The sequence below is a fragment of the Acomys russatus genome, chromosome 5, assembly GCF_903995435.1.
Source record: "Acomys russatus chromosome 5, mAcoRus1.1, whole genome shotgun sequence".
Lineage (NCBI taxonomy): Eukaryota > Metazoa > Chordata > Mammalia > Rodentia > Muridae > Acomys > Acomys russatus.
The window spans coordinates 31,175,942-31,247,735 of NC_067141.1; the positions used below are offsets into that span (position 1 = coordinate 31,175,942).

General features: G+C 48.4%; 1 protein-coding gene across 1 annotated transcript; it reads right to left on the reverse strand.

Annotated features, from left to right (window-relative positions):
* Positions 1-247: 247 nt before the first annotated feature.
* Fads2 (fatty acid desaturase 2) lies at positions 248-34,581 on the reverse strand. The gene is made up of 12 exons (XM_051146112.1): positions 34,178-34,581; positions 25,542-25,652; positions 22,079-22,276; positions 21,873-21,974; positions 16,697-16,822; positions 6,828-6,888; positions 6,492-6,568; positions 2,676-2,773; positions 2,416-2,512; positions 1,600-1,679; positions 817-942; positions 248-478 (listed from the first exon to the last, which is right to left on the reverse strand). The coding sequence occupies exons 1-12, from the start codon at positions 34,382-34,384 to the stop codon at positions 427-429; spliced, it is 1,335 nt and encodes a 444-aa protein (XP_051002069.1). The 5' UTR covers positions 34,385-34,581; the 3' UTR covers positions 248-426.
* Positions 34,582-71,794: the final 37,213 nt, after the last annotated feature.

The window sequence follows — 71,794 nt, forward strand, 5'->3', positions numbered from 1 at the left end:
TGGACCCTGCTCCACATACCCCTAGAGTGTCTGTGGGACAGAAGGGGGTGGGGCCTGGGGACTGTGGCTAGGCCACAAGGAGCAGAGTCATACACCAGGGATCCTTAGGTGCAGAAGTGAGAGGCAGAGATGTAACCACCTGCTACAGCCACCTCTCTCCCACTTTTTGGGTGAAGTGACTGGGAGGCAGAGGGGACAGGGCTAGAGTTGACAGAGAGGGAACCCCATATGGATAGGATAAGTGGGGGGGGGGGGGGGTGGGGCGGGAGAAAGCAAGAAGAAAGGATGAAAAGACCAAGCACGGAGAATGTGAGCCTGCAGACACTTCAGTCTCATGAGAACCCTTCCAGAACAAAAGCCCTCCCCTCCCTCTGGCCGTCACCCCAACTGTGCCCCTTCCTGGAGGATGCCCCGAGGACTGCTGCTTCACTTATGGAGGTATGCATCCAGCCACAGCTCCCCAGACTTCTTCAGGGAACTGCAAAGAGAGAGAGAGAGAGAGAGAGAGAGAGGGGACCAGGGCTTAGGAACCAGCATACAAAGAGGCCAAGGCATCCAGGCACTTCCTCTCAGCTACTGACCAGGGCTTGCCACTTACCACAGGGGCTGTGGGCTACTGACTAATGCTCTCTTGGGAAAGGAGAGAGGTCTTCTTCCAGCCCCAGGGGGGACCAGAGGTCAGTAGTCCCCACTGTGAGCTAGGGTCTCTACTGTAAGTAAGCCTGGCCACGTGCCTCTCGCCTCCTCAGCCACACCTCATTTCTGGTCCCTTCCAGTGCCCCGGAGTCCCAGCCCCAGTCAAGCCCGTCCCCTCACCTCACAATGTCCAGCAGGGCCCTCAGTAGCGGCTTCTCCTGGTACTCGATTCCATGCTTGGCGCAGAGAGATTTCACCAGTGGGGCAATCTTGTGCAAGTTGTGCCGAGGCATGGTGGGGAAGAGGCTGCAGGACCAGGTGGGCAGAGTGAGTACAACACGGGAACCATGTTCTTCACCTCGTCCTACATCCCAGGGAGGCAGGCAGCTCTGAGGCCCTATCTGTAGCCAGGACAAGACTATGTGGCTCCTATCGACTGCCTGTAGATGCTACTAGTGGTATATACAGGGGCAATTTCTGAGCAGGGGCATTCCTGAAAGCCACAAAGAAACAAAGCTGAGCATCATGGCTAATGCCTGTGGTCTCATCATTTGGGAGGCCAAGGCAGAAGACCCTTGTAAGTTCAATACCTCAAAAAAAAAAAAAAAAAAAAAAAAAAGAAGGAGGAGGATGAAGAACAATGGGAGACAGCAGGGACAGTCCTTTGACCACCTAGATACCAGATATGCTATCTAGCTAGTCCTCAGTTTCTGTGGGATGGTTTTGTGAGCTTTCTGTATCTGCAGAAAGGCCGCACAGGAAGGACCACAGTCCCCAGGGTGGCCATGTGGCACAGAACCTGGACTGCAATGCCTCCAGGACATGCTGGTCCCAGAGCCCCTCTCCTACCCAGCCATGCTCTAGGATGGGGCAGTGGTCTTGTCAACAGGAGAGGATATACGACATGGCGCCCTTGCCCTGTGGGTTGGTGGCCACACCCCAGCATTGTGTGGCCGCACTCACTGGTGCTCAATCTGGAAGTTGAGGTGCCCGCTGAACCAGTCATTGAAGAAAGACTGCTCCACATTGCAGGTGGCTGCCAGCTGCAGAGGGGACAGGGGAGAAGTGGCTGGGGTAAGAAGAAAACCAAAGGACCCAGATTTATTCTATAAAGGTCACCTTACCCAGGTCTCAGCGACAACTCTCTGGGCCACATCATGCTACTGGAAAGCCTCACCCGTCCCAGGTCCCCTGAGAGTCCTACCCTTCCTTCCACATCTTCTTTTCTTTTTCTTTCTGTTTTTGTTTTGTTTCATTTTGTTTTTTGATTTTCAAGTCAGAAAGGTTTCTCTGTGTAGCCTTGGCTGTCCTGGACTTGTTTTGTAGACCAACCAGGCTGGCCTCAAAGACAAGAGATCTGCCTGCCTCTGCCTCCCAAGTACTGGGAGTGCAGGTGTGCACCACTGTACCTAGCTCCATATTTTCTTCTGTGATTTAACACAAAACAAAACAAAACAAAACAACAAACTCATTCTGGCCTTGGACTCCTGATCCTTCTGTCTCCACCTCCCAAGTACTAAGTTATAGGTATGGGCTACCATGTTGGGCTTATTGGGTGCCAGAGATAAAACCCAGATTTTATGCATTCTAGGCAAGCTACATGCCCAACCTTCCTACCACCCTTTCTTGCTTAACTTTGAGACTGTTAATAGGCAGCAAGTACTCGTAGGGAAGGCCTGTATAGGCCTGGAACTACCGAGGCAGTCAAGTCTGGATGAAGGCATGGTACAGGGGTCCAGGCACTGCAGGGTCCCTGTGACTACCTTCGCTTTCCCTCACCTGGCTGCTGAACCAGTCCCGGTAGTGGTCAAGATCAATCTCCATGACGATATGATTCATCTGTGTGACCCACACGAACCAGTGGCTCTCCAGGAACCTAGAAGGCAGCACAGCTCAGTGCTGAAGCCTCAGGGTGTCAGGGGACAGGCAGCCACATAGAGACAGACCCAACTGTGCCTACCCTACCCCCCATGGCAGGTACAGTCCCATCAAAGTCAGTGCTCTGAAAAGCACAGGGTGAACCAGCAAAGCTGGGGTACCTGATGAAGTTGAGGAAAACCAGGGCTCCCAAGATGCCATAGAAAGGGATGTAGGTGTAGAAGAAACGCACATAGTAGCTGATGGCCCAGGCCAAGTCCTGTAGGGTAAACAAGATGAGACTTAATCTGCTCCACTCTTCTTGGCATGGTACACCCGACCACAGAGGCATGTACACACATAGCTCATCTCACACTGCTTGGCACAGGTGTTCAGAAGAAACCACGGCAGGCTGCTAGGAAGTTGGACACTGGGCATGCACTCATACACTTGCCCAAACCACCTGTTTGCATGGAGTTTGCATGGTGAGTTTCAGGAAAGAAATGAGATATTAGCTAACAGGTAGCCATTAGGTGCAAAGGATTATAATGTGAGACCCCAACAGGTGGCTGGGTCACTGTCCATCTTCAGTCTTGCCCCTGCTCAGGCACCTGGATTACCTTCCTTTTGGGGAAGAGGGAAAAGGCCAAGGGACACACACCATCCTTCCCTGTAACCTAGACTAGGTCACTTCTTAGGTTGGACTCTCTTCTTGGTCCCCCTCTTCCCTCCTCACTTTGTCTGCCCCTCTTTGGGGTTGGTAGCAAGGTCTTAAGCTTGGATGGCTCTCCCGGGAAGCCTCCACCCTCCGTCACAGGCTCACCAGCAGTCATTCTGCACAGAAATCCATGTTTCTCCACTTCCTCTGCCACTCAAGCTGTGTATCTTGGCTGGACCAATACCCAGAGCCTCCCTTTGCTCTCCTGTTGTTGATGGTCCTCATTCATCCATGGCAACCAGAGGCCTGTAGCACATCCCATCTCTCTGCTACAACACCCTCCCATGTAAGCCAAGTGGCCATGGAGATCTGCAGGATCCAGACGTTCTTTTGCCTCTGCACCCTGACCCAGCTCTCTCAGGGTGTTTGCATAAACCATTTTCGGGGTCAGGAATGCTCATGCCCAGCCTACGCTTATGTAGAAGGTTATTTCATCAAGGATCAGCCTCTCTGAGGCACTAAAGAAATGCCAAAGGGCCTGGAGAGATAGTTCAGTGGTTAAGAGCAATGGCTACAGTCACAGAGGACACGGGTTCAATTCCAAGAGCCCACATAGAGGCTCACAGCCACCTGCAACTCTATTTCCAGGTGACCTGATGCCCTATGCTGGCCTGTGTTGGCACCATGCATTGCACAGATATGCATGCAGATAAAACACATACACATGAAATTAAAAACAAAAGATCTTGAAATGACGAGAGAATCTGGGCCATTGGTGTCTTAGTTCAGGCACAAAATGGAGAACAAAACCAGAATTTACATCGATGGTGGAGACATGGAAAATTCCAGAACAACTTAGGGGACAACAGTGGCCCTATTCAGTGCTTGATTCATTGCAAGGATTGAGGCTGGTCCCTGGCACCATTCCAGGTAGTCAGAGTGTTGCCAGCCAAGTAGGAAAGGGGATGGGTACCTCAGGAGGGCCGGAGTAGAAACAGTTACAAGAGCCAGGAGTCGCTGAAGCAAACATGCTCTCAGATTTAGCAAGGTGGCTCTCTTGGCCAAGAGAAGCAAACACAGCAAGCTCTAGTGATACTTTGGTCATCCTTACTTTCATTTTTATTTTTCTGGTCCTGAGTTTGAACTCAGGGTCTCATGTACGCTAGGCAAGCACTCTGCTACTGAGCCACATCCCCTGCCCCACTTTAATCTATTGCATAAATGCAGTGCATAAGTATGTATGTCTGCATATTGTGTGCATATGCATAGGATGTGGTACACACACAGAGACATACACACACACACACACACACACACACACACACACACACACACACACACACACACACACACGGCCAGGCATGGCTTGGGAAGTAGAGGCAGGAAGATTGAGTCTAAGCTAGCCTGGGCAACACAGTGATAGCCTATCTCAAAGTTAGGTAAAGTACATACATAAATGTATGGAAAGCCCAAAAGGTGAAGGTTTAAAGGCTACCACACCCAGCCACTTGTGGGAATTTAAATGGCTAAGAAGACCCACCAAGGGTCTGTACACTTGTCTGTTCTCTCCTGAGGGCAGAGACCATGGTTCCATGCCAGCAAGCTCTCTGCTGTGGTGACCACTCCTTAGAGCTCACTCTACCCTGGACACTTATGTTGTACAAAAATCACAACTGTGACTCTATGTAAACCCAAGCTTGCCTCCCCGAACCTACATGCACCCTGCCTCCCTCGCTGCAGGCACCCTTAAGCTTGCTGTTTGGGATAGAAACATGGGCTCTGGGATGGCTAAACTTGGTTGTCAACCTGACTTCATCTGGAATCCACCAAAAGAAATCACAGAATAATGAAGCTTTCTGTCTGCTTGCCTTCACTCTGGCTGGCAAGCATGTCTACCCTGTGGCTGAAGTGTTCCTTCATTGGTGTTAGAACCTATTCTCTAGGAATCCCCTGGGACTCCAGAGCCAAACTGGGTCTGCTGAGGCATGCAGTCTCGTGGGCTGAACAACTGCCAGACTCTTGGCTTTCCTAGCAGGAGACAGCCATTGTGTTACTCCAACCCTTGCCTGTAAGCTATTCTGGTAATCCCCTTGTGTGTGTGTGTATGTGTTCATCCTATCAGTTCTGGTCTTTCAGAGAACTCTAACTCATCTTTCCAAACTCAGACCTGACATTCTAACCCCCAGCACCCCAAAAGGCAGTGTTTTTGGAAGTAAAGTCCTTGCCATTAGAACTCATAAAGACAAGGCCATTCAGACGGGTCCCAGCGGACTAGGACTAGTGCCATCCTTTAAGAAAGGAGCAAAACTAGGAGTTCAACTCAGTTGATAAAGTGTAAAGTGCTTAAAACTTTAATGCCCAAAACCTACATTCAAAATCTGGGCATGATAGCACACACTTGGAACCCTGGCACTGGGGAGGCAGAGTCAGGAAGATCCTGGGCCTTGCTGGACAGTCTAGCCTAATCCGTAAGCTCTAGGCGAGTGAAAGACCCTGCCTCAAAGGAAGCGACACCTGAGGTCTCTGTGGTGGTTTGAATGAGATTGCCCTTGCACAGGCTCATATATTTGAATACTTGATTCCTAGTCGGTGGAAGTGTTTGGGAAAGACTAGGAGGTGTGGCCCTTTTGCAGGAGCTGTGTCACTGGGGGTGGGGTTTGAAGTTTTAAAAGTTCACACCACTTCCAGTTAGCACTCTGCCTCAAGACACTGCCGTGCTCCCTGCCATGGTGGTCATGGACTCTCACCCTCTGAAACTATAATCCCCCAACAAACTCTTTTCTTTTATAAGTCGCCTTGGTCATGGTGTCTTGTCACGGCAATAGAAAAGGAACTCAGACAGTTGTCATCCGGCATCCGCACGCACACCCACACGTTTACCTGCACCCAGAGACAAACCCAAAAGCACAGCAGAAAACCAGGAGAACACCTAACTCAGATACAGAAAAGCCTAGAAAGAAGATGATGTAAGAAGAGAGATAAAGAGAACCTGGAACTAGTCATGGACCTCAGCCCCAGGCTGTTGGCAACTGATTTTAGACTTCTGGCCTCCAGAGAGTGAAGAAATATGTTTCTATTGCTGAAGTTATCCACTACCCATGGGCCGTGTTGGCCTCTCATCAGGAACTATCAAAGGGACTCTGCAAGGGCAATGACTGCTGGGTGTCGTTAGACCTGACATACTGTGGTTCTAGTGGCCTCAGGGACAGTCCCTTCCTGAGAGTGACAAAGCAGCTAGACTTGGGGGTAGATGTCTGGGGACCCGCAGGCCCACAGAGGCACCAGGGGTAAAGTGCCCTAGTCACATTTCCCCACAGCTCGGCAGCACCACCTGACTCACCACCCAGTCCCTGCGGCTGATCATGGTCATGATGATCTGGTACTGGAAGTACATGGGGATGAGCAGCGGCGGTCCGACTGTAGAGAGAACAGACGGCCAATCAGAAGCGAGGGAGCCAGCATGACATCACCTTCAGGCTGGCTTAGTGGTCAGGCGCCTGGGGGCCTCGATGAAGGGAACAAGGTTCAGTGGTGTTTGCACAAGCTGACTGCTGGCAGCCCTCTCTTGAATGGGTCTGCTGTCATTTTCTCCATTTGAAAAGGGTACGAGAGGAAATGGAACAGATGGGCATGCTGAGGTGAGAGCAGTGTTGGGGACCTCGGGCACCGTACTCACTCAGGAAGAAGTATTCGTGCTGGTGGTTGTAGGGCAGGTATTTCAGTTTCTTCTTGCCATACTGAGGAGAGAGGAGAGAGAATAAACACCAGCCTCTGGTCCCCTCCCTCCAACCCATTTTAGGTGCCATCCTCCTCAGCAGAGACCACCTCTCTTTCCCATCTCTCTGTATCTGGGTCCCACAGGGTTAACAACAGCTGCTAATTTCCTTGGGCTTAGCTGCATACGCTACCATGTTTACTGGAGTTAGGGTCAGACCCCTGGCATTGGCAGCCCCAGTGAGCTATGCTCAGTCACCTGTCCTCAGTGGACCAATTTTAAAATTGTGTTAATGGAGAAAAACAGAGAAGAGACCCCAATGACACCGCCCCCCAACACACACATTTACCCATCTTTCGGATCCTAGAATGGAGTTTTGGTTTAAACGAAAAGCAAAAGGTATATGTAACTAGCCAGGCCTGGTCCAGGTGTGGCCCTGCCCATCACTGACCCATCTTTGTCTCTGTTCCAGTCTTTCATGCAAGGTGGTCTGACAAGTTCTCAGAATTGTGTGAGATCTCTTTTCTGGGAAACAAGCTTTTCCTCTGGCTGGCACCAGGCTTCAGCCTTTTCCTTCTCACCGGTGTGCAATTTCTAAACTCTTGTTCAATAGCCTGAGAGGCAAAGGGAGCGGGCAGACACTTCTCTTTAGAACGCCTTCATTCCTGCCAGCGCTGTGAGGCCAAAGCCTTGGCCAGCCCTCAGGTTGGGGCTGAAGTTCAGGCTCAGGGTTAATTACTGCCCAAGGCCATAGGAAGTAGGCTTGCTAGTTGTTTCCTCCTGCTGTGGTTTTGTTAGGCGGGCCTAGGAATAGACTCCAAGGCCTAATCAATATTAGGCAAGTCTTCTGCCATTGAGCTACACACCTAGCCCTTGGGCCAACATGATGTTAATAAAAAAGCTTACAGACGCCTGGGTGTGCAGAAGGGAGCTTTTGGGGCCATCTCTACCCTTCTGGGAAGGACAGAGGCTCCCAGGTCTCTACGTGGGTTCTCCCTGCGGACTATTAACAGCTAGGAGAATCCAAACAAGGACCAGGAATCCTTAACAATCACTGTCCTGGGATTTCTCTGAGATCTTGTAGTAATTTCTAAAGGCTAATTGCTGTTCCTCGGAGGTTCTGGATACACGAGGAAGCCAGTAGGACAGAGGAGGTCATAAGGGGCTGGAGAGAGGGCTAATCTGTTAAGAGCACTAATTCTTCCAGAGGACCCAGGCTTGGTTCACAGCACCAACATGGTGACTCACAACCTTCTACAACTCCAGTTTCAAGGGATCTGATGCCCTCTTCTGACCTCTAGGGACACTGTGTAGTCACACGGTATACAGACACATGAGGAGGCAGAACCGTTATGTAACACACACACACACACACACACACACACACACACACACACACACACACACACACACCCCAGCAGTAGCAGCAACCCTTTAATTCCAGGTCCTGACTCCTAGGGAACAGCCCAACCAACACTACCATGCATCTAGGAACACCTACCTACTCTTTTTGCTTGCAATGCTGGGCAGGGTGGGAGGGTGGATGGGGTTAAGCCTGTGCTTGGTCAACAGACCCAAACTTCTTAGCTGCTGCTTCTTGACAACACAGAGCCTGTGCAGGTTCCCAGGCTTCTCTGAGCATGCTTGGCTTCCAAGTCACTGGTCATTAAGCATTGCCAATGGGAACTTGGACATAATGACAAACTGACTCTGGGACAATGCCACCCTTCTCTCTCCAGACCCAAAGATTTAAGCCACCCTCCTTGAACACGTTCTTTCATACTTTCTGGGGTCAGTAGAGTAAAATGAGTTACAAATGGAAGAAAACTTGGCTGACTCATAGGCCGGCACCTCTGTCCTCCAAGTGAGGAGACAGAGTGGGAAGTATGTGTCAAAACCGCAGAGGTCCATGGGCTCCCACAGGAAGGGGGTGTGGGTGGGAACCAAGTTCAGCCTGTCCCCATGGTGCCAGTGGCCATGGTCACACGTCTGCCTGCCGAAGGACAACCAGAAATGATCCCTTTGTTCTTCAAGGCCTCCTGTGCCTTGGCAAGGTCTCAAGCATTCCCAGAAAGTATGTTGCGTACACACAGTCTGTCATTAGGGTCAGGCCTGACATGGCCTTGGAGAGGTCGGAGCCAGGGAAGCCTCAGAGGGGCCTTTGATGGTTTCCCAGTAAAGGGAGGGGATGTGAAAGGCTGCTAAGAGGGAAGAGAGATACCTACCCGGCCCTCAAGGTGTCCAGTGAGTGAGGAGAGCAGCAGCCTAGGGGGACATGGGGACAGCCTCTGGCTCCTGCTCTAACCTCCTCCCAGAAGCCAAATGGGCACCGAGGCCCAGCTTGGAGGTGCAGCCTTCTCAGCCTGGGAGCCTCCCAGTCCTATCACATCCAAGCCAGCAGCTTATCTGTTCCCTCTTGAGGTCATGCTGGCTAGTTTTTATGTCAACTTGACACACAAGCTAGAGTCACTGGAGAGGAGGGAGGCTCAATTGAGAAGATGCCTTAGTAAGATCGGCCTACGGGCAGACCAGCAGGATTCTTAATTAGCGATTGACGAGGGAGGGCCCAACAGGTTAAGGGTAGAGCCATCCCTGGGCAGGTGGTCCTGAGTTCTGTAAGAAAGCAGGCTGAGCAAGCCAGGAAGAGCAAGCCAGTAAACATCAGTCCTCCATGACTTCTGCATCAGCTCCTGCCCAAGGTTCCTGCCCTGACTTCCTTCAGTGATGGACTATGATATGGAAGTTAAGTCCTCTCCAACTTGCTTTTGGTCATGGTGTTTCATCACAGTAACGGTAACCCTAACAAAGACAGAGACTGAGTACCAGGAAAAATCTTTAGGTCGGCGGAGGTCGGAAGGTCCCTCTTAAGAGGACCATGGGAGGGGATCACACCAGGGGAGACCATTTGAAGGTTGTATTTGTGTAGCAAGTACTGTTTCCATTGGTGTATGGTCACGGTGGGCAATAACTGAGACTGTGGGCTGCCCCCCCTTGGCAAGCATTGTTGGATCCCACATGTGCTTTCAGCATCCCAGACTGACTCACTAACGTGGCCAAGCCACCCACCCCAGGCAGCGGCAAGTCTCAGAGGCAGCCTCTGTGGATGCCCAATCGTAGGGCTTGCAGGGACTTAGCACTGGAAACAATTCCCACTAAACCAAACTGCTTAACCTCCCTGGCCTTTGGAATCCTTGCTGCAAAGTGGAGGCATGATGTGTACATCACAGGGATCTCAAGTGATGCAAAGCGCTATGGGATGGTAAGCAGAGCATCAGTTATAGTAACATCTGCATGCACAAAATGACGTGTTGACACAGCCTTGCATGTCCGTTTCCAACTCAATGGCCTCTGAAGGGACAGCCACAAAAAGATGTGTTAGGGTAGGGTTGACTATTAGAAATGTGCAGTTCATTAGAAGAAGAGCTCGAACAAAAAAAAAGTTGTAGCTGAAGCTCAACCTGAAATGGGCTGTGACTATGACTGTGACTGTAACCAGCAGCTGTGACTGCTAACAGGGGCTGTGACTGTAACCAGCGGCTGCAACTGTGACTGCTCACAGGGGCTGCGACTGTGACTGCTAACAGGGGCTGTGACTGTGACTACTAACAGGGGCTGTGACTGTAACCAGCGGCTGCGACTGTGACTGCTCACAGGGGCTGCGACTGTGACTGCTCACAGGGGCTGCGACTGTGACTGCTAACAGGGGCTGTGACTGTGACTACTAACAGGGGCTGTGATTGTGACTGCTAACAGGGGCTGTGACTGTGACTGCTCACAGGGGCTGTGACTGTGACTGCTAACAGGGGCTGTGACTGTGAATGCTAACAGGGGCTGTGACTGTGACTGCTAACAGGGGCTGCGACTGTGACTGCTAACAGGGGCTGTGATTGTGACTGCTCACAGGGGCTGCGACTGTGACTGCTCACAGGGGCTGTGACTGTGACTGCTAACAGGGGCTGTGACTGTGAATGCTAACAGGGGCTGTGACTGTGACTGCTAACAGGGGCTGCGACTGTGACTGCTAACAGGGGCTGTGATTGTGACTGCTAACAGGGGCTGTGACTGTGACTGCTAACAGGGGCTGTGATTGTGACTGCTCACAGGGGCTGTGACTGTGACTGCTAACAGGGGCTGCGACTGTGACTGCTAACAGGGGCTGTGACTGTGACTGCTAACAGGGGCTGTGATTGTGACTGCTAACAGGGGCTGTGACTGTGACTGCTCACAGGGGCTGTGGCTGTGACTATAATGAGCAGCTGTAACTGCTAACAGAGGTTGTGACTGATAACAGGGGCTGTGATTGTAAATGCTGACAGGGGTTGTGGCTGTGACTGTAACCAGGGACTATGAGGCACTCTGAGAGAATTATGTACAAGGTGGAGCCAGCTCAAGAGAGAGAGGATGGGGGTTTTGCAGGCAGCATTGCTGCAGGGGCAAGGCTACCTCAGTCTTTTGGGGCCCAGATGATTCTGTCACAGTCCCCAGATGCTACAAACGGAGCTTTAGATTTTGGTGTTTGCCATGCTGGCTATCAGTCCCACCTGGTTGTTGTGCCCAGCCTCTGGGGATGTGAAGGTTTACCCTGTGCCAGTCTGTGTTGGGAGTATGGACCTTGGGCTCTGATGTCACAGGTGATCACAGCGAAGAGGCTGCTCAAGACTTACACTCTTTTAAAAAAACGTATTTTTCATTTTTATGTGTGTGTGTCTGTGTGTGTGCATACGTGAGTGAAGACACCCATGGAAGCCAGAAGAGGGTGTCAGATACCCTGGAGCTGGAGTTACAAACAGTTGTGGGTTGCTCAACATGTTTTGCTATAATCTGAACTTGGGTCTTCTGAAAGAGCAACAGCTGATCTTAAGCAGCCGCTGTGCTTACACTTTTGAATAGTATTGGAACTGTTAAGGACAGTGGAGACTGCTGAAGGTGGACTGATCACATTTTGCACCATGAGAGGCCACGAGACTATGAGAACAAGCAGGGGAAAGGCTACAGCATGAAAGCTATGCGATTGGGCACGAAGAGACAGCCCTGCTACAGTGACTATTGATTATCAACTTGACAGGCTCCCTAGACTCACTGAGAAACAAGCCTCTGAGAACGCCTGTGAGGGATTATCTACATTAGGTTAACCGAGGTGGGAAGACCCACCCAACTGTAGGCAGCATCATTCCACATCCTGGAGTCCTCAACTGACTAAAACGGAGAAAGCAAACAGAGCTGAAGCCTCGTCATCGACAGCAGATGCAGAGACTAGCTAGCTTCCTGCCTTCGTGCCCTCCCTACTGTGAACATATCACCTTTAACTCTAAGTCCTAATAAGCCCTTCCTTCTTTAAACTGGATGTTGTCAGGCATTTTGTGGCAGCAAGAACAAAACAGACAAATACATAAACACATCAGACACGGGCAAGGTCATGTTTCAGTGAGATGACACATTTGAGGAATGACAAGGGCCTTCCTTGTCTGGCTAAGGCTGAAGGGTGGTTTGGCAGGAGTTACCACAAGGTCAGTTGCTGCCTCTGAGAACTCCCTGCTCATACACAGAGTAATGAGCAACGGGGCCACAGCAGGTACAGGCAGGATGCAAGATGCCTATCTAAGTCCCCATGAAGAGGAACACATATGTCCTAGGCTGTGGGATGGGGGCCTGAGGTTTGATGGAAGCAAGGAGGTAGGTAGAAAGTCGGGGTGAGTTCAAGGTGAGTGTAGGAGGAAGCTGGCATGCTCCCACTTCTAGGAGCATATTGACCTCACTGTAGGGACAGGGACATGGCAAAGGCGGGCAGGGGCAGCAAACAAGACTGTTGCATGTACCACGGTTTAATCAGTCTGAGAGTCCCCGCCCAGCGTTGAAACCCCAAGCAGAAATAACAGAGTAGTGTGGGTAGAGGGAGGACATTGGCCTCCTAATTTGTAAGAGTATGACTGACTGGCTGATTGATTGGTTGCTTTCCCAGGGCAGTAAAACCAAAGGGAAAGCTGGACTAATGAAATAGCCGCAGGGGCTATTACCTGGGTATGATGAGGCAGCCAGCAACTGCACAGTTAAAAAGGAGCATGCATGAGGCAGTATGCAAAGCAGGAAGCTTTGTCCCAGTCACACAGCCAGCATCCTGAGGGATGACCGACAGCCTAGAGCAGACACCGGGGTGTAGGAGAGCTCACCCTCTGTTGTCTAGGAAAGGCAATTGAGCCCCTTAGTGGCTGAGGACACTGACTGACTCCAGAGAGTGTACAAAACAGACCATTTCACACTCGAATCCTACTAGGGAAAAGTTACAGACTGAGAGCCAGTGAAATGGCTCAGAGGCTAAAGGCCCTCACTGCCAAGACTGATAACCCCAGTTACATCCCCAGAACCCACATGGTCAAAGATTAGAACCGACTCCTACAAGCGGTCCTCTGAGCTCACGCCGTGGTCCATACCCACGCAGGTAGACCACACACAAATTGAATGCATCAGTGTAAAAACTCGCCCCTCCCCCCAGGCTAAAAGCTGAGGAGTGAAGCCATAAAACACAGTAAATACTATGTGTGGGGAACTTTGCTACACCAAAAAGAAGACCCAGGAGATGAACTGAGTACATATCGCCACATAAAACTCCCTCCCGGAAGTCATAAACGTGACCAGATGGTGGAAGATTGCTCTTAACATTTCTGTGAATTGAATGCCCTGGTGGCTGGTCTGCTCTAGTCATCTGCACTGAGATGAAGGCCTTTTCAGGCATCAGCTCGGGGAGCCTAGAATGGATGCTCAAGGCCCCCCCCCTCCGCCCCCCAGGCATGGCCATTGAGATGTTTGAGGCTCTGTTGAGACATGCTGGACTCAAGTTGTCACCTCAAGCAGCGACCAGGGCTCCTTTCAGGCCAGCATGTTCTCCTGGGCCCTTGCACACAGTTCAATCAGGAACACAGGAAACATGGGCTTTCCCTTGTGAACACCGGAATGCCCAAGGGAGACTTCTTGTGGTACCACTGTGATGCTGGCCTCCATCTTCAAATGCCACTGTCAACAGGACAAGCAGCCTCCCACAACCTCCCTCCGTAAGCCAGTCAGCATTTGAGGAGTGAGATGTGACAGAATTCATCAGCTAGCAGTGCGGCTGGTCTGAAGAGCTGGTAAGCCTGGCTTTCGTTTATTTGTTAGGGACTCAGGGCCGTCTGGCGAGATCAGCCAACGGCCTTACTACAGACGTTAAGGACACCTTTGTCCTCAGTTATCAGAAGGCCTCTAGCTAATTAACTCTCCTATCCAAACAGTTCTAACAAAGCTAACAATCTGATTCCCAGTAGAGAAACAAAGACAGGTGTTGGGCAGAAAATAGAATCCCTGCCTAGCCAAAGTTCAGAACTATGGCTGAGGTCCTGGGCATCTTGGCTCAGACAGGGCTACAAGCCAGAACTGAGGGGGACAGGCTCTCTCTTGTCTATGTTACAAGGCTTGGATGCCATCACAGCTAGGATACTCCTTTTATGACCCTGTTTACTGAGGGTAAGTTTGTATCCTTCCATGACTGTTTTTTTTTTTTTAGGCTGTGTTCTGCCAAGAACTGTAATTTTTCATCACCATGCTAGGATTGTACCCAAGGCCTTGAGAGTGCTGGGCAAGGACTCCACCACTGAGCTATACCCACAGCTTGTCTTGTGTCCATCCTCAGTGTATTTCCAAGACACAAACATAGATAGCTCCTTTCTCTTCCTTCCATCCTTTTTATAAATTAAACCCAAATATAGAGGGTATAGTTTTTAAAAAGTATAGAACAATGATTTCTGCTCCCTTCCTTAACAGACAGTATCTTGTTATGTAGACTAGGCTGGCCTCAAACTCACAGTAATTCAGTTATTTCAGTTTCCTGATGTCTGAGATTACAGGTGTCCACAACCACACCTAGATTGGTCACATTCTTTTTTGTTTTTGTTTTGTTTGTTTTGAGACAGGGTTTCTCTGTGTAGCCCTGGCTGTCCTGGACTCGCTTTGTAGACCTCAGGCTGGCCTGGAACTCACAGTGACCCACCTGCCTCTGCCTCCCTGAGTACTGGGATTACAGGCGTGCGCCACCACCAAGTCCTACTGATCACACTTTTTAAATGCGTTGAATGTGCCTTATTTTACTTACTATTTGTTTAGCTGTTTGTTTGTTTAAATGTGTTTGGATATTTTGCCTGTGTACTACTTGCATGCCTGGAGAGGCCAGAAAGGGTGTACCTACCGATGGTAGTGAGCTGCCTTGTGCAGATGCTAGGACTCAAACCTGGGACCTCTAAGAGAGCAGCCAGTATCTTTAACTTCTGAGTCACCTCTCCAGCCCTACTTTTTTTTTTTTTTAATTAGTATTCTTTAAATTTCCCCATTTATGTCTGTGTGCGTGTGTGTGCGCGCGTGCGTGCGCCCGCAGGCGTGAGCACAGTGAACATGCAGAGGTTGGAGGATAATTTAGGGTTTGGTTCCTCCTTCCATCATCATGTGGGTCCCAGGGATCAAACAGATTATCAGGCTTGGCAGCAAGCGCCTTTATGCACTGAGCCACCTCAATGGCCTTTTATTTTGTTTTTGACAAAAGTCTCATTATCTAGACCAAGTTAAGCTAGAATTTGAAATCCTCCTGCCTCTATGTCCTGAGTGCTGACCCCATCGCCAGGCATGACAGGGTGCACTTTTATTAAAAGAAAAGTAAGTGACTAGGTGCAGAACCACAGAAGAAAACTAAAGAGCTCAGTGGCAGAGCACGTGCTTGGCGTGAGGTGGGCACTGAGTTTGAAGCCTCACATTTCCCCTGAAGAGGGAAATTAAGATCATTTACACTGTCAAGTGAAATAATGTGTTTCATGCCGTTTTATACAAAAGGAATGCAATACTACACAGTCCCCAAGAGAGGTGAGACCAATGTCCCTGAACTCCTGGAACAAGGACCACATTAAGAGAAGTAGTGAGTGGGCCTGGCATCGTGGAGCACACCTTTTATCCCAGCACTCGGGAGGCAGAGGCAGGAGGATCGCTGTGAGTTCAAGACCAGCCTGGTCTACAAAGTGAGTCCAGGACAGATAGAACTATTACACAGAGAAACCCTGTCAAAAAAAAAAAAAAAGCAACCAAACAAAAACAAAAAGGAGGAGGAAAAGATGTATGCATGTTCACACACACACACACACACACACACACACACACACACACACACACACACACACAGAAGACTCTGAGTGCTGGAGTCAGGGCTTAGTGGCAGGCACTTAAAAAGCACCTTAGTAACAGTGGTCCATTAAACTTAAGGCCAAGAGGTGGCGGAGTTAAGATATTGAATATACATTTCTATACGGTTTCAATGTTTGTACCAAGTAGGTCCCATATTTATAATAAAAAAATAAAATGATATAAAATAAATGTGGGTAAACAGAAGGGAGTGAACCAGCAGTCACAGGTCTGAAGGTTCGTCCTGGACTAACCGGTCAATGGCCGGACCCCAGACCTTCCTATCACTTCCTGTCTGGTCGAGCCATGCTTTCTCAGCTGCTGGCGGGGGCAGCTTGAACAGGGTGCCATTCTCCAGATAACACTTCCTGCACATAAGCTAGCCCACTGGACCCATCTTTGAGGCCTAGAAGTTTGCCTTCTTGAAAAATCTGACCCAGTTTCCTGTGGGTGGGAGGGACACGTCTGCTCCTGAGGCTCTGTGTCCACAATGCTCAAGGAAAGCCAGTAGACTGCAGCTAGGGTAACTCGGGGTGACTAGGCGAGGGTTCTGGTGCTGATGTCCTGGTTGAATGCTGACTCTCTAGAACCTTCCCTCCTCCCAGGACACCTTCTTGTCAATGCCATTCTCTCACTCATACCTCAAGGGGCTGCCACTCGCCGAGGACAAACACGTGCAGGCTCTTTATGTCTGGGTCCTTGTGGAAGATGTTGGGCTTGGCATGGTGCTGGAAGTGTCGATGGTTCCACCAGTTGGCGGAGGCACCCTGTAAGGGGAGAGGAGCTAGGTGAGTCCCAGAGGATGATGAGTCCTTGAGCTTGCCAGTGACGGACCCCGATGGGAACCAGGTCCTTGTACCTCCAACAGCCATGGCTGGCTTCTCCATCACACATGGAGATCGTGTGTGCCTGGAGTCCCTCGAAATCAGACTATAACCCTGCCACTTCTGAATCCAGGCTACTGGTCAGTTCTCAAAGATGTCAAGGCAATTCCCCGGCCTCAGTTTCCCCAGGACTGAGCAAGGGAAAGGGGCTTCAGAAACAATAAAGTTATTTCTACTAGGGGAATTAGCATGCCCCCCCATCTCTCACACACACACACATTCAAAGACGCATTCTCAAAAACAACTAGGACAGAAACAACTCAAATGTCCACCAACCGAAAATACAATGTGATATCCTTACAAGAATGGTTTAGCTAAACTATAAAAAGGAATGGACTGGGTCGGTAACATGGCTCAGGGAGTGAAGGTGCCTGCCGTGAAACCCGGCGACCTGAGTTCGAGCCCTGGGACTCACATGGTGGAAAGAGAGAACCAACTCCTGAAAGCTGTCCGCTGACCTCTGCATACATGCTGGGCTGCCCCTTTCCCCAAATAATAAATACATAAATATAAAGGCCGCTAACGCACGATGTAAGCACAGATGAACGTAGAACCACCACACAAAGCGAAAGAAGCCAGTAAAAGAAAAATCAAAGGCCCCAAACTCCGCTGCTCAAGATCTCAGTCAGGTGAAGCCCAGTGGAAGACAGCTGGTGGCTGCCCAGGCATAGGAGTGAGCAGCGAGGAGGAAACAGGGCTGGGATACAGTGGCTATGGGGCTGGAGATTTGTGGGGACTTGATCTGTGGGTGACAAAGATGATCTAAAATGGTGTCAGAGGTATAAACTGTGTCTGTTCTGCAAGTTACTCCACGTGACACTTTAAAGATGGGCAAACGGCCCTCTGTGTGCATTGTATGCCAGAACCACTATTTCATGGAGACTTTCCCCATGGATCAAAGGCCTTCATGTAACACCTGAAACTACCAGAGGAAAATGTAAAGGGGACACTTGAAGGTCTCAGCCCAGGCAGCCATGTTCTGACAGGCCATAGCAAGAGTAAGACAGAATGGGAGACAAGCTGTGTCAGCTATTCACTGGACGGGAGAGTTATAGCTGGAATGCATGAAAAGGCTACACTATGAGACATCAAGAGAATAAATAATCCATTCAAGAAGTAGACAGATGAATTTAGGAGGCTATAGCCAGAGAAGCAACTACAAATGGCCAGTCTATGAAAAACCACTCACCGTCCTTAGCAACAAAGGAAATGCAAATCATCACTACAGAGACTCCATCTCCTCCCTGCCAAAATAGTGACCATCAAGGAAAAAAAAAAAAAACAAAACAAAAAACAAAAAACGATCCACAAATGCTGCTGGAGGTGCGGGGAGGGGCACTTACTCATCGCTGGTGGGAGTGTAGATTAGTCCAGTCACTATGGAAAAGAGCATAAAGGTTCCTCAAAAACTGCTACATTATCCAACTCTACCACACAAACACAACGTCTAGACACTGGCAACACGGATGGCGACAGTTAGAAACAGCCCTGGGCTTTGCAGTGACCTCCGGCCTCTGCAGACAGCAGGCTTTAAAAAAAAAAAAAAAAAAAAAGCAAAAAGCAAAAAGCAACATGACAGAGCCAGAAAGCTCCCAGGCTAATTTTACTTTTTTAGGAGTCATTCATTTACATATGAAGCCGAAAGGAACGAATGTGCCAAGAGAACCATCAGTGGGAAAACTCCCTGACCCAGAGGCACTGAGGAGGAAGATACAAAGCAAGTAAGCCAGCTGACAGGCCACCAGCATAGAGATGTTCGTGGAATGAGGATTGAGGGTCATGGAGACTGGGCGCACATCCCCTCCCTGGACTTGGGACCAGACGCCATCATATTTTGATTGTTTATACTGTAACCTCTGCTTGGAGTCTCTCCCGTTCGTCACCAAGCAGAACCCGACTTATCCTTCAGTAATTCCTCCTCCAGGGCACAGTGAAGGCTCATCTGCCTGAGGACCAATGACAAGCCTTCTCTGTTCTCAGAATGAGGAGTGAATTGCTGCCTGCTCCAAGCTGGCCTGGACCGGGCCCAGGGGATGTAGTGCGAGCCAGGACAATGCACTTATCTGGGCCAGGTTGGGCTCAGACTGCCTTGGCCTCTCATATACTAGGACTGGGTCACAAGGTGCACCACCACACCAGGCGAGAAGACTCCTTAGCGGAGCTGGGGGAGTCATATCATAGCCTGGGGAGAAAGAAAAAGTATGCACCCTGGCAAATACGTCTATAATACTTTGAAAACCTTCTTTGGGGTTCATCTTGTTTTCAGGTGAGACACTTTCTGAGCTTGACATACTTAAATATTTTTAATTACTTTGCTGAAATGAAAGTATAACAAAAGGGCTAATGTCGTAGCTTGGTGGTAGAATACTTAGCTAGCACGTGCAAGGACCTAGCTTCAATCCCAAGGACCACAACATTTTCTTTCTTAATAAAGTGTATTTTTCTTATTCTTTGATAAGAATAAAATATTTATGTTTAAAATAATTTTAACAGGCTTTTCCATTTTTGACCATTTTATATCTTGGTGTTTTGGAGTTAAAGAATTGATCGTTTTAAAAATGATCTATCAAAGCTGGGCATGGTGGTGAGTGCTTTGAATTCCAGAACTCAGGAAGCAGAGGCAAGTGGACCTCTGAATTTGAGGCTAGCTTGATCTATCAGGCCTACATAGTGAGACAATGAGAGAGAGAAAGGGGCGGGGGGGGGGGGGAGAAAAGAACAATAGCACGTACAATAGGAGTACATGTCTGTTTTGAGAGAGGGTCTCTTCTAGCTCAGCCTGCCCTTGAACTTGCTATGTAGTAAGTAGCCTCCTCCACTTCCTGAGTGCTGAGATCACCAGTGTACACCATCACACCCAGTCTGTATGGTGCTGGAGGTGAACCCAGAGCTTCAAGACACTCAGCAAGCATTTTACCAACTGAGCTATATCCCCAGCTCCCAGAGTTCTACATTTCATAAGCAGAGGCTCTATAGGGAAGCCGGCTCTCTGTCCTGCCCTTGTCTGTCTGATGTAAGAGCTGTGTTCCAAGCTATCCATCAAGAACTCAAGGTCTTGGGGGCAGGAAAGGCCCTCAAGATCCTGCCAGAACCTGGAAACAGGACACAATCCATCTTTGTCCATGGCATGGGGAGAGCAGGGGATAGTGGGCAAAACGTTTCTTTCCTATACAGAGGAGGATTTTGTGCCACAGAGGACAGTGCAGAAGGAAACAAAGCACTTGTGTGGATCCCCTCCTGAGGTTCTGGACAGAGTCCAGGTTCCCAGCCCTTTGAGCCTCAGGGTCAAGCGAACCGATAGCTGGGAACCGCTGAGCCAATCCCCACTGGCTCCCACAATCCAAGCTGACAAACCAAGGGTGCAGTGGGGTCACGGCTACAGAGTGGAGATATTTAACCTGGAGGGCAGGAGGGTGGAAGTCTTAGAAACCCGGCTTTTCTGAGGAAGCAAGTGGATGCTATTGGGATGGACTGACTGTGGGATTTGCTCGAAGGAGTATGTTACGGTTTGAATATGTCAGATCACCATAAACTCGCAGGTTGAATCCGCAGTCCCACGCGATGGCGCTGTTTCAGTAAATGTTAGGGACTTGAGGAGATGGAGGAAGTAAATTAATAGAAGGTGGCACACCTTTGAAGGTTTTTGTCTGCCCCCCTGGTCCCTTTCTTCCTCCAAGTCTCCTGCCTGCTTGCCTTGAGCTAAATAGCTTCTGTCACGTGCTCCTACGAGCAGGGTCACCATAGGCCCACAATTAGCAGAGCTGACCGTGGAGTGACACTTTTGAAACCATAAGCTGCTAAAAGAAGTCCTCCCTCTCCTACGTTGTTTACGTCTGGTATCTTCTTACAGCGACGAGTGATGCATACAGTTGGCAAGAAATGGTTTCCCAAGTAGAAGTGACATAAATCAGATCAGCTCAAGGTCACTGGTGAGCTTGGCTTTATGGACTTGCTGCCTGTAACACTTCTCTCTATGGGTCACAACAGCATGTGACTCGTGTGTGCATTTTAAACAACTTGCTCTTTGATTTAGTTAAGTATTACATAGTTCGACATCACGTTCTAAGGGCCTATCTAAAATGACAGTAGAGGTGATCTGCAACTCCTGATTACAATGGCTTTGGATTCTGTGGCAGCAAGCCACAGACCATTACCAACTAACACCTTGCAGTGCCTTCTGTTGCTAAGCTGCGAGGTTTGGTGGACAAGGTGAATTCCATGCATTTTTAAACACTGGATATTTTCTATTTACAAGAGTTAATCTAATGGGATGGTCACCCAGGCTGCTGATAGACCCTTCCATCTTCCAGCACCTCTTTCTTCCTTCCTTCCTTCCTTCCTTCCTTTCTCTCTTTTTTCTTCCTTTCTTCCTTCTTTTCTCCCTCCCTTCCTTCCTTCTTTTAAAAAATGATTTCATGTGCATTTGTTTTGCCTGCATGTATGTATGAGCCTGTCCGATCCTCTGCAGTTACAGACAGTTGTGAGCTGCCATGTGGGTGCTGGGTATTGAATCCAGCTCTTCTGAAAGAGCACCTGCTGCTCTTCTGAAAGAGCCCCTGCTGCTCTTAACCACTGAGCCATCTCTTGAGCACCAAGTCTCCCCAGGCCCGTTTTCCGTGAGTGTGCAGCTAGATGTTGGAGGGGAGGATTATATGTATGCAATGCACATGGAGGCTGGACCATCTTAGGTAGCATCCCCAGGAACACTGTCCACCTCCTTTGAGGCAGAGCCTCTCACTGGTTTAGAGCTCAGCAAGTGGTTCATACTGCCTAGCCAGTGAGCCCTATGGCTTCTCCTGTCTCTGCCTCCCCAGTGCTGGGATGATGAGCATGCGACACCATGACCAGCATTTTTCATGTGCTCTAGGTATCAAACTCAGGCTATCCTAAGTAATTTGCTGACTGAGCCATCACCTTTCACCCCAATACTTACCTTTAAGTGGCCAATGACGAACTTGTGGACAATGTGGTTCCATATGGACTTCTTATAGACAGAAAGGTGGCCATAGTCATGTTGCAGCCATCCAGCTTGAGCCTGGGGAAAGAAGGCTGTGAATGTCATTGCAGTCCTGGCAAACAGCCATGAGGAATCTGAGGGGTGGGGATGTACAGATGATGGTCAAAGATGTCAGGCCTTACCTGAGAGGTAGCAAGAACGAAGGCGGTGATGAGGGTAGGAATCCAGCCATTGCCAAAGTACGAGAGGATGAACCAGGCGATGCTTTCCATGATGATGATGTGGAACAAGAGGAGAAAGAAGAACAGGTGGTTGGTTTTGAACAGGTTCATGTCCTCAGCAGTCTTCTTCAGGGCCCGGAAGTCCTCGGTGATCTGAGACTGTTGAGCGAGGACACAGAAGAGCGTCAGCCTCTAGACCCTCCAAGGGGACATGTGTTTGAGCCCAGTACACACTACAGCGGTGGCAAGCACCTCGGACCCTGTGTGAGCTCAGCCACCAGGTGCTGCAATGACCACCATTACTATAGGCACATTACAGCTGGGTAAAAGGCAGAAGAAAAGTTGCACCCAAAAAGCATGTGCTTTTAATCTACTAAGTGAATTAAGTCAGTCTTAGAAAGACAACTATGTCATGTCTTTGTAGACTATATAGAAATATAACATCTTTAAAAACAGAAATATGGGACTGGAGAGATGGCTCAGTGGTGAAGAGCACTGTCTGCTCTTCCAGAGGTCCTGAGTTCAGTTCCCAGCAACCACATGGTGGCTCACAACCATTTATGATGTGATCTGATGCCCTCTTCTGGCCTGCAGGTTTACATACAGGCAGAGCATTGTATAGATAATAAATAAGTGAATCTTTAAAAAACAACAAACCCCACATCATTAAAAAAAAAAAAAAAAAAAAAAAACAGAAATATAACATCTTATGTGTACAGATGACACTAAACTAGAAGTGCAGCTGTGGGGGACAAGAGGGACTAACAGCGCGGGAGAGATGGTTCAGCAGTTAAAGCACTGGCTACCCTTGCATAGGCCCAGGGTTCAATTCCCAGCATACAGACGGTGGCTTTCAATTGTCTGTAACTCCAGTCCCAGGGTCATCCAACACCCTCTTCTGGCTTCCAAGGGTACTGCATGCATGTGATGCACAGACTACATGCAGGCAGAACATTCAAACACGTAAAATAAAAATAAAGGTTAAGAGCTGGAGAGATGGCCCAGAGGTTAAGAGCACTGGTTGCTCTCCCAGAGGTCCTGAGTTTAATTTCCGGCAACCACATGGTGGCTCACAACCATCTATAATAAGATCTGGTGCCCTCTTCTGGTGTGCAGGCATCCATGTGGGCAGAACACTGTATACTAAATAAATAAATACATCCTTAAAAAAAAAAAAAAGGTTAAAAAATTTAAGGAGCTAAAGGTGGTAGAAGGAGGGGTTAGGAGGAAAGTGGAGGGGTACGGGACAATATGCTCTAAGTACACGGTGTATACACAAGTATATGTGTGTGAAAATGGCCTCCTATGACCTGTGTAATCATCATCATCTGTATCTTCTACACCAGTGTTCTCAGAAGCATTATTTACAATAGACAAACAATAGAAACAGGAGCTGGAGAGATGACTCGATGTTTAAGAGTGACTGTAGCTCTCACAGAGGACAGAAGCTCTATTCCCAGTACCCAAGTCCGGCCATTCACAGCTGCCTGTGAGTCCAGCTCACCGGCATGTACAGTCAGGTACAGTCTCTCTCTCTCTCTTTCTCTCTCTCTCTCTCTCTCTCTCTCTCTCTCTCTCTCTCTCTCTCTCTCTCACACACACACACACACACACACTACACAGACACATCACTTTTTTTTTTTTTTGAGGAGAAACAACCCAACTATCCAATGACGGATGAGGAGCTAAGTTCCAGGTGTATTTAACCTTTTGACATTAGCATCTGCGAAGTTCATACTTGAGAAGATTTTCTGATTCGAGTCACAACACATACGCAGTTTTCGGCTGCAGGTGGAGTATGCCTGATTGTGTTCCATGCATATAACAGGCTGTTCAGCCTTTAAAGCAAAGGAAAACTTGGCACATTGCTACAACATGTGTCCTATAATGAAGGAAGTTGGTGCTAAATGAAATAGGGCAGTTATAAAAGGATAAATGTTTGCATGAAGATATTGGAGCAAAACCCATGATTCTGTACAAACAGTATACATTAGCTGCCAGATGTGGCATCCCACACTTGAGACAGGAAAAGTAGGCAGATTTGGAGTTCAAGGCTAGCTTGGGCTACATGAGACCCTGTTATCAAAACAACAAAGAAAACAAAAAAACAATGAAAATATACACTAATAAAAAATTTGTAAAGGACAAATACAGTGATATCTTTATCTGTATATTATCTGTATTATCCGATTTATCTGCTAGAGGAGTCAAGCGCTTCGAGACTATAGAATGGTATTTGGCAGGGGCTGAGGGGAGTAAGGAGGTGGTGTTGAGGGTACAGAATGTCAGCTGGAGACGATAGAGATGTTCTAGACCTGGGCTGCGGAGATGGTTTTGCAAGAGGGCAAATGCTGTGCATGCCACTGAACTCCACGCCTTCTGACGGTGCAGGTGCAGAATGGGGTCCTGCTCATGAGCCCTGAAGATGCCAGAGAGGCCTTGGTGAGTGTTGAGCACAGCGGCCAGGGAGGACCGAGAGAGAATCCAGGCCACGAAAGAGCCTGTGCCCTCCATGCCTTCACTGAGGCCTGAGGTACAGGCTAGTAAGGAATTACTCCAGCTCAGGAAGGGAGCAGGAGGGGCCAGCCTGGTCTGGTTCTCCCCAGGAAACTTCTCTGTCCTGGATGGCAGTCAGAAATGCCATCTCTAGGACAGGCAGAGGTGATGGCAGCCCACCCTCTCCTGCCGGCACCAAGGCCACACATAGTATGCCTGTTAAAAAGCTAATTGCTTCAGCTCTGGGACCGTGGTGTGCCTCTGAGGACCTCAACCATCTCGTCCTGCAAGCTGTCAGGCCAACAGGCTCGGCACCCTCAGCCCTACTTAGGGCCTGGAGAAACCTAGGTTCCATGAGACTGGTGACTCTAGTAGGGAATAAGGATTGAGGGGAGGGAAAGAGAGGGACCCTCAAAAGTTAGAGGAACTCTAAAATATGCTGTTCTGTACAATTCCATCATGTATGTCAGATCCAGTGTATACATTGCTCCACCATTAAACACTCAGCTGGTGAGGTCTGGGGAGTTATTTTTACATACCGCTCTTTGAAGCCCAGCACCCAGTAGGGTGTCTGGCTCAGTGACAAATGGTTACTCTTTCTCGACGTGACTCATTCCACTTACCATGTCTCACTGTTTCTGCCCTTTCTTAGATGGTCGTGTAGCAGACCAACATCTGGCAGCTTTGCAAAAAGCAGGTGGGGAGTAAACAGACCAGTTGGGAGACAGGGGATGCTACTGTCACCCAGCTGGTAGCTCCCAGGGGATGCTTTGAGGTCCTCCCTGACCTCGAGCCTCGGGGCCTCCTCCCAGACTGACTCAAAGACTCTCTTGCCACAGCCCTGACAGTCGGGTCCTGGGGAGAAGGTGCTCCCCTACGGTCCATCCAATCTCATCCCACCCACACCAAGGTTACAAGTCCCACTCACGCTCTTGCCACGGTCCAGGCTGGGCTCCTCTGCGGCCAGCTCACCAATCAGCAAGGGCTTCAAGAACTTGCCCACGAAGTCAAGGTCCAGATGGAAGGCGCGGAAGGCATCCTGGGAAGTAGAGAAAGAGGTTGGTAAGGCTGAGCCTCTAACTTCTGCTGGCTCTTCCCACTCCCGGAAGGAGAGTGCTTAGCGGCAGCTCCAGTCCATGATCAGGCACCAAGTGGGGCTTCCCACCACCCCGCGGCAAATGCTCACTCCAGACTCCCCCAGGACGCTCGTCTAGTGCAGGACTCCAACAGCAAACAGTATCCACCCAGAGCCTCTGTACTGGCACCAGGCCTGCTGGGCTGGTCAAGGGTTTGCAGACAGATAGGTCTCCTTGGAGAGCCAGGTAGGCACAGGACACAGAGAAGACAGGCCTGGCCTGCTCCTGAGTGTCTTCCACAGTGCCCAGACGACACCACCCACCACTCCAGAGATCTCCTCATACACACGGCCACAACTACCAGTGCAGAGACAAGACACAGGGTTTAACTCAATGATAAAAATGCCTGCCCAGCATGTATGAGGCCCTCAGCTCGATCCCTAACATCTAGAAAACGACTACAACATGGAAAATGTGCTTAGATGACATTAAAGAGCAAAAGAAAATAACATGGAACTATGTAAAAAAAATTCCCGAAAAACCCTGGCGCAAGGTTAGGGGTATCTAACCTATTACTAAAGACTAGGATTATGCCTTGTTTTATTTTCATTAGTTTGCAAACTTTCCCTAATGTTACTATTATGTTCTACATTTTAATCTTTTTCGTTCTGGAGATGAAGTAGAAATATGCCCGATTTCGGCAACTTTAGAAAATGCACAGAAGAATAAAGATGAAAAATAGCCATTGTGTGGGAAGTCCATCAATGTTAATATTGTAGTATTTCTGCCGGCTTCTTCTGCACAGTACGTATATGACAAAGAGTGTCCACAACACCAAGCATCTCTCCTGGAGGTGAGTCTGCACCAGGTGACCCCAGGGCGTGCAACCAGATGCTCCAGTGTCACATGTATCCTGCCTCCCACCACTCATTCAGACTGAGGCACTGCACAGTTGAGGTGAACAAGCCAAGAAAAACAAGCACAAAAATCAACATAGAGAGGCAGAGAGAGAGAGAGAGAGAGAGAGAGAGAGAGAGAGAGAGAGAGAGAGAGAGAGAGAGAGCTGGGTGTGGGAACAATGGTCTAAATGTAGACATAGAAACCATATGCTTTCACTAGAAAGGCTCCTGTTTGGACGAAATACAGAAGTTACACAAGACTTTTGGGAGGTAGATGTAAAAATATAAATGAACAAGCATTGGCATTTTTTGGTCCAATAGGGATTATTAACTTTTTAAAGCAGGGTCTCATATCACTTAGGCTGGCCCATAAGCTCAAAAAAAAAAATGACTTTGAACTTTGATTTTTCTGCTTCAGTCCCCCAAGTGCTTGGATCACAGGCATGCACCACCATGCCTGGTTTATGCCGTGCTGAGGACTGAAGCAAGAAGCACGCAAGGCAAACACTCTACCAGATGAGCCAAAGCTCCAGCCTCTTAACTCTTTTTTTGTGCATGTGGTAGAGGTATTAGGATTATCACAGAGCACCCATATTCTTGGAAGGAAATGCTAAGCAATTTAGGGGCACTTGATGCTGCAATGTTTTTGTTGTTTTAGTTTAAAATCCTTTTAAGATTCATTTATTTTGTATGTATGAGCATTTTGCCTGCATGTATGTATGTGTGTATACCATGGGTGTGCTTGGGACCCAAGAAAGTCAGAAGACAGAATCAGATCCCTTGAAACTGGTGGTTGTTAGCCATCAAATGGCTGCTGGGAATTGAACCCATATCCTTTGGAAGAGCAGTCTCTCCAGCCTGTTTTACTTTAAAAAAAAAAAAACATTTTTAAAAAAATTTTATTTAAAAAAATAAATAAAATAAAAAATTTATTTCTTTATTTGTGTGTGTTCACATCCAGCAGATGTGGAAGTCAGAGGACAATGTTCGGGCTGCCCAGTCCCCATGACTGAACTCAGGTCATCAGGCTTGGCAGCAAGGACTTTAACTGATGACTCATCTTACCCACCCTGGTTTGCTCTTTTGAGACCATGCATCACATCATACACGCTGGCCTCGAACTTGTGAGGCCTGGAATCCCTGATCCCCTTGCCTCTCTACCTTCTGAGTGTTGGTTTTAAAGGCGTGCATTGCAACACCTCGCTTGGATACAACTTAACTTCAAAAGAAAACTGTCTACACACAAGGAGAGTGCAAATGAGATTAACATTACTATTGGTGACTCTTGGTTCAGAAGAGACAGTGCTTCTTTATCTTCCAACCTCTATGTTCAGAAAAGAGGGTCACATCCAGAGTAATCACAGCAAGGCCATTTTATGAACCTGCAAAGTCACCTTCTGTACAGGATAGCATTGGGCAGAGAGGGTAAAAGCAAACACACAAACACACAAACAAAACCTCCCCTGGCTGAATGGAAAAGTCAAGATGAAATGGGGGTGGTCAGACCGAAACCCAGGGTCTTTTCTGAGAGAAGCCTGCTGTCCTAGGAGCCTTAGGCAGGCAGTGAAGAGAGAGGGCCAGTTCTGCTAGCCCCAGGCTCAGACTTCTCTACAAAGAAAATCCAGCAAGAGTTGCCAAAAGCCAGGGTTCAGGCCTGGGCCCCCTCACTAGAGACAGGAAGTTCCCTGAGAGTTTAATCTCTACTTCTTGTTGAGAGGCAAGTACCATATTCTCATCAGCTCTTCCAACCCACTCGCGCCACCCCTTTCTCCACCTAGGTTGCCTTCCGCTATGGAGGCAAATGAGAACCCTTTTTTGACTTTTGTCATTCCTCAGCCATTTGCACAGGGCATGGGGGCAGCCCCAGCTCTTCAGTCAGGTGAGAGAGCCCTGAGGCAGTGAGGTCCTGAATGCTGGGGAGCACAGCCAGACTGCAATCCAGTCCACCTGCCTCCAGGAATACCTCTTATCGGCTCAGAAAACAAGTACTCCCTGGAACCAGCTCGCTGTCCTGGCCGACTTAGTAGCTTCCGGAACAGACTCTTGCATACATCAGCTTTCTTCCCACACCTGTGGCTAGAGCTGTGAGCCCTGCTTCAAGCTACCTCCAAGAAACTTTCCCCAGCCACACATCCGAAAACAGCGGTCCTCAGCCTCAGGCATCTCAGGAGCACCACTGTTTCCTCTTTTTCATACCCATGTCATAGTCACAAACCAAGAAGGTGGGGAGATGGCTCAGTGGATTGACGGACTGGTGTTGGAACCCCCAACACTCACATAAAATTCAACTTGTCTGAGGAGGCAGAGACAGATTCCCCAGAGCACCCCGGGGGGAGCTAGACTCACGGATTCATCAAGATTTAGGCTAAGAGCAAGATCCTGCCTCAGTAAATAATGTAGATATCAATAGCAGAAGGCACCTGATACAACATCTAACCTCCACAAGTACACACACACACACACACACACACACACACACACACACATGCAGCCACACATATGTGTGAATACAACACATTTGAACATATACACTTCTCACATGCACGTGTGCATGCGTACGAGGGCGCGCGTGAGTGCTCTCTCTCTCTCTCTCTCTCTCTCTCTCTCTCTCACACACACACACACACACACACACACACACCACAAACTGCTGCTATAGCTCAGTTGGGACTGTGATAGCCTTGGGTGCCTGAAGCCCTGGGCACTCACACCTTGGGGTTGGTTCTAGCTGTCACTGCCTAGGCTAGGCACAGCTCTGGGAGGTAGGCTATTTTGTTGTTGCCTTTGGTTTGTGCAATACTAGGAAAGGAACCCAGAGCTTTACACAAGCTAAACAACATACCACCCTAGCCTTTCAGGTCCTGCTTTATTGATGAGAAGAGGCCTAGATTAGTGACCTCACTTGTCCATGATCATACTTCAGGATTGGCTGGGCAGAGCCTAGGCAAGATGGGCGAACTGTAGATTTTTTTTTCTGCTGCTAAGACAAAGACTTCCCTTGAAACGAGCTTCCTCTTCTTCAGACGTCTCTGCTTCAAGGGGCCATAGCTGTGCCTTGAAGGCTACAGCTCCCAACAGCTGTCTGGTTAGAGGGACGTCAGGTTGCGGAGTAGACCACAGTGCAAGGCGAGGCAGGGCCAAGCCAAATGATGATTTTGGAACGAGAGTTAGAAGCAAGCTCTCCTTCTCTGACAGGGAGAGAAGCCAAAGTCTTTCTAGGAAGCAGGCCAAGGCGTGGACAAAGTGGAAGGAGTGGCCACCAGGTAGGAGAACTGACCAGGCCCTCGTGGGCTCTGGCTGCAGGAGGCAGCATCAGAAGCCCAGATCCTTAAGCGGCACACTCGCTGGTCCTCAGCTGCCATGGCAGTGATATCTCTGGGCACAGCTTCCTTGCTCCTGCCACCGTTGGGCAGAAATCACTGTTGCTGCCCTTGCACTGGGCTCAGGGTACCAAATCCTGTTTCTGACTGTGCGCATCTAGGGTCTTCAGCACAGCAAGCTATAATAAGCTAGCTTACCACATCTGGGAATTCGGCCCAGGATTTGAGAAGTACAGGCTCAAAAAAGAAGGGTACATATTGCCTCATGCAGCGGTCCAGGGTTCTTTGACGATTGCTCATAGCAGAAAGAGAAGGAGGAGGAATCTGGGAGTCCACAGGTAGAGATTTAAAGGGTGGTGGATGCCGGGGACTCTAACTTGACTTCCTTTCTGCAGCACATAGGTGCAGGCAGGGCAGAAAGTCCACTGGTCCTGTGCCTTCCAAGGAGAAGAGGCTGAGGAAGTGACAGCACTCTGTAGCTCATGAGCCCCTTGTTAAGAGAATATCTGCTAACACAGGATGTGTGGACTTCCCTGGCTGCACAGGAAGTAAGTCCCCACAGAGGCAGGCTGGGCATGAAAAACATGATGCCATTTCCGCCTTTCCGTTTTCATGTGGTGTGTGTGTGTGTGTGCGCACGCGCAAGTCTTTGCATGTGTGCGCGTGTGTACACACGTGTACATGCACGTGGAAGCCCAAGGGTAATATTGAGAATCAGCTTTAATCGCTCTTCCGCTTTATTCATCGGGGCGCAATCAAACGCAGGGCTCACTGGCATGGTTAGCCTTGCTAGCCAGATTGCTTTGAGGATCCTGTCCCTCCCTATTCAGGGGCTAGGAATTTACGTGGGTTCTGGGATCTGAGCTTTGTTCTCACTAGCAAGCATTTTAACTACTGAGGCCATCTCCCCAACCTAATTCTATTTGTAATTTACTAGAGCGACTACAGGGGCATGCTGGGGCTGGATATGGGGTTTTTCCTCCCACCAAACCACAGCAGGCAGGAATCATATGTCTCCTGCTCAGATGAGGAGACGGAGCTGCACTCCAGGCCTAAGAAACTCCCAAGACAGCTTCTCTTTTCCACACCCTGACCTTCCTGCCCTGTGTGCAGGAACACAATTCCATTTTCTCACCTGGTGCATTTTCACAAGAACAATATAGGACAGACCCCACCTCTGGTCCCCTCTGCCCTCCTTCGACTCCAAGAAGCAAAGCACACGGGCCAAAAAAGCATAGAGGAAACACTATAAGCTGGAGAATCAGTGGGAGCCTGGAAGAAGAAGATCCAGGCAGAAGCAAGAGAAAAAGAGGGAGGGACACAAATACAGTGGAGGCAGGCCACTGTCCGTGAATTATTCATCTTTGTGCTGAGGCCCCGCTCAGAGCCATGGAGACGCTCAATGAATGTTTGATGAGCTTTTGCCGAAGATGAAAATTCACAAGTGGGCTTGTTTTGTACTGAGCAGATTCCTAAGAAAAGTGCAAACACCGCGTTAGGCATGGGTGACAGTTCTTTGTGCCTATAGCAAATCTAAGACAGAAGAAGGTCTGGAAATTCCTAACCATATAGAAATGACCAGGAAATTACTAACAGTATAGAAATAGGATGGGGCGAGGCAAGAGAGAGGAAGGTGAGGTTGCAGAGCTTGCTGCCTGCAGACCCTGACTATAGCTGAATACCACCTGAGCAAATTTCTGAGCCTTGGGACAGGTCAGCGGCAGGACTGATCTGATAACTAAATGAGATAGCATATACCAATGGGTTTGTGACCTGCAAAAATTACATTACTTTTAGATACAGACTCTCACTATGGTAGCAGGCTGGCCTCAAACCCTTAGGTTCAAATGATCCTCCTGCGCCAGCCTTCTGAGTAGCTGCGAGTCTGAGCACAGGCTCCTAAGTGACATTCAGTGGTACCAGTAAGACCAGGATCTGACTACAGAAAGGACAAAGTAACAAACTGCTCCATCCTTCTAGGGAAGAAGTGAGCACTTCTGAGGTGTTTTCTTCAGAGACAGAACATTCTCAACTGATACCTAGATTGTCCTCAAAATGGCCTCTGGCCTCACCTTCCAGCCTCTTGTCTAGCTATCAGCTATCCTCTGAGCAGGAGCAAATGAAAGTGCTCTAGGGAATCTGGCCTTTATCTGTTGATCTATCTCTCCCCAAACCTCGAAGCACATCCTCCAGACGCACCCCCTCCCACTTAAGTTCTTAAAAAGAAGGCAAGGCCCCGAAGAGGCAAAGTTGCTTGTGAAACAGCCTGCATCTCTTGAAGGCCCCTTTGAAGAGCTGCTTGTTGCCCAAGGCCTTCTGGCAAGCTGGTCTCAGACGGTTTAAGGAAAAAAGGAGCAGACGCTAAAGAAAATCCCAAACGCTTACTTCATCGCTCGCCACCTCTATCACCAGAGAGTGTGTTTTGTGTGCCCAGACTCTTACTTGGGAAGACAGTAGTGAGCTTTGGAGTTGTGACATCGAATGAGCTTGTTTCGACTTACTTAAGTTTTCTTCTCCATTTCTCCTCGAGGACTTTACATTCTAGTTGTTTCCTTCCTCTCACTCGTCTCATAACTTTCCACTGCATCTCTCTGGTGCTCACTGTTTATGACAGGCTTTGCCACACACATCTGATTGGAATTGACAAGGAATGTATCTTCCGCGCAAGAAAATCTATTCATCTCACAACATGGAATAATCAAATCAAACCTATAATCTTTGTCATTTGACTTTTTAGGAAACTTTTTGGGGTGAGAGCCTGGAAAGGGAAGAGGCCTTTTATAATTCACCACCAAACAGTGAAGACCTCCGCTGGGAACTGGGAAGTCTTCTCCCTGGGAAACCAAGGTCCTCTCTGGTGGTGAAAAGGTCCAAGCAAGCCAGGACACTCAAGGAACATGAGAAGCTTACACCCTCTGGTTAGCACCTTGGTCCCACGGACTAAGGCAGGGTTCACGAGGAAGGTAGACTTTAGGCAGTGTGAGTAGGGCCAGGTCTCTCCTCAGTCTACAGTTAAGACTGTCCTGTTCATCAGAGCCTCCAGACCACTCACTAGAGAGTCTGGCTACCTAGGCTGATCTCAAAGAGAAGAAAAGAGGTGGAAGCTACAAATTGAAACTAACAAACTTGCACAACAAAAGCCCACAACCCATCTGCATCCTGGACTGTCAAGTGGAGTGTGCACTGAGAAGTTTATCCTTCTTTTCAGTCTCTTTCCACTCGTTTTTCCCAAGTTCTCGCCAACCTAGGTCTTCCCCTCTGCTTTCAGCTCACCACCGCCGCCAAGAAAAGGTCCCATTTTCCTTCTTGACTTTGCTTTTCCTCTTACTCACAGGACCACTGTTGGGGGTGGGGCCAGGCATGGCGCGCGGGAGGGGGAGTGTACTATGCAAATATGGGGTATCTACCCATTCGGTGTGCAGAAGGATAGCCTTGGTTCCACAGAGGTCCCTGAGATCTCAACAACCTCCAGGAGTGTCGGAGGGGAAGGGAGATCCTGGCAGGATCTAAAAACAGAGGGCTATTGAATCGAATGTCCGAGAGTAACCCCAGAGGCCAGATGGACCTGTTGCCAAGCTTAGTCCTGGTGCTAAAATTCACATTCTAGATTACTTCTGGACCTGGACTTTGCAAAATCCAGTCCATTCGCCTTCCACCAATTCCCCACCAGGGTTTCCCAGAAGGCTGGCTCTTGGAGTGAGTCGGGATAATCCTCGGGAGCGTGGGAACCTGAGCTACTAGGCAGTCAGTCTGTCGGGCAGCCATTGTGGACCTTCTCAGACAGGAGTCCAAACAGGAGCGAGTCTTGGCCAGGAACCAGCTTTCCTTCTCTGTCCCCTGGTCTGGCAGGAGAGTCCCACATATGGCTGCCCGCTCACAGGCTCCTCTCCGCAGCGCCCAAGGGTGGCCATCTTCCACATGGGGAGCGCCAAAGCACGAAGGCCCGAGCGCCCCCTTGGGAGAGTCTCTGGCTCCCGCTGGACCGGCGCGCAGCATGCGCTGTCGACATGCACCGGACACAGTTTACCACTGGTGGGACTTTCACGGAGGTGCTAAGACCCGGGGTCCAAAAGGCTCGGCCTAAGTCTGCCCAGGTAGCCGAGAGGAGGACGATTCCGGCGTAAGCCGAGCGCACTAGGTACACTTTCTTTCCCTGCTGCACGTCCTGTGCTCCACTAAGAACCGGAGATCTGTTTGGCGCCCAGGAACCCCGGGCTCCCGACACCGGCCTGCAGCAGACAAGAGTGGCTGGCACCCCTAGACTCTTACCGTAGCATCTTCTCCCGAATAGTGTCCGATGACCCGGTGGCCCCCAGGGTGCCGCAGGGACCATTTGGTAACGTTATAGACCTTGCGGTCGATGACGAGCCACCGGTCGGTGCGCAGGTTGTGCTTCTGAATCTCCTCCCAGCGGAAGGTGGGCATCGGAGCCTGGCGCTCGGTGCTTCCCTCTCCCTGGTTACCTCCCTTCCCCATGCTGCCTGTCCACCTGGTGCTCCGTGCGCTACGGCCGCACCAATGGTCCCTCTCTCGGCCGCAGTGTGCGGTCGGCGCCCTCCTCGCTTTCGGCTTTTGTCTTCTACTCCTCCTCCCACCGCGCCTCCTCCCCTCGCCTTCGCCCCTCCTCGCCTTCACTGGCTAGTCAGTATCCCTGCCTTCCCTCCGGAGTACCCTTGGCTTCCCGGTGCCCCGAAGCGATCCCCTTCCTCCTCCCACCCTCCGCCTGCCTGCTGTGGACTTTTGCCTCTGGTGAAAACTCCAGGGTAGCTCAGGGCCTTGACGCCTCCTCCCCCAACCCCTCAGGCTCCCCCCGCTCCAGGCTCCGCATCCTCCCGAGTTCCCCGCCACCCGGGTTTCCACAGTGATCAGCAGAGCGCCTGCACCAATCAGGGCTCGTCGCCCCGCCTGCCATTGGCCCAGGAGGATCTTTCGAAGGCCAGCGGGCTGGAGCGGCGGGTCCTCGGCTCCCCCTCCCTCGCGCCCGCCCGCATGGAGTCAAGCCCTGCTGGGAGGCCGGCAACGTGTCCGACCTCCTCCCTTCGGTGGCTGGAGCGGGGGAAGCCAGAGTAGATCTCAGAGGAACTGGGAGGGCAAGCGGGGGCGGCGGCTGGGTTCTTTGCGCGCTTCAAAGCAGGAGCGCGCTCGGCCCGCGTTCCGGGGATTTGCACCTGATGCCGGCACAAAGAGGTGCTGCGGCTCTAGTGAGCAGCGCACGGCCTCTGGCGAGACTATGGCCCCTCCAGTGCTAGTTTGGCTAGGCGGCGTTCCCCCCTGGTTAGCTGGGACGGAGACTCTGTTATCTCACATTGTCTGAGTGATCCACATTGTTTGTTCCTCTCCTGCAACCTCCCTAGAGAAAGGATCCAAGAGTGGATCTCTGTTTAACCAGAGTTCTGAATCCCTTTATCAGACCATCTTGGAAAAGAACTAACTGCCGAATCTCTGTTTTCTTCCTTTTGCTAAGTGCACCCGTGGGGGTGGCCACTGGGGAGGATGCCAGGACTAACTGGACACCGTTCTTGTCTTGGACTGAGAAAGAGTACACAGGCTGGCTGGGAAGCAGGGAAGCAATAAAAGCCCACGATCGACTGCAGTAGTTCACCAACTGCAAGAAAGACACTGATAGCAAAGGAGCAGGAAGAGGGGCCCTGCTCACTAAAGTCTCACCACCCTGTGATATTGTTATAGCTGACTTCAAAAAGGAGAGTCTGAGGTTAAGAGAGATAAAATCCTCAAAACACACATAGTTAGCAAGAGGCCCTGCTTGGCCTCTTCCGTGGCCCTTTCTAGACTTCAGGTTCCCTAGCTCCTCGTGGCATTGGTGCAAAGGAAAATACCCCATGCTGGAGGTGATGCTATTCCCAACACTCCCTTCCAGGTATCCTCATCTCATCCGGTGCTGGCACCAATTAGGAGTGTCCTTTCTTCATTCCACAAACTGCAGACTCAGAATGTGAGGCTTTTTTTTTTTCCTTAGAGGACAGAAAAAAGACATCCAAACGGAAAGGCTTGCCCAAAAGATAAGAAAGAATGAAGTAAGTATGGTGGCCATGCCCATAATGCCAACAGTCAGAAACCTGAGGTAGGATATTGCCCAGAGTTCAAGCTGGCCTGGGCTTCAAAGCAAGATCGTGTAGGGGGAAGGAGACATGCCTATGAACAAGGAGCAAGACTGGTTTTTAATGCGTGTTAAAGACATAATGTAATAGAGTCAAGAAAGCTGGTTTGGTTTGGTTTTTTTTTTTCCCCCCTTTAAATGTGAAAACTTATTAGAGTTGTAAAGCTCTATTCATCGGAATGATTGGTAGCTGAAAGGGAGCCCCCAATTAATGTGTCACAGCAGAACCTCCGAAGGCTGGGAAAAGAGCAAGTGCGAAGGCCCCAAGAACGGGCTACAGTAATAGACTCCAAATGAGGACAGGAGTAAATGGGCAGCTCAGAGGGGGCTGGCAGTGGGCAGAGTTCAAGTTGAGAGCAGTCTCACATGCCTACAGGTAGACAGGGGCTGAAGGCTTCTCAGAGGAAAAGAGCAGTAGAAATTCACCAACCAAGGGTGTGCTCTGATGGGACCTGTGGTGTGCAAAGAGCATCTCGGGGCCTGGGGCCGCGGCCCAGTTGGAAGAGTATTCACTCCCTGAACTAGATTTCCAGCAGGGTATGCACACATGTAATTCTAGCACCCAAGAGGTGGAGGCAGGACAATCTGGAGCTCAGGCTTATCTTTGCTACATAGTGGGTTCAAGGCCAGCTCTTGAGACCCTGTCTGGAAAAAGGAAGGAAGGAAGGGAGGGAGAGTTGACGAGATGACTTGGTGGTTAAGTGTAAGCACTGCTGTTTCAGAGGGCCCACGTTTGATTTCCAGCACCCATGTTGGCTGGCTCACAAATGCCTGTAATTCCAGCTCCAGGAGATTCAACACCCTCTTCTGGCCTCCTCAAATACCTGTACTCACATGCATGTACCCACACACGGGCACACATAATTAAAATAGTTTGTAGAAAGAAAGAAAACTACAGAGGCAGCTTGGGACCAGAAAGGGATGCAGGCCAAGTGAAACAACAGGGTAAGCTAAGGAGGCCTGGGTTAGGCGATGGCTATCGGAGGCTGACCCCGCACCAGATGTGGCCTGACATTGTCCTCTGCCCTCTTCCTGTTCCTTCCTGACTGATTGCTCTTTCTGCTCGGATGGGCTGACAAGGAGGCTGTCTACTCAGGGAAAACCTTGCAGTATATAACCTATGCTAGAAGTGCTGTGGGACGAGACTGTCTCTGACATAGAGGGTTGCAGTTCTTTTAGCTGAGGGTTGCCTGCTCCTCAGATTCTGGTGTCCTGCACCCCCAGCAGCAGCACTGGGAACTACAGCTTCCTGGGACCCCACCATGACATCATTGGGATTACTGGTCTTTATCAGGAACATGACATCAGATTGGGTGGCATGGAGCCCAGACCCTCCCAGAATGCCAAATGAGCAAATGCCCAGGCCTAGTCCTCACATGTGTGGGGAACAGGACCTGTAGGGTTATCTCTCACAGGCATGGTTCTCATCGAATGGGTGAGAACAGTTTTCTGTTTTGCCCTTCAAGGGGACTCTGGTGGCTGCTGGGGACAGCTGCTCCGTAGAAGGAAGAGTCTAGTTACTCAAGAAGTACATGAAAATGGGTCACAGCCTTCAACCACCCTGCACTGTGTAGGGAGTCAAGAGGACACACAAGATACAGGCGCCTTGTGAGCAAAACCAGTAACGAGAAAGCTAGGAAGAAGGAGCACTCTGGTGTCTTCCATCTCTTCTTTTTATTGTTGGTCAATACGGCCACGTTGTACCTAATCTGTAAAATCGTCTCCTAAGTTGCCTCTTTCTCATGTCCCCACTCTCAACTCTAAAAGCTCATTTATTATCGGATTTCCTGACTGGTCAGCCCATTCTTGCTTTACTTCCTATCCCCTTTCACTCCTCAGGTCGTTGTACACGTTTCAATTCTAGACTATGTTGGCCAGCTTCCCGTGACAGTAACAAACACCATTGGATCAACCTAAACATGGAAACGCTTTGTTTGGATTCACAGTTTTAGAAGCTTCAGGTCATATCAGTTAATCTTGTTTTAACAGCGTGGCAGAACATGTGCAAGAAATAGATAAAGGTCAGGAAGGGCTCCAGGGCCGAGAGATGGCCTAGTTGTCATACAAGCATGAGGACATGAGTTCGGATCCCCAGCACCCACATAGAAGCTGGGTGTAATGGTACATGTCTGCATCCTTACTTCTGGGGTTTTGGGGAGAGAGGAAAATCACCAGAGCTGGCTGGCTGCCAGTCTAGCCAGTTGGTGGGCTCTGAGTTCAATGAGAGACTCTTGTCTCCAAAGATAGACTGATCTAGGCGCGTTGGGGCACACCTGTGTTGCTTGATCCATCTCCATCTTCATTTCTGAGACAGTCTCTCACTGAACCTCACTCTTGCCATTTTGGCTAAAACTGCCAGGCCAGCCAGCCCCCAGGAGCCATCTGACCCTTACAGCGCCAGGCTTACAGGCACATGTCACCATCCGGGCTCTAATGTGGGTGCTGGGGATTGTACACAAGTCCTCGTGCTTGAAATAACCACCTCGCCAGCTGAGTCATCTCCCCAAGCCTCGAGGTCACTAATTAATTGATAACCACCAGGGGAATACCGGTTGCAAGGCCACAAAGCATGATTGTACACCACAGTGATGCTTATCGGGCCAAAAGGCTCCAGAGGAGCTCAGAATCTATATTTAGGGGAATCGTCTGCCCTGCTCATGGGCTCAGGTGTCTTGCTTGATTTATCACACAGTTGTTACCTCTGGTGCTCAAGCCTGCAACATCTAAAAGAGGGGTCACACTGAGACCAAGCACCCCTCTATCAACTTCATTTTGCATTTGGACAAACTGAAGCTCAGTGAGGAAACTGGCAGAGCTGGGGTTTGGCGCACAGGTGTGATTCCAATGAATAGTCTACCTCTTGTTTGGCCTGACTTCAAGCAAGCCACTTTGGTGATAGTTCAATCATAGTTTAATTAGTCTCAGCCTTCTTAATGCTGGGACCCTTTAATACAGTTTCTCATGTTGTCGTGACCCCCAACCCTTAAGTTACCTCCTTGCTCCTTCATAACTGTAATTTCACCACTGTTATGAATCATAATGTAAATATCTGATATGTGACCCAGGAGTCGAGACCCCACAGGTTGAGAAGCCCTGGCTTAATAGGAGTTGTTGACACATCCTGGTGCTTCCAAGGGCTTTCGTGACAACTGGGTAACGTACTCCACAATTATGTAAGGCAAATGGTACGTACACATCTAGATAGAGATATGACCTGTGCACACAGCCAGCATGTTGGAGCTAGAAGCATGTTAGCATCTAATCTAATAATTTTATAGATCAGATAGGAACTTGGTCTCAGGAAGCTGGGTGGCTGCAAAAATGAAAACCAGGACTTGTTTCTTTTGGCTTCTGTTCCAGGGCTATTTTTTCCCAGCAAAGCTTTCTGGGAAGCAAAGGACTAGGCACAAATGCCACCCTCGCACTTCAGTGGCTCTCGCTTTCCACATATGCTATGAGATGGGACAGAAGAGCTCGGATGCTCACACAGCCAACTTTGAGAGGCTCAGAAGTACTGCTGAGAATAGGGAGCCACAGGGGCAGAACACTGGGACCACGGACCTGCAGAGGCACACGGCCCAGGTAGGGCCCAAAAAGACAAGGTCCTGGAGACCTGGAGATCGCATGGCTTTGCCTTTAAAACAGAGGAAATAAAGGGCTGGGGAAGTGTCTCAGTTGGCAAAGCACTTTGCCATGCAAGCTTGAGGGCCTGAGTTTGGCTCCTTCGCATCTGCATGTGATGCCCACACACGACTGTCCACAGCAGTGGAGGGAAAGAAAGTGGGACTATCACTGGGGCTTGCTGGCCAGCCAGGCTACTTAACTGGTGAGCTCCAGGTTCTGTGAGAGATCCTGTCTCAAAAAATAAGGTGTATGGGGGATAGGGGTAGTGGGGAAGGCTGGCTGGGGCGGATACTAGAGAGATGGCTCAGCAGTTAAGAGCACTTATTGCTTCTGCAGAGCACTAGCTAGAGTTCAGCTCCCAGCTCCCACATCCGAAAGCCCCAAGGGATCCAACTCCCTCTTCTGGCCTCTGAGGGTGCCTGTAAGCACATGCGCATTCACATGAATACATGCATAAACAAACAAACAAACAAACAAATACGGCGAAAGCCGGCAAAATGACTCATTTGGCAAAGGCACTTGCCACCAATCCTGACGGTTTGAGTTCAGATCCTCAGAGCTCACACAGGAGAGGGAGAGAAGTGACTTAGGAAACTTGTACTCTGCCCTTCACATGTGTGTATCCTCACACATACACAGTAATCATAATAACAGCAATAAGGTGGAAACATGATTAAGGAAGACACACCTGTGTTGACCTCTGCCTTCATACTCATGTGTGCCCCTGTATACACGCACCCCCTACCTGCCACATACACACAGAGATTTTCCATGTCTAAGAACAGGATGGTATATTCTGAGGCTAAGAGGCTGGTGAAAAGCAAAATAGAACGATAAAGGTGCCTGCCTTCGACATGAAGAGACATGGAGATCCTGGGTAATGTGCACAAAGGTCCCAGCGTGCATCAGGCACCAACTGCTTCCATGGCACAAAGGTCTTGTCAGAGCTGATGACCTACCCAGATCCCCATCGAGCCAGTTGCACTGCTCAGCTTCAGATCCCACCCCTGGAGGTGACAGCATCCTGTCCTAGCCCAACCATTTAATATCCTTGACCATGTTCATCTGGGAGCCAAGTGGAGCAGCTGACAAGAGAGCAGCGTGTTGTTTAAAGGGCACCAAATGGAGGCAGCCTCTATCCAAGCTCCTCACCTTCACTGTGCCTCTCTTGGCTCTTCTCTCTCTTGTGAAGATGACGGTGTTGAGTGGGTTACCTCTACTTTCCCACCTGTAGGTCGACTGACTTTAAATTCAAGCCACCAGCGGTCCTATTTCAAGATGGCTGGTTGAGGCCTGTAGCTAGTGTGTACAAGGGCCGACCCTGTACAGGTGCAGGGATGTTGAGAGTCCTGTTTGGTCTTAGCAGGCTGGCTTATGCTGAGGGTCTGCCTGCCTGTAATAGAACCTACTTTGGAGCAATGGAGAGGGAGAGAGAGAGAGAGAGAGAGAGAGAGAGAGAGAGAGAGAGAGAGAGAGAGAGAGAGAGAGAGAGAGAGCGCTTTCCTTGCTCCTGCTTAAGCCATGAGTCTGGGTGTTGACACTAGGGACAGTTCTTCATCAATTTACCATTTCTGTTAAACCCTCCAGGCAGACCTGAACTCTCTCACAGTCCCACAGAGATACTACAGCAACAGGTGGGCCAAGTTAACTCCAGGTCTAGTGGGCTCTGACGTTTGTTCCTTCTCTCTAACCCCCAAGGCCTTCTCCTCCTCCAGCACCTGCACAATTCCTCCCTGGGTTATACACACTGTGTCTAAGGCCCACTGCCTGGTGCCCACCTCACTTTTCTTTTTTAATTTTCCAATGGTCACCGTCCAGGCACATTCCCCAGATGTGACTGTGACCTCTTAGTCCTTCATCTTACTCCTCTTTGCTTTGAAATCCAATTCATGCCCTAGCTATAGTATCCTGAATCTCTGGCCTGAAGCTCCTACTCTACCTGAAGACCCCATTGGGGATTTGCCTCTACTTCTCTAAGTCGTGTGTGTGTGTGTGTGTGTGTGTGTGTGTGTGTGTGTGTGTGTGTTATGTAAAAATGTGTGCATGTGCATGTGTGTGCATTTGTGTGTGGAGGCTAGAAGTTGTCCAAATGTTTCCATCCATCCATCCAACCATCATCTCTATCTTTAAAAAAAATTTTTTTAAGATAGGGCTTTTCTGTGTAGCCTTGGCTGTCCTGGACTCACTTTGTAAACCAGCCTGGCCTCGAACTCACAGTGATCCGCCTGCCTCTGCCTCCCGAGTGCTGGGATTAAAGGCGCGTGGCACCACACATGGCCTTCTATCTTATTTTTTTAAGACAGGTCTTTCACCACTTTCCTGGATGCCTCTGCCAAAGCTGAGGTTACAGACATGTACTGTAGCCTCTGGCTTTTAGGTGGGTGTTGGGAATCGAACTCAGGTCTTCACAATGAGTAGCAGACACTTTGCCAAATGAACCGCGTCCCCAGCTCTAAGATAACAAGACCTTTCTGCATATAGGATCAAGACAGCTCATACATCTTCTCCACCCATTAAGTTCTTTGTGGGAAGAGACTAAGGCTGACTCAGAGCTAAGTTCTTGATGAGGATGCTTGTCAAACATTTGCAGAATTCGGTTCCAAATGAAACTCTGGGGAAGAAGGTGAAATCATGCATCGGGCACAATGTTTGTGCATATCAGCATGTACGCAGGCACATCTGCCCACACCCATCTGTCTGTGCACTTGTGCCCATGTGTCAGATATTGAGGTCATATGGGTCCCTTGATTGGTCCCTACCTTATAAATGAGGCAGAGTCTTGCACTTGAACCCAGAGCTCATTTACTCTGCTCGTCAAGCTAGCCATCTAGTTCCAAGGATCCCATGCTCAGCATCCTGAATGATGGGATTGTATGTGGACCACTGCACAGGACCAGCCCACATATCTGAGCCATTGGAATAAAGCCTTTATCACACAGCCAGGTCACCTCAAAGGTGGGAGCTAGCTACTTGGTCTGTACGAAGGCTTATCTCTGCCAGCTGGGCTGCTGAGGTAGAGAGCAAATTAGAGGATCTTATCTCTCAGCCTCCTCAGTGCTGGGATTATATGTGGGCCACTGTATGTGCCTGGTCCACATATGTGGGTTTTGGGGATCTGAACCAGCTCCCCAGCTTCAATCCTTTTTGTATACCCTTGGGCATAGCACTTCCTTCACTCTCACTCATTCTTACAGCATTTGAGAGGTGTTATGGTGGCTCTGTGGTATGTCACTTTAGGTCAAGTGACCAACATTTCTCAGAATTCCCTTGCTCTTAGGGCCCTGGGTCAGGGCTAGCCATGGTAGACCTGTGTGCAAGGTTTGGGAGGCAGAAGTGGAGTGCAGCCATGTTGTCATGCTCTGCAGGTTGTGCTGAGCAGATGTAAGAGACCCTATGGATGGTCGCTAGGCTGCTGCCTATTCTGCTGGCCTGGGGGCATCTACTGGGCCTACTGGTCATCTAGCTCCAGGGCCAGGTACATGGGGCTCTGAGGTAAAGGGCGGGGTTTGTCTCCTAAGTCATTTAAATTACTGAGGTTACAGGCTCTGGAACCATATGTGTTATTACAGCTTCATCTACCATCCTCAATGTACCAACTAGAGAGACAAGTGATAGTGAAATCAGAGAAAAGAGACTTATCTAGTGTGACCACATTGGGAGGAGGAACAATAAGAGGATCCAGTGACACCCCACCCCCACCCCTGCCCCCAGGTCTGTCTTCCGGATATTGACTTGAGCTTTTGGCTTAAATAGAAGTCAGGAGAGGTGTATAAATAACTAAGCAGTCTTGGTAAAGGTGCAGCCCCGCCCACTACTGACCCATCACTGTCTAGGCGTCAGGCTCTCCTGCAAGGTGGTCTGATAAGTTGTCAGAACTGTGACAGAAAAGTTTCCACTTGGCTGGCACTAGGCCTAAACTGTTTCCTTCTCTCAGCATGAGATTTCTGGGGCAAATTTTAATTCTTTGGGGTTCATTGTTTCAGCATACTGGAAGCAGAAAAGGGGCACAGTGTCCTTTCAGCCTTTCCTCTGTCCTGCCAGGGGTCTTGCAGATGCAGCTCCAGTTTGCTCTCTACCTTAGCAGTCCACCTGACCCCAGGCCCAGCAGCCACAGAGACAAACCTTTGTATAGACCAAGTGGCCAGTTCTTGTGACCTGAGCATGTGATAAAGGCTTTATTTTACACTTGCCTTGTTGACGGAACCAGTCTGTATATATTTTCTGACAGGCATCATCTAAGCCCTGGGCATAGAAAAAGAAACAAGACATTATTTTCTTGGGTCTCATATTCCTGACTACTGAGTCAGGCATGGTATAAGCCTAGAATCCTGATGCTTAAAGGTGGAGGTGTGAGAAAAACAAATTAGAGTTTAAAGCCATTTAGCAGACCCACCAAGAAAAGAAAGAAGAAAATTCAAGCCTTGGGATATAGCTCAGTTGGTAGAGTGCTTGACTTGCATACATAAAGTCCTGGGTTCCACCCCCAGCACCCCATAACACACACAATGTAGCACATGCCTATAATCCTAGCACTGGAGAGATGGAGACAGGAGGATCGGGGGTCGAAGGGTAACGTGGGCTGCATAGAAAGTTTGAGGTCAGCCCAGGCTACATGAGACTCTGTCTCAAAAAATAAATAAATAGAATGAATAAACTCTGGGCAAGCATGATGGCTCAGTAAGTACAGGTACCTGCCACCAAGCCTGACAACCTGAGTTCAGTCCCGGCAACCCAGATGGAAGAAGGAGATCCCCACATGTGTGTTTCGCCATGCATGTGCCCCACCCTTCCTATAAATAAAGAGACGTACATTTTGTTGTTGTTTTAGTTCCTGACTGCTCTGTCAGGGATAAGACTGGATGAGACCCCAAGTGCAACACACGAGGCCTTTTGTACATTGGCAGGCTGAGGGAGCCTATCCTCCCAGGGCACAGTTGAGTCATGAAACTGCCTGGCTACTTACTGAAAAGAAACAGGAGGACAAGGCAGGGGGGCACTGGGGTTGGGTATGGGCTGTGAGCCACAGAAACAATGTTTGAAAAGTCTCAGTGAAGCCCATTAAGTAATGGATGTTAAGTGATTAATAATAACGTATGTTATTTGGAAACAACAACAGAGCCAATTTCTGTCCTGCGCCTGGGGGGCTGTGTCTGCTCAGGGCTAAAACAAAGACCTTTGGGCCCTGCTCATCAGTTGGTTCAGCCAAACAACTGAAAGTTATTTTGCTTAGCGTGGTAGGTGAGAGGTCATGGCCACCATAACGTGCTGCTCCAACTGTCAGGGAGGAAGAGGCAGCTGTTTGGGTTTTGATTTCTAATCGGCCACAGAATGAGACTTTCCTGAAGCAGAGACAAAGACAAATCATCGGGAAATGGAAGGCAATGTCGTAGATAGTGGAACAGGAAATTGTCAGGTAGAGACTTCAAAAGTGGGTAGGGGGGACAGCGATTAGAGCACAGTGAGAAGGGCTGGAGAGATGGCTCAGTGGTTAAGACCACTGGCTGCTCTTCCGGAGGACCTGGGTTCGATTCCCAGCACGCACACACGTATACACACACACACACACACACACACACACACACACACACACACAGAGTAACTCACAGCCACCTGTAATTCTAGCCCTAGGCATGCTATGCTCACGGTACACAGACATACATAGCCAAAGCACCCATACATATAAGTAAACATAAATATCTTTTTAAAAAAAGAATAGCTAGCAAGGAGGGATTCTTTCTAGAGCTCCAAGCAAGGATAGCCAGCAATTTATGATGTACATCAAAATAACTAAAGGCCCACAAGAGGACTTAGCAGATAAAGGCATTTGCCACCAAGCCTAATGGCTTGAGTTCAATCTCTACAATGTATAGTCAAGGAGAGAACCAACTCCCACAAGTAGTCCTCTGGCCTCCACAAGCATGCCATGGTGCAAGCATGCCTGCACTAACACACGCATCATGTGAACACACATATACAGTAATAATAAAATTTCATATCACACTCTCATAGTACACATCCTAAATAAGTGCAAATACTGCATCAACCTAAACAATATTGTTGGTGTTTTGGAGACAGAGTCTCTTGTAGCCCAGGCTGGCCTTAAACTTGATATGTAGCCAAAGATGGCCTTGAACTCCTGATCCTCCTCCTGTCTCCATTTCCTGAGCACCAAAAAGTTAAGACTTTTTTTTTTTTTTTCTTTTTTAAGAAAATGAAATACAAAACCAACTCAGGATCTGAGCCCAGGTTTTCTTTATCTGGATTCATAGATGTAAATTGACGTCACTTTGCTAGAAGCATTCCTAAATGCTGACTCCCAATTACTGTGCTTTTCCAGTCTCAGACCAGCAATTTGTGGGAGGTGTAGTGTGCAGGCTGCACTTTGAGGATGCTTGCCCATGCTGCCACCCAAGGCCTGGGCCTCTGCCTTCAACATGCTACCTAGGCATTGCCACCGAGGGCCCTGCCTCTTTTGGTGCAGGACAAAGAAAAGAAGCCTGTGAGCCACTCACTCGGTGACTTTGCTTCCAGACCAGGCCTCTCCACGGCTCAAGTTTCCCCCTATGTGGGATGGAGTGCAGGCAGGACAGTTAGATAATCTAAACAAAGTGGACTGTGGGTACTTTCCCATGCGTGCTTCCAACCAGCTGGGATCTGCCTATGGCTCTTGGAAAAGGACTTGTCAAGCAGCACATTTTGGCCATGTGGGAACAGAGGCAGAATTGGTGATGCTTCAGTGGCCAAAGGACTCCTGAGTCTGTGTGACCCTAAGGAAGACCACCCATGCTGTCTCTGGGCCTAAAGACACAAGAGGCAGAGGGAGAAAGACAAGGGTCTCTTTTCTATGAGGCACACTTCAGGCCAGAGGCAGTGAGGACTGTAGGAAACACAGGACCTTCAGTCCTTCAAGGTCTCTGGGACAGGCTGGGGGCTAGGCCTGTCCCCTTAGGAACTCAGAGTCCTTTGAAATGCTCAGGAGCAGGGGCCATGGTTGCCATGTTTGGTAAAATAGCAAAAGTGGCTTTAAAAAAATTTTGTTTATTTGTTTAGCATGGGGGTGGTACAGGTGCCGCAGCATTCACTTGAAGATTAGAGGGCCTCTCCAAGAGTTCTACGGTGTGGGATCTGGGGACTGAACTCAGGTCATCAGGCTTTGCAGCAATCATCTTTATCGCCTGAGCCATCATCACATCGACCAAACAGTGGGCATGTTTGACCACACCAAAGAGACTTTCTGTGGGTCCCTCTTGTAGCATGGGGGGAGAATCTTACCTACTAAATGCGTTTCTAACCCCCAGAGGGAACAAAAAGTGTTCTGTTTATAAATAAAGCGCGAAATGTGGGCACACCGTGCAAACAGATCCAATACTTCCCCTTCTCTGTTAGCCTACTCACCACAGCTTCAGTCAGAAAACACTGACTGGAAAGTTCCAGAAATAAGTAATCCACACATTTTAAATACACTTTATTGCAGGGTGTTGCCGATACCCCCTCCATTTTATTATTATCATTGTTAATCTCTTACTGAGCCTAATTTATAAATTAAACTTTACCCAAGTGTATACACACGAGAATAAACATTACTGGAGCCCAGCACTATCAGCGGTTTCGGGCATCTGCAGAATGGTTTGGCATGCATTCTCCAAAGATAAGGGAGTTCTGCAGCACATCTGTATAGGCTTACGATAAAAGAGGGGGATATCTTTCCAACGGTTCCTTCCAGTTGTAATAATGAAAACTGCCCGAGACACTCTAACTAGGGACTCTCTGGTTCTGCCTTTATGTAGGTGGATGCCACACGCCACTGTAGTTTGTTCCCACTTGCTACCGTGGATCACTGGCACCTCTAGGCTGATGAGCCCTGGTCTGCCCACATGTTGCTCCTTGGCTCACTGTGATCTCAGAGGTATGGATAGAAGCTGCCAGCATCTGCACCCTGTATGAGGAAGCCTGGGAGGTCTAGGGCAGGCTGTGGTTGGTCCACACAAGCCAGCCCCTGCCCTGTAACAGCTCCAAGACAGGGCCTCAACCCTATGGCTGTTCTGGACCCATTAGCTGAATGGAAGAATTCGTTCCTTCTTGCCCCCCGGATCCAACCTCACAGAGACCTTAGTGGTAGCAGCACCCTGACAGTTCCTTTCCTTCTCCATCCCAACACCCCTAAACATACCTCCCTTCCCCACCCCAAGCCCACACTGACCTGGGCTGGCCCACTCTGTAGGAGCTTCCTTACGGTCTCTGTGCTCTACTCATCTTAAGAGATCTGAAAATGCAGGCTGGGTCCTGTCACTGCCCTCTGCTTAAAGCCGCTCTTATACTTAGAATAACCTAAACTCCTCATGACAAGCCTGCCGTGTGGGTTTAGAAAGTCAAGTTCATTCCTGCCTCATGGACTTGACCCAGACCACCACCTGTGCCCAAAGCGTTCATCTTTGGCCCCTGCTGGTGTTTGGCTCAAAAGTTGTACTCTCCCCACCCCCGCCCTCTGCCACCCAGTTCCTTCCCTTCACCGCACATTGCTGTCATGCTTTGTAATGGTTGGTTTGCTGGTTTATTATTGTCTTTCTTCCCTCCAGAATGTTAATTTCCTCAGGGTGGGGACCACAGCCATTTTGCCCACTATTATATACTCAATCCCTACAAGAGCCTGGCACATGCTTAGCCTCCGGTATTAGTTGTTGATTGAATGAATGTGTGACAGGAGAGAGTAGGAACTGGAAAGAAGGACACCAAGATTAACATGTAAAGGAAGCCAGTTGACAGAGGACTGGGAAAGCCTTTCTCTCCTGGGCTACAGGCAATGTACAGCATGTGTGGGGAAAGGAGAGGTGGGCAGTATGTAAATGATATAAAGGGTCATGGGACTCTCGAGCAAATGGTTTGGGGTACATGTCTTCCCACTCCCGTTCTCTCAGGAATTCCTTGTTCTTCATAGAGCGCCTCTGTTTCTATTACTTTAAAAAAAAAAAGATTTTACTTAATTTTAATTTATGTGCATTGGTGTGAGGGTGTCAGATATTGGAGTTATAGACAGTTGTGAGTTGCCATGTGGGTGCTGGGAATTGAACCTGGGTCCTTTGGAAGAACAGTCAGTGCTCTTAACCTCTGAGCCATCTTGCCAGCCCCTGTTTCTATTACTTTACCTTGTGTCTCGGGAGCATTCTTTACCCTTTGACACAGGAACTTGTAAGTCTCAGCAAGTGCCTCCTGGACTCTGACCACCACCTATAACACATACACACATGAGCTAGTACCATTGGGCAGGAAGGGCCAGGCTGGTGGCAACATGCATGCCAGAGGTCAAGGAACCCAGAATGTTCCCCATGGGCTTCCCAGTTCAGACTGATATTAAGGATCCACATGGGTGGGTGGTAAGAAGGGACTAGGGGTGCTGCCCAATGTTCTCCAGGGCACAGGCCTCTCTCTGTTCTTGGTCATCTGTCTATATTAGCAGTTAAATAAAGGGACGGGGTTAAACTTACACCTACCCTTCAGGTGGCCTGATCCATGGGCCAGGAGGATGGGTGATTAAAGGCTGGGCAGGAGGGCAGAGGAGGCTTGGTCACTGTTCCTAATCTACTGGCAGTGTTGGTAGCACTGGTGGGTTCCTGTCTGTCCCTTATGATCAGGACATAATCATAAATCCTGGATAATTTCCATGAAAAAAAAATGCATTTCCCACACACCTGATCCAGCCACATTTATTTCACTATGCTGTTCTAAACTCTAGTGAGTTTTCATCTCTAATGAATTTTCACACGTTCAGTCTTTCCGACTCGAGAAAAGTAACTATCTAGACTGTGCTCTGGGGACGAAAGTGAAAACAGCATCAAATACCCAGCACGTTCTAGCCTGTGCTGCGTGTTGTAGACCCCCTTATCTCACTGATGAGCCACTAACTGTGGGTTAAGTTTATTCTTATTCCACAGAACAGGGAACGTACACTCAGAGCTGCAAAGTTATTAAACGGAAGCCCAACGGAACAGCTCATGCTCTCTTAGTCCCATGGAGATGTGTGAAGGGTTTCTAGTTGGATTATAGACAGACATCCACTATGCACTAGATCCACCATCAAGACAGGTTTCAGTGTGGGGTCAGGAGCCACAGCCAGATAACAGTGACAGAAGAGCAAGAGGTCTGGGCTGCCAGGAAGCAACCAGAGGGATCTCAGTGGCTGGGAAGGAAAACCTCACAGGCTAGAAGGCCTGGAGCGCTGGCATAGTTCATGCTTTGCCTATGGTCCTGCAAGCAACTCATTCACGTTTTGGGCCTCAGTATTCACAGCGGCAGAAGAGAAAAAATGAATGACCTACAGGCTGGGCAGCCTTAATCCAAAACCATGTGGTACAGCTAATGTTGATCATCCATTTGAGATTAGGAATCATCTCGAAAATTCATCTGGGTGTTCTGTGAAGGTGTTTCCAGGGATGCCTACGTGAGGGGAAAGACCCACACTGAATGTGGGCAGCACTCTATGCGCTGGAGGCCACCCAGAACTGAGTAAAAAGGAGAAACAACTGAGTACCAGCATGCACAGCTCTCTGACTGGACACCATAGAGCCAGTTGTATCATGCTCTTCCTGTCACAGCCAGAGCCACCCTCACTGCCATGGTGGGCTGCATCCTCAAAACATGAGCCACGCACGACTCCCCTTTCTTTCTTGAACTGCTTTTGTCATATATTTGGTGACGGCAGCAAGAAAAGTAATGGAGACACCCTGAAATTCAAATCTTTTTGAGCACAGATAGGACTCCCACAAAAAGCCCAGATTTTAAAGCTGGGCATGGGGGTCCATACCTGTAAAGCCAGACTCAGAAGACTGAGACAGGAGAATGGTGAGTTTGAGGCCAGCCTGTCTCGAAGAAAGAAGGAAGGAAGGAAAAAGAAATAGATGAAAAGAAAAGGAGGAAAGGAGAGACATCTCCATGTTTGGGAGCATTTTGGATTTTGAATTTTCAGATTTCCTGACTTGGTAGACAAGCATTCTAAAATCCCCAAACTCCAAAATCTGAGGCACTTCTGGTCCAACCATTTTTTTGATAGATGATACTCAGTTTGTCGCACCTGTAGAGGCTTTTCAAGCTCAGCTGTTTCATGGGTCAATCAGTTGCTGTGTCTTGAGCTCACTCAACCTTTCCGGATCTGCTAACATCACGTTTGAACTCTCTTCCGGCTGGCTGCCACGCTTTCTGCTTCAAGTCACGGGACTTGAAGGTGTTCGTTCCCTCCTTTGCTGCATGCTCCGCATTCTTTTTCACTGTTTGGATTTCTGTCATCTCTCCAATCCTGCTTCCCCTTTCTCCTTTTTCTGCCAGCAACATGCTGGCTCACTCGGGTTGCAGCTACTTCCCAGACTCATCCCTCACACTCAGTTCTGCCTCAGTCCATGGATGTTACCAGACCCATCTTATTACGAGAGCATGAAGCCATTTTCTCTTCTAAGTCCTCAGTGACACCACCACTTAAAACTATCGCCCTCCCCTCCAAAGCCTTCCAGCTCTGGCCCCAACAGAACCTCTCTACCTTCCCTTATTATACATACATGTGCATGGATCTCTGTGCAAGTCAAGAGGCTGGAAGGCCCCAGAAAGACTGGCAGGGCAAACAAGGGTGGCCAAATGTAATAGGCATCAGTCTGGACAAGAACACCAAGGAGTTCTCTGCTATTTGGATGGTGATTTATGCTCTGCAAAAACAATTCTAATGACTTTTCGTTAGATTTTCACAACCCCCTGTGGCCACCAGCCAGCCTGTCACCTCGTTTCATTAGTCCCAGAGCTAGAATTGCTTAACAATTATCCCACAAGAATTACAACCCAGCTCCTTAAACTCTTAGATTCAAATGCCTTTTCCCTCTTATATGTTCTTAGATGTCTCCTAAGATCTCCCCAAAGGAAGCATCCTTTCCTTCAAAGCCCCTGTGTCTCAAGTAGCCTAGGCTGGCTTCGTATTCACTCAATGTGTAGACAAGACTGACTTTGAGCTTCTGATCCTCTTGCCTCTGCCTACCAAGCTCTAGGCTCACAGGTGTGCACTGATTTTTTTGCAGAGCTAACACTAGAATCCAGGGCCTCATGCATGCTCAGTAAGCATTATACCAGCAACATTTTCAGCTTATCAAAGGGCTTTTTTATATGCATGTTAAAGAGCCGGAGGCAAGGCTTCAGGAATGACTAGCCTCAGTTTAGGAAATTTCCTGCAGGAATAATATGTTTTTGGAAAGACAAGATGTCAAAGTCCTCTGGACACAGGTCCTCCAGAGCGCTCCTTGTGAGTAAGGAGCAAGTAGTGGCTGTTTAACCTCCCTCTGCCCTACACCCATGCCGGTCACCAGAGTGGGAGTACTTCATTCTGAGGTGAGTCCACAAGGCTACATCACAGAGCTTTCCTGCAGCTCCAACTGCCAAGCTGCAGATAGAACAACCCACTGGACTAGGTTATTCCAAGGTAGCTGAGGCCCAGAAGGACAATACCAAGGGCATCAAAATGACGTCAGTGAATCAGATGCTGTCCTTCACCTGAAATGGTCCAGGATTCCCTAGGGTCCTCTTTGAAAGGACTCTACAGCTGTGCCTTTGCCCTTGGCCCTGCCTGGCACAGAAAGTGCCAACCTGGAAGAAGACTGCCCGCCCCCACTGTTTGCAAGTCTGGGTATGTTTTTGGATTTACCACATAAACTAGAAAGGTCAGAGGTGAGAGGTTGTAGGGTTTTTTTGTTTTTTTTTTTTTTTTTTTTTTTTCCTTTTCAGGGAGAAACTACATGTTTCCCTAATTATTGTGTTCATGTGTCTCCTGCTGGGGAGCATGAAGCCTGGGAGGGACTGCCACCTCCTCACCTTTGTGGCCTCTAGCCCATGTGGTGGTAGCCAGATAAGGTTCAATACAGCCTGTAATTCTCCTATAACCCAATGTGGGCTCTTCCTTCTGTGGGCCACAGTGTCTTCCTATCTGAGCAGTGAGTTGCCTGGATCCTTTCTTGTCTTTGGAATTCTCCAGCCCAGCTTCAGCGCGACAAACACCAAGGTCCTGGGGAATTGTTAGCATCCCACACCCACAGGAACGTTGTATCCATAGCAGACTATCCCTGCTCCCAGATTCCTTTTGGAAAGTACCCCAGGAAAGGGAGTCCAGTGTGATACCAGAAATCTTGGGGACCCTCTTGAAGCAGACTTTGCCAATGTCATCTATGAGCAGTAGGGTAGAGACCCAGGCCATCACTCTATCCTGGATCTCCTCACCCCCTGAATCACAAAGCTACAGCTAACTTCCTTCTAGGCTTAATGATTAGCATCAGGGGTGGGTCAACAGCCTTGGACTCACAGTCCAAGGGAAGCTGGCCAGGCCCTTATTTGCAAAGTGCCTTCCCTTATGTCGTCTCTATATCAAAGCTTTGGGGGTAGTGCTCTCTTGAATGCGATGAAGATGAAGCATGAAATAAGTAAGTAGCTGAGGTCACGTAGCCAAGGCTTGGTAGGCCTGAGTCTGTCTCAGAGCTTTGTCTGTACCTGCAGCTGCCAACATCAGTCTTTGGACCTGGTATGGGCTCCCAACACATGAAATCAAGATCCTTGTTCCCAGAGATGCTGGTTTAAGAACACAGAAGCATACCATTTAAACAAGACCTCTCTCCTGTGAGGGCACCTGGCTCCTAACACTGTCCTCACCATTCACCCTTGGCTGTCACCGATGAAGACTTACATGTCAAGTGAGTCCCATCTCATAGGAGAGTCTTAGGGGTTTTTTTTTTTTAATTAGGATTCATTTATTGTGTTGTATTGTATGTGTGTTTGCCTGCATGTGTCTTTGTGCAACATATGTATGCAGTGGCCAAGGAGGCCAGGAAAGAGCATAAGATACGCCCCCCATGCAGGAAATGAGTTTTTGATAATTTGTGAGCTGCCAAGTAAGTTAGTGCTGGGAGCAAAACCCAGGTCCTCTGCAAACGCAGCAAGAACACGAGAGTCTATATTCTCAGGCCCTAGCCATACTCCATGGACTCTATGTGCCACCTGTATCTTGACTTGGTGAAGTCAGGGTCCTTCCTAAACATACTGTCTTGTCTTCTCCAGTTACCTCCAACCCCCTTGTCTCTGCCTATACTCACCATACTACACACACAGGTACACTGATAAGTCAGATGTTTTTTCCAAGCCTGGGCTCAAATTCATAATCCCCCCCTCCTTGAGTGTTAATTACAGGTGTATATCACGCCACATGACTCAGTCAGATTAAAAAAAAAATCTATATCTGTCCGTATCTCCCTTATTTATGGTTCCACAGGACAATCCACTTGGGTGAATTACAAGTAAGAAAATATACTATTATATAAACCAAAACCAACCACAGGTCTGCACATGAGACTGGTGCTCACGTGGACCTGGGAAGCTGCTATCATATGCCATAGGTCTCCAGTGTTCCTCTCCCAACCCCAGGCCATTTCTATTTGCTGACTGCCTCCAGGGTGTGTCTTGTTGGCCCAGCCCTCTCTGCCTCTGCCTCCTAATGCCCTCAGGGGCATGTTGTATACTTTTGTCTATTCTGATAAATCACCCAGCCTACATCCCAGCAGAAAGGCTGAAGGTGTGCTGGAACACCGGAAGGTTTTTTTGTTTTTTTGGGGGGGACATTTTTTGAGACAGGGTTTCTTTGTGTAGCCTTGGCTGTCCTAGGCTCACTTTGTAGACCAGGCTAGCCTCAAACTCACAGGGAGTCACCTGCCTCTGCCTCCCAAGTGCTGGGATTAAAGGCGTGCACCACCACGCCTGGCTCTGGGAGAATGGACTTCCTCCTTATCTCAGGGTTCCTCCTGCAGACGGGCTCTCCCTCCCCCTCCAAGACCCAGGCATTCATCTGTTCCCAGGATCCAGAGCTACATGCCTGCAGGACCATACTCATCACAATCCCTCAGGGCTATGGCCAAAAAGGGGCTCTCAGGGAAAATGGTGCTGTTGCTTGGCTGTGTTTAGGAGACCATCGAGAGGACCGGAAGGAGCAGGGCTTAGCGTTGCTCTTCTGCTAAGGCACTGAGGCTGGGTTCTGTGCTGCTGTATTCTGAGACCCTGAGAATCAATGGCAGTAACTCCTCCTTTCCGCCCATCTGCTGCCTCACAAGAAGGCTGTCGTGTTGGTAATGATGAGGAAAAGATAATCAGGGCCAAGAAGACAAACACTGTCAATCCACATACAGCACACTGAGGTGGAGCAACTGGAACCCCCATGCACTGCTAATGGCAATGGGTGCTGTGAAAAACAATACGGTGAATCCCAAAGCTTGAAAAGCAGAACTACTTTTAATTGTACAAACCAGCAATTCCATTTCTTCTGGACATACTGAAAAGAAGTGAAATCAGGATTTGGGATATGTGTGTGTGTGTGTGTGTGTGTGTGTGTGTGTGTGTGTGTGTTCTTAACAGTGTACTGGAAATAGTTAAGAGATGGAAGCAACTCAAGCAAGCACCGACCTGACTGGATGAGTGAAATGCACACATGCACACAGTTAGAAGCCTTAGTACGCAGCCTGAAGAGAGCAGGAAGCAGGCTCGGCGACACCTAGCTGTAGTCCCAGCTTTTAGGAAGCTGAGGTAGGATAATTGTGCCTAAATCGTAAAATACTGTCTCAAATAATTTTTTAAGTATTTTATTTTAGTTTGTGTGTATGTGTGTGTGTGTGCAGGTGCTTGCATGTGCACATACATGTGTCTGAGTGTATTAAGCATTTTCAGCAGATGAGCCATTTCTCCAGCCTCAAGACTTTACTTTAAGCTAAAGAGGGGTGGTGTGCTGGGGGAGGTGGTTCAGAGGGTAGTGGGTGGTTACTGCGCAAGCATGAGAACCTGGGCTCAAAATCCTGAGAACCCATGTAAAAATTCAAGCATGGTTTTACACTTGCCTGCAACCCCAGTGCAGTGGGAGGCACACAGGAGATCTTCAGGCCTTGCTGACTGCTGGCTTAGCTCTAGATTTCCTGTCTCAAGGGAATAAGGAAGAGGGTGATAGAATGAGACACCCAGTTTTCTTCTCTGGCCTGTATGTGTGCGCTTACACATTTGCATACAACACACACAAACACACACTCACACTTGCGCACACACGCACACGGGAGGGAGCATGTGCTCTTGGGAAGGAAAGTGACATATGGCCATATGCTACACATGGATGAGCCTTGAGGATAGTGGACTAAAATAAGCCAAGCACAAAAGACAGATGCTGCATGTTGCAATTTGGTGTGTGAGGTGTTTCGTCAAACTCATCCAGACAGAAAATGAATGGTGGTTGCTAGGGGCTCTGAGAGGAAGCAGGAGCTGTGTTTCTCGGGTGTAGATTGTTGGTTTTTCAGGGATGACGCTACTGACCTCTTTAAGATGGACTCTTATGATGGACCAGATGATGAAGTGTATGCTGCATGTATTTTTTTTTTAAACCACAATTTAAAAGACATATGGTGCTGGGGAGATGGCTTATCAGATATCAGGTAAGCATTTGCTGGACAACTGTGAGGACCTGAGTTCGGATCCCCAGTACCCAAGTAAAAGCCAGTTGGGTACAGTGGCCACCTGTAATCACAGTGCATGAGAGACAGGATCTCCAGGGCAAGCCAGCTAGCCACACAAGCCTATTAGTGAGTCCTGGGTTCACCTGAGGAACCTTGCCTCAATATATAAGGTGGAAAGCAATTGAGGAAGACATTGATGCCAACCTTGGGCCACCAGAGGTACACATGCACCCCTCCCCCTCACATATGCAATCACTCACACTCACACACACACGTTCATACAAACTTCCACAAATATGCACCCCATCACTCATACTCAAATATGTGCTCTTCACATACACAAGTAATTTTTAAAATCACACAAGTAATTTTTTATAAAGTCTCTGTGCATTCAGAGTAGCCAAATGTTCCCCATAAAGGTGAGCTGCTTTCAGCTCACAGGGATGCGCAGCCTCTACTGCAATTCATAACTCCATTCTGCCAGTGAAGTTCAAAGGTAGCTGCAAGTGATGAGTGCACATTTTCACCTGGTTGGTTCCAATAAGACTTTATTAGCAGAAGCAAATGGGGAGTGGTCTTGGTCTGCAGCTTTCAGATCAATCTATGTGGTCTGGAAGCTACTGACCTGGGCTTCTTGGGTCTGTGAAGTGAGTTCCATTTTAACACATAATTTTTTTTTTGAGATATGGTAATGTCAAAAGATCATTTTTCCTGGAGGACAACGCCAGCTTTGAAACTTATTTTAATATTCCTTTCTTTTCCTTCCCCTGCCCCCTTCTTCTCTTGTCATTGTTTTGAGGCAAAGTCTATGTATCCCCGGCTTGCCTGGAACTCACTATGTAGCTAAGGATGACTTTGAACTCCTAATCCTCTTGCATCCACCTTTCCAGTACTGAGACTGCAGGTGTTCACCACCACACTTAGTGTCACTAATACAAAAGCACCTGTGTCAATACTCTTCCTAGAATTCCTTCCAGGGGCTACCCTTAATATCTTGTTCCTCATTCACAGATCAAATAAGTCTGCAATACTTGTTCTTCTTTTTCAAAAAGTCTGAAAAGTAGAGAAGACTAGTCTGTGTGACGACTAGGGGCAGCCAGGGCTCAGCTGGACAGCTGGCTTGGGGCTGTGATGGGAAGCTGGCACACCTGGCTTGGCTCCCCTATAGTAGTACCCAGGTCAGGATCTCCAACCCCATTCCCAAGGACTCATGTGGGCTCCTGCAGTAGAGTCAGCCTCCTGTGGGACTGACAGAGAGTCCATGGAAAGACACGAAAACTAGAGAGTGAAGAGCAGGAAGGTAGGCCCCTCTAATGCTTCTGTGACTGCTTGATGCTGAGAGTCCTGAGTATACACCTTGACTTACTTTCTTTCTTTCTTACTTTCTTTCCTTCCTTTTCTTCTGGTTTTTCGAGACAGGGTTTCTCTGTGTAACAGCCTTGGCTGTCCTGGACTCGCTTTATAGACCAGGCTGGCCTAGAACTCACAGTGATCCAACAGCCTCTGCCTCCCAAGTGCTGGGATTAAAGATGTGCGCCACCCACCCAGCTCACACCTCAACTTTCAAACATGCCTCTTTCTTCTCCTCACACATAATGGTCATGCTGGAGCCAGATTCTCACCTTGAAGAAGGTATGTTGTCATCTGGGTTCCCCCTACTCCCATCACACCTAGGTGCATTCCCCCACACCCATCAGCCATCATGGGCTGATACCATACAGCTATCTGCTTTCTGCCAGGGAAGTGACAATGGGTCCCAAGAAGGGACCTGTCCTGGCTGGACAGTCCTAGTGTCTAAAGCTACTTCATTAATTATTCCTTGAGTCTTGATTTTATATTTTTAGAGTCATATTTACTCTTTTCCACTAAACGATTACACAGCTCTCTGTGTGGTCTATAAATACAGACAGGGTTGGTCCCGTTGTACTGATGAAAGTGCCAGAGGAAATGACTTGCACAGCACATGGGTGTCGCTGCAAGGCCTGGACTGCTATGACTGTCACTCTCCACTTCCTCCTGTTGCCTTTGTATGAGGACAAGGGGCCGTTCTCGGTGCCACTAGACTGATTGGGCAAGTCAAATAGCCTTTTGATCTGTTGACAGTCTGGTTCCAACAATGTGTGTGGTTGTAAAAGGGCTCGCTCCGTTTTGAGCAGACGGAAGACTGTGTTGTGACTCTCCAGCCCCTTAGCCTGCCTCAGCTGCCTGAGCCTCACCTCAGTTTGTGGTGAGCACAAACCTGCTCTGATGACTTGGGGACATCTGTGCCCTCTGTACTTGGACTCTGATTTGCTGGCCATGGTGGTGCCACTAGTAAAGTGCGAGTCTTGTTGTGACAAGGTCTTGTTGATTTGATCCTGGCTCCCTGCTCATCACCACTCACGTTCAAAAACCCAAAGTCCTCTCCGTGGCAGGTGCAGCCCCTGGCTGGCCTGAGTTGAATTAGCTCGGTTGCACCCATGAGAGTGTGAATCCACTTCTCCAGTTCCTTCACACAGAGCTGTTGGGACAAGGCACAGTCTCAAATAAACAGGAGGTCATTGACACAGCAGCCTTGAAATGTGCCGTTCAGCCTGCTCACGCCTGGGGTTCTTCAGGTTGGCCTCTGGCTACTGTCCCTTCCAGAGAGAGACTATCCTGCCTGATAGCTGGTGTGATCTTCCTCAAATATTTCACAGCTCCTTTTGATGGCCTCCACGTCCACGGCCAGACAGATCCCTGCAGGCTTTCCCCAATCCATCCCTAAGAAACAAGTCATCCATTGGCTAGATCTGGGTCGGGATTCACAGTAAACAGCAAACCCTGACCCAGATCTAGCCAATGGACAGGACATTCTCCACAGTTGAGTGGAGAGTGGGGACTGACTTTCACACAAACTCTGGTGCCCCATATTTGACCACGTCCCCTTGATAAGGAGGTCTGGTGGCACTCAGAGGAAGGATAGCAGGCTACCAAGAGGAGACTTGATACCCTATGAGCATATACAGGGGGAAGAGGTCCCCCTCAGTCACAGTCATAGGGGAGAGGAGTAGGGGGAAAGAGGGAGGGAGGGAGGAATGGGAGGATACAAGGGATGGGATAACTATTGAGATGTAATATGAATGAATTAATAAAAAAAATTAAAAAAAAAAAAAAAAGAAACAAGTCATCACACCCAGACAAAGTGGCACGTGTCTGTGCTCCCTGCACTTCGGAGATGGGGCAGGAGGATCAGGATTTCAGGGCCAGGTTAGGCTATAATGACATTCTGCCTCAACCAACAACAGCAAGAACAAGCAATAAGGCAGCAATTTTGCTCCTACATTTATCCACAAGAGAAATAAGTGCACGTGCTCACAAAAAGCCACACATGCCGAGAACGATCTGGCAACTTTAGCCATAGTAGTCCCAGACTGGAAACACATCCAAAGTAGAAAGCACAGGGGTGGGTGAATAGGCTCCGTGGAAACACTGTCACCGTTAAACTTCAGGGGCTATCGCTGAGACCTACATGCTGGCCATAGTGGTGCCACTAGCTAGGTGCTAGTCTTACTGTGACAATGTCTTGTTGATTTGATCCTGGCTTCCTACTCACCACAGTTCATGCTCAAACCCCACGAAATCCTCTTCTGGGTAGGTGCAGCTCCTTCCTACATGGTGGAAGGAGAGAACTATTTTCCACAAGTTGTCTTCTGATTCCACTTGTGCACAGTGGGATGGGTGCCACCCCCTCACCGCATATACATTCACAAGCATAAATAAATAAATAATAAATATAATCAAATCTTCACTTGGAATGGTGAAACTGTGGGTAGAGACAAGAGGAGCCATTTGCCTGAGATAACCCAAGAATCTCCCAAATGAACCTCTGCTTCCCGGATACCTGGAACCTCATCATTTTATATGTGTGGGTGTTTGCTGGCAAGTATGTCTATGGACCACCTGCATGCCCAGTCCCTATGGATCCACAACAGGAAGTTACATTCCCTGGATGCTGGTGGTTGTGAGCCTCCATGTGAATGCTGGAAATCAAACCTGGGTCCTCTGGAAGAGCAGCCAGTGCTCTTCACCCCTGAGCTATCTCTCCAGGCTCCGGAACTGGATTTGTATCAGACCCAGGCTGGCGTTCTGGTGGAATACACTTGGCTGCGGCTGTGTGTGTTTTAATCTACTTCCTGTAGTCTTGCACAAACAGACTCTCAGCTTTCTATATGCAGTCCAGGTATCTTTCTGATACGGCTGGGACGTGCCTTTCCCTGACCTCCAGGGTTAACACTTGATGAGCAAGGGTTAACTTGATGAGCAAGGTGAGAGCATTAAGAAAAGATGAGGCTGAGTTCCTCTGTTACTAATGGAGACAAAGAGGCTTTGCACAGTCTCCGCAATGCTAAGAGGTGCAGCTTTGCTCCTTATGCTTCCCAGTCTCAAGTATCCTGATGTCACAGCACAAATCGGACAAAGACTCAGGCAAGTATGTTTTGAGAGTTTATGATATAATGCCATTTTTAGAAAATAAATCTCTGTTAAGATGACCAATAACAGGCGAGCATGGTAGCACACGGGTTTAATCCCAGCACTCAGGAGGCAGTGGCGAGCAGATCGCTGTGAGTTCAAGGCCAGCCTGGTCTACAAACTGAGTCCAAGACATCCAGGGCAACACAGAGAAACCATGTCTCGAAAAAACCCAAAAATTAAATTAAAAAAATAAAAGATGACCATTAACTTGAAGCAAACATACTTATTTTTCTTTTTTCTCTACTACTATACTAATATTCTATCATATAATGCAGTCTGAAAAGTGAGTTTAAAAATTACAATGTAGAAGTGGATTTTTGTTTTTTGTTTTTCTAGATACGGTTTCTTCGTGTAGCCTTGGTTGTCCTGGACTTGTTTTGTAGACCAGGCTGGCCTCGAACTCACAGCGATCTGACTGCCTCTGCTTCCCGAGTGCTGAGATTAAAGGTGTGTGCCACTACTCCCAGATGGGATTATTCTTTTTTAAATAAGAATCAAGGCTGAGTATGTAGTTCTGTTGGTAGGCTGCTTGCCTAGTGTTGACAAAGTCCTGAACTCAGTCACCAACTCCTCATAAACCAGGCATGGTGACACATGCCTATAATTCCTACTTTATGGAGGTAGACAGTATATTTAAGACTAGCCTGTGGTGGTGACACATGCCTTTAATCCTAGCATCCAGGGATGCAGAGGCTGGGGGATCTTTGTGAGTCTGAGGCCAGCCTGGTCTATAAAGCAAGTCCAGGACAGCCAGGGCTACACAGAGAAACCCTGTCTTGAACACCCTCATACACAAAAGACTAGCCTGTAACATATAAGACCTTGTCTCAAAAAACAAAAACAAAAACAAAGAAACCCTACAAAGCATCACCAGTGAGAGCTCTGTGCAAAACTACAGGTGCCATATGCCTCTGTGGCACAGAATCCTTGTTTGCGCCACTCTCTGGAACTTCTCCCAGACCCTTCATATCATGTAAATGGAAACAGAGTACCTAAATAAGAGAGTGTCTACCCTGGTCTGAACTGTTTGGAGGCAGGTTGGACAGATAGCCAGGCACGGTTTCAGAGAAGGCAGGACACAGACCAAATGCCTTGGGCAGCTGAGAATCTTCAGCCCTGAAGAAAAATAGACTCATCCAGGTAGTTTTCCCAATGGTCCTGATGCCCAGGGTAATGGCACAAGGCCAGAGAGTGTGAGGCGCCTTGCTCCCAGCCCTGCCCACCAGGCCACAGACCCAGTGTGTCCATCGCTACAGCAAATAATGACAGCTGTATGGAAGGTTAAGCACCTGGCTGGGGTTTGGCAGAGCAAATCAGAGTTAGAAAACATATCTTCCATCTGGGCAGCGTGATGCACAGGTACAAGAATCCCAGCCTTCAAGAGAATGCTGAGGCAGGAGGATTGCAGTCTCAGAATAAGTCTGGGCTATGTATGGAGACTATCTGAAAACATAACAAAATTAAACAATAAAAGTTCTACAGACATCCCTACTTACACTGTGTCAGTGTGTACGCGTGTGTGCATGTGTGTGCATGCACACCTTCACATAGGCCAGAGGACGATCTCAGTTGTCCTGTTCTATTATTATCTGTCTCAGTCCATTGAGATGAGATTTCTCGTTGAACCTGGAGCTAGGCTGGTGGCCAGCAAGCCCTAGCTATTCAGCTGGCTAACAAAGAAAAAGAAAACAAAACATGGGTGTTGGGATTTTTTGTTTGTTTTCTAGAAAGGGATTCTTTGTGTAGTCCTGGCTGTTCTGAAACTCACTCTGTAGACCAGGCAGGCCTCGAACTCAGAGATCTGTCTGCCTCTGCCTCCCAGGTGCTGGAATTACAAGTGTGCACCATCATTGCCTGGTCCAGGGCCTCATTCTTGCTTAGTAAGCACTCCTTCCCACTGACGTATTTCTGTAGCCCCTGTTCATACTGGTTAATCTACTTTGCTTACTCTTTTTTAGATTTGATAATGGTCTTTTTTTTTTTTTAAGTCCTTATTTTTACAAGCAACACAATGAAATACTAACAGGTGAAATGTTGATATCTGTGGATGTCTTCAAGATATAACAGAGGAGTCATGAGTTGGGTACTGGTGACATAGAACTGTCATGAGGCCAGAACTGTGGGTTCTGAGTGATGAGCACTCAGCCATGTTTTCTTTGCTCCATTTAGGGTTTTTGTTTGTTTGTTTGTTTGTTTGATTGATTGATTTGTGGTTTTTTTTTTTTTTTTTTTGACAAGGAAAATGAAATCCTTCTTATCCCACACTAATCTCCTACAGAATTTCCCTCTAGCAAACGACATCACATTTTCTGATCACATCTAAGTTCATCTGTAATCCAAGTATTGAGGTCACAGAAAGATGGGGGAAGGATTCCATGAAAGAAAAGCCACTGAGAAACACCAAGTGACACAGGGACACCTAACAGGTAACTCCTATCACTTCCTCTCCCTTCCTGCTCAATCAGTAAAGCCAAAATGAATGTCTGCTTCTTTCACTACTTATGACACTGCAGAATGTCATGGTCTAGATGGGGTGTGTTGTCCAAAGGTCTGGGTGCTGGGCATGCAATCCTCACCCATGGTAGTTTGAATGAGAATGCCCCGCAGAGACACATTTGATTTTGAAAGTATCTTGGAGATATGCAGGCAAGTTTCAAATAATATCCAATAGAAATTTGTACTGAGTTGTGTTTTACTTATAGATAAACTTAGGGTAAACTTACAAACATGCGGACCTTCTAATATGCATACATGTTACCATGTTGAATTTTCTGATCTATGCACTTATTCAACAGATATTTATGGAGAACCAACTGTGTGTGTGTGTGTTACTGTCCTAGACAATGAAAGGCATGTGTGTCAGAAAACAAGTCCAAGGGATATCTCAGCCTCTATGGACCACAGTCTAGTAGGAGGACAAGAATTTGGCCAAGTCCTAGGAGAACATTAGTCTCTCCCTAAGGGCAGTGCTCCTAACAGGCTAACCACTTTCCACTAAACCCACCTCTTAAAGCTTCTTCAAAATCATCCATCATGTCTCATTCACCATACTAGGGGTCAAGCTTCTACCATGAAAATTTGGCATACATACTAAAACTTTATCCAAAGCATAGCACAGTCCCACTTAGCTCTTCAATCCCATCTTCTCCCCTCTCCCACACTTCCAGTCCCCTTTATCCTAGTCAAAGCTAATATATTTCAATGCTTTATCTGAAGCTGTTTTGAACTGTTTGAGAAGGATTAGCAGGTGTGGCCTTGTTGCAGGAGATGTGTTACTGGGGCAGGCTTTGAGGTGTCAAAGACCCATACTATTCCCAGTTAGCTCTCTCTGCCTCCTGCTTGTAGATAAGGATGTGAGCTCTCAGGTACTGCTCCTGAGCCATGCCTGCCTGCCTACTGCCATGCTCCCCACCATGATGGTTATGGACTCACCCTCTGAAACTGTAAGCTCCAAATAAACTCTTCTATAAGTTGTCATAGAGTTTTGTCCTAGCAATTGAAAAGTAACTAAGACATCAGGAAGATTCAAGAGAGTCAGTAGAGTGGTCCTGGGTGTTAGGGTGCTACTGTAAGGGGAAAGCGTTTTTCTGAAGGAAAGTGTTACATAGAGCTTAGTGTGTCCCCTGAATTGCTCTCCAGTTTCCTTTTTTGAGATGTGATCTCATGTTTCTACAACAGGTTCCCAGCATTGCTACTAACCATGAGGAGACACAATCAAATGGGAAGTCCTCATCAGAGCTGCCTAGAAAATCTTATTTAGACTTTCACTATCTAAAACTGTGTACCAAACAAACCTTCCTCCTCCTCCTCCTCCTCCTCTTCTTCTTCTTCTTCTTCTTCTTCTTTCTTTCTTTCTTTCTTTCTTTAATAAAGTAGCGTGCCCTTCAGGTATTTTGTTACAGCAGCAGAAAGTAGCAAATATACAACACACACACACACACACACACACACACACACACACACACACAGAGTAGCTAAACAACATAGGTTCATGGAGAGGTAGATCTTTCTGGGGATGGCTGAGGGCAGTTTTAGAACTTCTGGGAACTTTCCTGAAAGGACTAGTAATGCTTCAATGCTGGGAACTCCTCACCCTGATGGCTGAATGCCTTGGGTTTGGGCCAGTCCCTCTATAGAGGTTATCGAGCCAAGTCAAAGAAGAACATGGAGAGCCTGCCTGCTCACCCTAGACGATGCTCATGGTCACCCAGGGAAAGAGGACAAAAAAATGTTGGCTTTTTTCTTTAGTCTGGAAAAGCATTGTGGATTCCAATTAAGCTTAAAAAGAAGAGAAAGAGATTTAAGAGAAGAATGGGGGGATCCAAGTGTAGTGGCACACACTGGTGGCAGCTGTGGCCACACCAGTAAGCCGTGGCCACACGGGTAAGCTGTGGCCACAGTGCTGCCAGCCTTTGGTTACTCCTGGCAATGGGTGTGTTCACACAGCAGTCATTACTTTTAATTCTTGAGTCACCTGTTCCAATCCCCTCAGCTTTCTGTTGGGATTAGTCTTGTTTCACTGATTCACAAGAACTCTATATGAAGTATTAACTGTAACACAGGGACAAGTGAATTGAGAGGTTGAGGCCTAAACCTCATACTGAGACCCTGCCTCAAAAACAAGAGAGACAGAAACAGGCAGACAGAGGACCAAAGAGAGACCAACCTGGCATGTAAAGTTTCATAAACAGAGCCAGCAAAATGGCTCAGGGGTTAAAGGAAATTGCCACGCAAGCCGTGTGACCTGAGTTTTATCTCTGGCACCCACCTGAAGGCGGAAAGAAAGAATCAACTCCACAAAGTTAACCTCTGACTTCCACATGTACACTGTGCCCCTCACCATGAAAATAACAATAACAACAGCAATGATAGCAACAACAGATTTACAAAAGGAAAAACATCATAAACAAGACTCAATGACAAACAACCAGAAGACAAAAATGTGTTATCATTAACATTTGGTAGAGAGTTCTTATAAGACAACAAAACGAGGCTCTCGTCCCAACAGAAAGCTGAAGGGATGTGAACAGGTGACTCGGGACCTGGAAGTGAATGATGTGTGAACATACACACTGTCACGAGTAAGCAAAGCCCTGCAGAATGGTGGCCACGGCCAAGTGCATCCTTCCACAGTGTCAGACCTTGGTCAAGCACCATCCGAAAATATGAAGTGGAAATTCTAGAAATAAACAAGTTACACATTTTAATGTTGAGTAGCCCAGTGAGACCTCACATCTGGCCCATTCAGTCCCACCCACGATGTGAGTCACCCCTCTGTCCAGCCTGTCCATGCTGCATACACTAAACATCTGGTCTCATGGGAGCCATACAATCATCACATCTACTGTTCACGTGACCCTCACAGAGTGACTCTCATTACAGAGTCCTGCCATTATTGAACTATCACAAGACATGGTAATTCAGAGACTGGAGAGACGATATGCACTGTGGGTATATTAACATGAGCATACTGCTATAATTGTCCTGTTTTGACTTTCTTTTTTAATGTGTGTGTGTGTGTGTGTGTGTGTGTGTGTGTGTGTGCGTGCCTGCTTGTCTGTATATGCACTGAATGTGTGTGGTGTGCCCACAGAGGTCAGAAGAAGGGCTTGGATCCCCTGGAGCTGGAGTTACAGGTTGTTGTGAACCATCCAAAGTGGATGCTGGGAATCCTTTGAGGTCCTTTGAGAGAGCACCAAGTATTTGTAACCCACTGAGCCATCTCTCCAGCACCTTGCTCTGTATTTATCAGACTCTTACTGTGCCTAGTTGATAATGAGGCTTTGTCAAGATGCACATGCAGAGGAAATAAAGAGTCTATGTGGGGTCTGGTACCACTCATGGCTTTAACTATCCGGTGGGGATCATAGCATGTGTCCTCCATGGATAAAAATGGAGAACCCTATAAGACAGAGATGAGCTGGGCGGTGGTGGCACGCACCTTTAATTCCAGCACTCAGGAGGCAGAGGCAGGTGGCTTTCTATGAGTTCCAGGCCAGCCTGGTCTACAAAGCAAGCCCAGGGCTACACAGAGAAACCCTGTCTTGGAAAAAAAGAAAGAAAACAGAGATGAGACATATTTGGTCATTCACTCTGACCAACATCTTTAAAAATGTATAATATTCAGGATGAGGCATTGGCTCAGTGGCTAAAGCACTTACCGTGCAAGTGTGAGAAACTGAGTTCAGATCGCCAGAGCCCAAGTCTGTAATCCCACGTATGTCTGTAATCCCAGATGAGAGGCAGAGACAAAAGCCTCCCTAGAAGCTGGCTAGCCAGCTAGACTGGAGTCCCCAGCAGCAAATAACAGAAAAGAAACCCTGTCTCAAATAAGGGTGAGAAACTGACACACATGTACACACAAAAGGATAATTTTTTTTAAGTCTGCAAGGATGCCATTACTACTAAACAGTTGTCTAACCTAGTCAAAGAGGGGAATTTGATAATAGGTGAATTAATTTAAAGTATATATAGTGTTTGACCCACTTATTTTGCTTCTAGGAAGTGACAGGATGAAGGCCTATGGGTTGTGTGTCGAGGCTACTCTGTTATTGAAGCATGTCTTAGATAGAATTACTATCACAGTGATGAAACACCATGAACAAGGAGACTTGAGGAAGAAAGGGTTTATTTGGCTTCCATTGAAGGAAGTTGGACAGGAACTCAAACAGAATAGGAATTGGAGGCAGGAGCTGATGCTAAGGCGATGGAGGAGTGCTGCTTACTGGCTTGCTCCCCATGGCTTGCTCAGCCTGCTTTCTTATAGAACCCAAGACCACCAACCCAGGGATAGCACCACCCACCATGGTCTGAGCCTTCCCACACCAATCACTAATTAAGAAAATACCCTACAGCTGGATCTTATGGAGGCCTTTTCTCAATTGAGGTTCCCTTCTTTCAGATAACTCTAGATTGTGTTAAGTTGACACAAAACTATCCAGCACAGAGCATAATAAAAAATTCCAGGACCTCTTCCATGGGGCTTGGTTAGCCTCCTGTGCTGTGTTATGATCTTTCCTATAAACACATCGACACTCAGACAGCATATGCATCTGTAGTCTGCCCCAAATCCATTCCCTGGAGTTCATATCAGAGTCAACTATCTAAAAGATTTCCCTCCGTATCCTCAGCTCACTACATTTGCATTTACCTCTGTCAGGTCACAGGTCACTCAGATCACGGTAATGGCAGGTTGGATAGAGCCCAGTAGTAAAGTGCATGAGGCCCTGGGTTCCATATCCTGGGGAAAGAAGGAAGGAAGGGAAGGAAGGAAGGATCGCAGTGGCCCTTTCCTGCAAAATCTAATAGGTACTGTTCACAGCCTCTAAGAAGCAAAGACAATGTATTACAGTCAATTGTGTACTGACTTATATGTGTGTGCATCGAGGGACATGAGCATGTGGAGGTTGGAGGGAAAACTTGCAGGAGTTGATCCTCTCCTTCTGCTATGTGGGTCCCTGGAGTCAAACTCCGGTCGTCAGGCTTGGTGATAAGTGTCCACTGGGCCACCTCACAGGCCCTCTCAGAAGCTCTTGACACGCATTCACATCCTCCTGGTCCTTTAACCCTGGCTGCCATGACCCTATGTCTCCAGTTCGCTCTTTCCCTCCCATCTGTTCTTTTCAGACTCCTGGCTGGCTCCTTCCTCTCCCTGTGGACACCGCCTGGGGCTTGTCCCAAGATTTCCTTCTCACTCTCCAATTTCCTTGCTTGGCCCTGTGCCCCGCCGTTTCCTCCCAGAGTGCTCTCTCTCCAGCTGTTGTTGCCTGGACAGCTCTGCTGAGCACCATACTCGCCTAGAATACTAAAACCTAAACCATGGTGTCCTCTCTGCCTGCTCCAGCACCCCGTTCCTGCTGGCCAGGACCATTATCTAAAGCAGAAGTCACCGTTGTTTTCTCTGTGCATCTGATGCACCCAGCCACTGTCACTCTGCATCCAAGGAATCCTTTGGAGCAAGTCCATGCATGCCTCTTTGCATCACCCAACCCCAGATTCTAACTCTTAGAATGGAAAAGCCCAAACCCTTGGCTATGGTTACCATGACTATGGCCTTGTTCGGTTCTTTTTTGTGGTTTCCTCTCTCCTTGCTGAACGAGCCATCCAAGAAACAGTTAGCAGAGTGCTTGCCTAGTTTGTATAAGTTTGTATTGGGTTCAGTCCCCAATACCACAGAAATGGGGTACGGTGGCTTATGCCTATGACCCCATTGCTTAGAGGTGGAGACAAGAGGGTCAGGAGTTCATGAGACTGTTTCAAGACAAAGAAGGGTTCAGGAAATGGCTCAGCGGGTAACGTGCTGGCTGCACAGAGCAAGGAGCAGCATGTGGATCCCTGGCACTTATATAAAGGACAAGTGGACATGGTGGTCAGCCCATCTCTCTAGTGATTAGAAGGCAGAGGCAGGTGACCACAGGAGCAAGCTGCCTAGCTAGCCTCGGTGTGTCAACTCGCTCTAGTTCAAATGAGAGATCCTGCTTCAGCGAATAAGGGGTTAGGAATCGAGGAAGACTCCTGCCATCAGCCTCAGACACTCACAGGCATGTCCACACATGTAGACCAAGTACACACAGACACCATATACAAACAAATATGCATCTACACGTGCACACACACCAAACACACAAACACAGCAAAAAAAAAAAATGTCTAAAGAAAGGAGTGCCAGAGAGATGGCTCAGTAGTAGCTTTTGCAGAGGACCCATGTTCAATTCCCAGCACCCACATGGTGGCTAACAATCATCTGAAACTCAAGGTCCAAGGATTCTGATGTCCTCTTCTAGCCTCCTCCGGCATCCATGCACCCAGGGCACAGACACACATGCCAGTTAAACACTCATACACATAAAAATAAATTTTATAGAAAACAATGCCATTCCCACCCATGTGGGACCCACATTTTCAGAAACCCCTGTAGAGGAGAGAGACAGAGATTGAGATGGACAGGGAGAGGGCCCCTCCCTAGCAGAAATCCTAGGCCATTTTTCTAAATAACTGAACAAATGGCACCCATTAGTCATAAGGCTTCCTAACTCTTTCCTGATCTCTAGAGATGGTTCCAAGGCCTGGGGGAAGGGTGCAGAGTTGGGAATGACATCACTCCCCCCCCCAGACCTATTTATTCTGTATTGTGAAGAGCTACTACGATAGCCAGTGAAATGGGGAGCCATTTACTATGGTCTTGGGTCTGAGAAACGGCTGGGCTTCCCATCCATCCTGGTGTGCACAAAGATACTTTCCCAAGTTTGGCCACTCACAGTAGGCTCTCATTCTCACCAGCTGTATACGTTTCATTTCAAACACTCTAAGCATGACGTCCGTAGTCAAGAGCAGGGAGACATGGGAGCTCACCCATGTCGCTGCTTTACCTGTTACATGATCTCAGCCAGCTTCCATCACTCTTAGACAAACCAGGGCCCAACCCATGGAACAGTGCGGTCCACAGTCTGGGTAGGCCAACCTGGTCTACGTTAACTCCTCATTAAAGCCATCTTTCCATGCAATTCTAGGTTGCGTCAAGTTGACCATTAAAACTAACCAGCACCCCACCCAGGTGGATTCGAAAGACCCCACAGCACCCATGAATCTCTTAAGTCTAAGGACAGAGTCTGTGCTCCGGGCTGGAGAAACAGATCTTCGGGTGTCCCCAGAGAGAAGGCCTAGTAGTAAAGCCTTGGCAAGCCCTGGAGCTTCTCTGGGTGGGTGCATGCCTTGCTGTTCTCCAGGGCCCTCTGGAACAGTGCTGAGTCACAGGAAAAGACTCTGGACTTCTTGAACTGAGAGCAAAGCCACCTGGCCCAAGGGTCAGTGAGCTCGAACTGACATGATGAAACAAGTCCTATCCAAGAGTGGTGTCTGGCTTTGGGAAGAGCTGGGCCACATTGCTCAAATGCTGGTAAGCCCAAGAATAAAGTTCTGGAACCCAGGACAGCTCCAACTGGAAAAGCACGGAGGTGTTCAAACCACCAGCTTTGCTCAGATTGCTGGAGGGGAGGTGGTGGCTGACTTGGCTCTAGCCCACCGTGAGTTTTAGTCTTCTCTTTCTTCTGGGGTTCCCTGGAATCTTGTTAAAATGTAGGGGTGGCTTCCCTGCTATTTCCTGGCAGGTCAACTGGAGCCTTCTGATGGCTCTTTACACAGAAGACTGAAGAAGGTCCCCATAGCTGTGTGGTTCAGAGAGGCAAGTGGCTCTTTCCATTACAGGACAAATAGGTCTGAAGGGCAGTGTCACCTTCATCTCTGGACCCCTCCCCAAGGCCCGGAACTAACTCTGGAGGTCAGAAAGGAGCTAGGCACCGTGAAGACTGGTGGGTACCAGTTGTATCAAAACAAAACAAAACAAAACAAAAAACAAAACAAAACCTCTCCCCAGGGTTTCCATTAGAGAGGGGTCTCTTTATGTCTGGCTCTATCTCTGTCTCTCCTCTACATGGGCTTCTGAAGAAATAAGTATTTTTTTAGGGATGAATGAAATTTTTGTCTTTCCCCCCTCTTTATTTCTTCTTATATAAAAAAGTTTTATTTATTATTTATTTTTATTTTATTTTATTTTTGGTTTTTCAAGACAGGGTTTCTCTGCATAACCTTGGCTGTCCTGGACTTGCTTTGTAGACCAGGCTAGCCTCGAACTCACAGAGATCTGCCTGCCTCTGCCTCTCTGAGTGCTGAGATTACAGGTATGTACCATTGTGCCTGACTTCTTCTTAGAATTTTTATGGCATCTAAAGCCACAGGATAAACTTAGCTCTTGGATGGGGGGGGGGACATGGGGGAGGGAACAGTCCTCAGGAGCTCAGGAGAAGGCAAACACGGTGGCAGCTAACTGCAGTCACAGCGTTTGGAAGGCAGAAGCAGGAAGATCATGAGTTTGAAATCAGGATGTATAGCATAGGAAGAACCTGCCTCAAAAAAGAAAGGGAAGAGGATGGAAGGAAAAGGTAGGGGAGTAAATGAAGAAAAGAGAGGGAAAGGGGAGACACCAGAGAATAAAGAACTACCCATTTACAGTTCCAAAACCAGAGCCACCATACCCAGATTTTCGTTCTTTTAGACTTTTTGGAGACAGGATCTTGCTATGGTACCTAGCTTCAAATACATGGTTCTCCTGCCTCATCTTCCTGAGTACTAGGTTTACAAGCATGTAGCATGGTGCCAGGC

Excerpts from the sequence above, each read along its gene's own strand:
- Fads2 (XM_051146112.1), bottom strand. The coding sequence starts at position 34,384 with ATGGGGAAGGGAGGTAACCAGGGAGAGGGAAGCACCGAGCGCCAGGCT. Across the intron at positions 2,513-2,675 it reads GTTTTCCTCAACTTCATCAG|GTTCCTGGAGAGCCACTGGT; the intron begins GTACCCCAGCTT and ends GCTGCCTTCTAG. Across the intron at positions 479-816 it reads GCCCTGCTGGACATTGTGAG|TTCCCTGAAGAAGTCTGGGG; the intron begins GTGAGGGGACGG and ends CTCTCTTTGCAG.